The sequence below is a fragment of the Marmota flaviventris genome, chromosome 1, assembly GCF_047511675.1.
Source record: "Marmota flaviventris isolate mMarFla1 chromosome 1, mMarFla1.hap1, whole genome shotgun sequence".
NCBI lineage: Eukaryota > Metazoa > Chordata > Mammalia > Rodentia > Sciuridae > Marmota > Marmota flaviventris.
In genome coordinates this window covers 133,347,285-133,419,373 of record NC_092498.1, presented here as the reverse complement: position 1 = coordinate 133,419,373, position 72,089 = coordinate 133,347,285, and the positions used below count along the sequence as shown (strand labels likewise).

At 44.4% G+C, this 72,089-nt stretch overlaps 1 long non-coding RNA gene across 1 annotated transcript; it reads left to right on the top strand.

The window, feature by feature from the left end:
• The first annotated feature begins 25,766 nt into the window (after positions 1-25,766).
• Positions 25,767-58,429, top strand: LOC139704792 (uncharacterized). The gene is made up of 3 exons (XR_011706812.1): positions 25,767-25,921; positions 38,005-38,066; positions 57,933-58,429. It is a non-coding gene; the product is annotated as an uncharacterized lncRNA (long non-coding RNA).
• Positions 58,430-72,089: the final 13,660 nt, after the last annotated feature.

Genomic DNA, 72,089 nt, shown 5'->3' with positions numbered 1-72,089 from the left:
CACCTCCCCAATCCTTTTTATTTTGAGACAGGGTCTTGCCAAGTTGCTTAGGGCCTCACTAAGTTGCCGAGGCTGGCCTTGACTTGCTATCCTCTCGCCTCAGCCTCCCAAGTTGCTGGGATTACAGGAGTGCACCACCGCACCCAGCAAAACCTATTTTTGAGACAAAGCAAAAACATGGAGTTCTCTTCAAATATGGCAAAATTCATTTGCTGCCGAGGACAGTTCTTGCCTGCACTGATTCACATTTCTCATTCACTAAATGGACACTGCCTGTCAATGTGACTCAGTCCCTACATGACGAAACTGCATCTTTTCTGTATTTGGAGTGTCATTATTTAATCAAACTGCATGAGGATCATAATGCTTGAGGTAAGAGAAAACAAATTTGCTTCCTCCCTTCCTGTAGAAAAATCCATGTGTCTTTCAGTGAGCTGAGAGTTTAATTTGTCACATTGCTAAGCACATTTCCTGAGTCTCTTCAGGGACAGGGACTACACCCGCAGGGTTAACACGCAGCCAGACTGTGGTCATCCAGCCCTGACCAGGGGGCTCCACCTGCACCTGTGACTCCCTGCTTAATGGAAGGACTCCCACCAGCAGGAGGAAGGGGAGGGTTACAATTGCCCTTCCCTGACATTAGTGCCACTCTAGAATTCCTACCTCCAAGTGGAGGTCCGCTTCCCCACAGGGCTGAGACCTGAACGGAGGGGACCGGTGTCTCTCCTGCCAGGCTGCTGGTGTCCCCAGTGTGTCTGAGGGCTTCATGCACTGCCCCTTAATTATGCAAGTGTCCTCTTCCATAGGGAGTGACATCTTTTGGATCAAGAGCAGATCCCAGGACCTTGAGTGTGGCGGATTTCCAAACGGGCTTCCAAACTTCCATGTACCCAAAAAACAGCTCACCTGGAAGAACTGAGTCAGCTAAAATCCAAGCCACCCCGCCCCCGATCGCTGCAGACCATGTGTGCTTCCAGTATCTCCCCTGTTCCCATGTCGACCTGCTCGATGACTTACCAGACAAAGTCAGTCGCCAATTTAAAATGGAGGGCACAGTAGAATTCCATTTCAAATCCTCAGTTTCTGCCTTCTCTTGAGAAGCAACAACAGTATCTACCCACAGCGGCATTTCATTTCTCCCTGGAAACCGGGCCCTGGTATCTATTACCTCCAGCTGGGGCTTGAGCTGCTCCTATTCCCAGGTCTCTGAGTCCCTAGCTCTGGCAGGCATTCACTTCCCCATGCAATAAACTAGACCAAAGCAAACCCCCAGGAGTGTCTTCATATTCTCCCATCCTGGGCGGGTCCCATTACCTGCGGAGTGCCCCTTGTTTCTCCCACGTGAGGGGCCTGCACCTGTCTCTGCCCGTGGTTAATGACAGAGCTCTGGAGTCACGCTGCCTGCATTTGAATCCTGACCTGGATTCCTACCAGTTGCATGATCTTGGGCAAGTTTCAGAACTCTAGGGAACCAGTTTATTTCCCTGGTAAACTGGGAATGACATCAGCAGCCACTTTGGGGGCCACATGGGAAGAAATGAGGTCATGTTAGCAGGCAGACAGTGCCGTCTCAAAGTCCCTGTTGTCCACTGGTCAGGCTTCCCTCTGTACTCACCCCAACCAGGAGCACAGGTGGTCTGAGACAACCATGCCTGGCAGGTGCCACTCTGATGTCCCACCCCATGCCTCAGCTCTTAATCCCAGGGATCTGTGTAGCAGGTGCCAAAGGCAGGCAGCCAGCCAGGAGCAGGCTGGATGGGGAGGAAGGAGCTCGGGCAAGGCAGGCCTTCCAAAGACTCCTAACAGTGGACAGGGGAGGGGGGACCCCCAACGTGGCCTCCTCGGTGTCACGTATTCACCCCTGGCTCCGATGACTCCTGCGTCCCCCAGTCCACTCCTCAGCCCACCTAAGGCATTCAGGGATGGGGGAGCTGCTCTGTCACGGCATAGTCCAGGCCCAAGGTATGCAGAGCTGCACAATCCGCAGGCAGCCCCTGTCCCCAGGGTGATCCATTCTGGGAGTGACAGAGCTGTGGCTGGCAAGTGAACAAGTGACATTGTTCCAGAAACGGGCAGGTGTGATTGCCACAGTAAACCTGGGCAAGCGTTCCTGGGGCCAGGACTCTCTGGAGGGACAGTGGAGACACCTGGGCAGGCTGGAGGAGGAGCCCCTGAGAAGGTGGAGTCAGGGCAGAGTGCCTGTGTGGCAGGGAGGTGGCACCTGTGCTGATCAGACACACCTGGCAGGAGCATCGCCCACTACTGTGCCAAAGGCTGCATGAGGCAGGTGCTCTGTCCTCCCCTCCTGTCCTATGGTTGGAGAAACTGAAGGGCAGGTAGGTTGGTGACTCCCTCACAGGGGAAGGAGGCAGGAACTCAACTTAGGACTCTCCCTTCCAGAGCTGGCTCTGCTACTCAGCCCTGCAGGTAGGTCCCCCTCACCTTCAGCTCCTGCTGGGCTCCTCCAGCCTAGCGTCCCCTCCCGCTGAGGTCCTGGTCAGCTCAGCCCATCCCTGTTTCTCAGGGTCTTCCTCTACATGTGTCTGGCCACCCGGGTGAAACTGCAATTTAGTGGAGCTTCTAACCTCTACCAAAGGGCTGCTTTGGGAGGGTGGAGCAGTTGTGAGCAGAGACTTCTATAAAACATGCACCTCCGGTTGATGCGAGAAAATCCCAAGGTGGTAAATTGGGGCTGTTCCTGTTTTGCTGCTCAGCCTTCACTGCGATCCTCCCCACCTCTGCGCTCCAGGACTGCAGTTAGCTTTAGAAAAGAATAAATATCTATATGGATTTATTTTCCCCCCTAAACCAGGGAATGGTTGAGATGTAAAGATGGCTGTGAAATCTCTGGATGTCTTTTAGTGCTCCGACAACTTGGGGAAGCAGTTTGCTGTAAATCAGTGTAAATCTAGGTCCTTGCCAAGCCACACCCTGTCTGGAGAGAATATCAGCCACTGCCCACTAATCGCCCATTAACAGCGTGCACTGGTGGAGAGAGGACAGCTCTGTGAGTGGGTTAATTGAAAATATTGCTGAAGGAGCTGGAGGAGCTTAGCTAATGACATTTGGAAAGTGCGCTCCACGGTTAGCAGTGATAATGAGAGGAAGTGGTATGATAAATACCCCTGCTGACATTTTGATGGGCAGTTACCACCCAGAGGTCATCCCCATTTCCAGAAGTGGGAGCAGCCTGGAGGAGAGGTTGAAGTTTGGAACAGTGATGAAGTGGTCTCATCTGGATCCTCTGGCCCTTAGGACACAAGCTTTTGGGGTCCAGGGGGGTCACCCCTAGGACCTCAACCGAGAGGGGACCTCAGCTCCAGTCTGGCCTCCTTGTCTTGCAGGGTGAGAACAGAGGCCTGCCATGCTGTGCTTGTCCCCAGGGATCTCTGCAGTCCCAGGCTCTGGCCTAGATTTCTTAGGTCCCTGCAGGATCATGAAAGAATTTTTTCTTAAATTTTTGTTTTTGTGTTTATTCTGCCCACATTATTTCCAGTCAGCTTCAGTAGGAGCGTCGGCCTTCCCGGAATTACAAAGATTATTAAAGTTCATTCATTTCTCTCTTACTTAGTATTTCTTGAGCTCTTATAATTTGACAATTATCTCTAAGCATATTAGTCATTTTATCTATTTTCTTGTAATTTTTCTGCTGAATGAAACTGAATAAACCCAGAAGTATATTCTAATCACTTCTAGGTTCATCTTCAGGTTAGTACAAATACATGTAAAATATCCTAGCTGTGATAGTGATTGTTGTGAAATAAAAATTCACGTTCATTCGAGAAATAATATCAGTGATGAAGTGACCAGCCTAAGTGTCACTTCTCCCCGAGTTCCCAGCGTTCTCTGTTTCCTGCAGTTCCCCCTTTTGCAATGTGGACCTGTCAGTCCATAACAGAACTGGTACTTCTCAGTCATTGTCCTTACTGGGACACAACACAGTTGAGTAACTAAAGCCACAGCTGGTCCTTGTTCCGCTTCCAAACACAGGAAGCATCACTGCTGAGTTTTGTTTCCTTCCTAAAGGGTGACAGCTAGAAGCTCCATCTTCTCCTGCACCGCCCTGTTAGATCCTCCTCCCCCTCCTCTGTGCTCTATCTGGGGTAGCTCCTTCACAACTCTAGTTCTGCGTTGGCATTGCCAGGGGCTGGGTGGAATTCAAATGGTCCTCCAGTGAGGAGGAAGGTAGGATCTTTCACCTAGATGCTCAGGGTTCCTTGCTGTTAGGGACAAGTTTACATCAGCTTTGGCTGGATACAAAACCAGGTAGCATCCTTCCAAGATTTTGGGAAGAAAAAAGAGGATGAATAAGAGGAAGAGGAGAAAATGAGTAGCATTACAAACCCTTAGCTTCTATCAGCCATTTTTTTGCAAGTAGTTGGAATTAAATATTTTTTAAAAGAAGGTGTTTTTTTTTTTTATATTTACACTTGAGTTTTACCTTCTAGGTATCTCAGAAGATGTGCAAGGACGGGGAATAATGGCATGTTCTCTCCCCTCTGCTTAGCTCTTACTGTCTAAATTACAAGTGATTCACAAGCCTTCAGAAGTGCACAGGGGCAGGATCTGACAGTCCTCTCTGGTCATAAGAGCCAAAGATGAAATCCAGACAGTGGGACATGGATGCCTTTTGTCAGGCCATGGGTGGCCTCAGTGGCTGACAGCTCCCAGAACGGACCCTGTGCATCTTGCCCCCTGGTATCTATGAAATCAGAATTTACCCTAGGGTCATCGAATGTGTTTCCTGTTCCTTAATACTGTCTTTTTAAAATTAGTTGCACCCTGGGTTGTGCTGGAGAAATAAGACTAAAATCTAAGCAGAATCCCTTCCCAATCCAGAGGATCTGTCCCCAGAGCTAAAAGAGAAGGAAGACAGGGTTGTCACTGAATGGACATTGAGCCAGCAAGCAAGGCATGCAAGGGCACCTGCTCAGAGGTGGCCACAGCAGAAGGAAGCCTCACCCTCTCACACAGCCAGGCAGCACCACCATCATGCATGTGTTCTCAAGAGAAGCGACAACTTGTCCTCCAGTCACAGAATGCACATTAAGCTCACCTGCGCTTGGGATGGCCAACTGTGCTAGCTGCTTAGATTGTTCAAAGGAAAAGCATGGTGGGAGGTAGTTCTGTGGCTGGAGAGAGTGGTCCTGACTGTCCCAGGGAACTTGGGGGAGAGGCCCTGTCTTCCCATATGACTGTATTCCAAAGAGAGGACCCTGGGCTCCTCCAGGGAGACATGCTGCATGTTAAAGCTGGAGGAACTCTCTCAATTTCCATACCCCAAGCAAGGACAGAAACATTTTCTAAACTCAATGATCCAAGAAAAGTGTACATGGGGCAGGGTTAGAGAGTGAGGGGACCCTTCTGCTTTTGTCAAGAGTTAAACCCTTATTTTTTGGCAGGGGGGGCAATTCTGAGAGGAGTTCATTGTCTTGCCTAGAACATTTAATAAGTATTATTTTATGTGACTTCACTGCATCTTAAATATAACAGATTTCAGGTATTTTCAAAATGTCACTTTTCAAGTTTCCCAGCACGCTCAGTGGGGGTCTCAACAGTGCACTTTGCACCCACTGTGCCTTGCTGCTCCATGCCCTTCCCTGTCTCTGCTGTTGAAGCCTCTGCACATTTTCCCCTTTTATGGCACTTCATGAAAGAGTAAATGCCCTCTCGCAATTCTTTGCACTCCTGGACATTGTCTGAACTGTCTGCTAGCAACTCCTTTACCTGTTCCATGATCATCTTCCCCCACTGCCTCCTACTTCATAAACTCCAGGAGAAGTAGTCAGGACTTTCAACTAGTGCCTCCTAATGGATGTCCAATGAGTCATCACTACATGATTCAAGCTATTTTAATATATGGGCATTTGAAGAGGAGACACTGATGTGCATTATGAATGCATGTTGGTGAATGCTACGCACAGTTTTGTAGACAGCGCAGCTAGCCCATGACTAGGTAGCAGGATGGCAAGGCTCCTGGGCTGTCTCGTGAGTCAGGGGCATGGGATGCCATGGGTATCTCACAGGTTAAACTGCAGCTTCTACTCCAGCCCATTGCCAGTTACGATTTCAGACAGATAATTGCTCGTCAGATGCCATTAGTCTTATTTCAGGGTTCAGCTAATTTTACAAAGATAGGGGAAGTAATATTCAGTGAATAGGAGTTTTCCTTTCTGGAGCTTTTATTTATCCATGAAATGGGTACATGTCACCTCTTAAAGTGATGTAAGTCACCACAGAGGGTGTTCACAAACCTTCCAGGGCATATACCGTTGTCTTCCCATCTTGTTTACTCATCCTTTGCTGATTGAGACCCCCTGCAGGACTGCATAGGGTAACTTTCCATTGCACCTGTGATAGGTGCTACAGTGGGGGGAAAGGGAACTTGGAGCACATGTTCTGTAATAGATGGGGCTGCCTAGGGTGTGCACTGCAGCCCTGGTAACACCTCCATGTGGGGTCGGGGCAGCAACAGCAGACAGAGCCTGCCTGGGTGTGCGGCCTCCCTGCTGGGCATTACAGAGGAAGTCATTTCAAGCTCCATTAAACCATGATTCGTGTTTGCTTGCTGATGTACAGATTATTTTGACTAAATACATTTGTTTCCAGGAGCTGATATGCTTCAAAGATTGTGTGCACAAGGGTTGGGCAGGACACCCTGGTTATTTTGAGGGTTTTAGAGCTCTTGAGTAATGTGCCGGTGGCTAAGAGGGACATAAATCCTTATATTCAACTTGGAGCAGGATGCCACGGCACTGCATTATGTAGTTATTCAGCTGTTGTAAGGCAAATGTCCTCAGGTCAGCTCTATTACTTGACTTGACATTCAGAAATGCTGGGCTGTGTTTTTATAGTGTGACACCATTTGCAAAGGCCAGGACTCAGTCACTCAGCCTGCCCCTGCCTGCCCCGACCAGCATGGTTAATGCCCCTATCACTGCTCTAAAGGGGACACAGTTAAATGTTTCAAGATGAACAAGTTCCTGGATCTTTCAGTAGAGATGTCTCAAGGTCAAGGAAGTTCATATATAAAACAATATGACCTACTTTTTTAAAAAATTCCAAATATGACATCATTTTTAACAATTTTCTTTAAACTCATGATTGGTTCTTAGCTCAGTTAGAACTCTCAACATTCTCTACGAAAACAAGCAGGACCAAGGGCCTAATATTCATCTTCACAACATCGCACAATCTCCTATAGATCTCCTTCTTATAATAACGATTACACTTTATCCATCTTCTTCCATGTTCTGGGCCTAGAACAGGGGTAATGCCTCCCTTCTCCACGTAACAGCTAACCACATGGCTGACCTCAATGGGGGACTTATTATGTGTCATGCACAGTCTTTTGAAATACACACGACTGATTGATTTAATCCTCCCAGCCACCTATGAGATAGATGACATTCAATTTAGTTTTTAATTGCTGTGGTAGCAAATTACCACACTCTGTGATGCTTAAAAGAGCACCAAAGTATTACTATACAGTTGCATGGTTTAGAGACCAACAGATCTCACCTTGTTAATATCTAGGTGTTGACTGTCCACCCTGGGGCGAATGAGGTTGGAGGCCTATTTAGGCTGTGGGCAGACCTGAGTTCCTTGAGTTCTGTAGGGATGAAGTCCCTTTTCTTGTTAGCTGCCCACAATGTTGGTCAGAACATCCCTGACAGCCTTGTGTGGTTCTGCCCTTCTTGACCCTTATGATCTCAATGCCAGGGTGTTAAGCAGCACGTCCCAGTCCGGCATGAACAGGGCCTCGTTCATTTCATTGATCTCCTCACAGCATGTCGGAGCTATTGACATGTGTGTACACGAATTAACACATTGGTTTGCCACCAGAGGCCAGTGCAGGATGTGAAGAGAAGCAATTTCTAGAGGACACTCAACACAAACCTAAATCCATTTATTTCTGAGACTCACTGTCTGGAGAATTCCAAAGACCCTGGGTGGTACAGTCCTAGAGTGTTCCCATCTGATTAAAGTCACCCAGTTTTAATCCTTGGGATGGATCCTGAGTCAATGTAACAGAGAACAAGAAAAATTATGGAGTGCTGTTTCAGTTGATCTTCTTATTTCCAAAATTCCTGTTTTACTTTTTAATCCAAAATTCTACTTCTGTGAAACCCTTCCAGTTCCATAACATCTATTTTCTTAAATATATTAATTATAGTCTTTAAATCCATCCTTAAAATGAAAATATTGGCACAACTCATGAATCTGTCCTGCTTGCTTTTTTTTTTTTTTTCCTCTGAGTCTATTGTCTCTAGATTCTCTGGAGGTTTTTGATTTGATTTAATGCTGGATGTTTCTGTTAAAAAAAATTGAGACTCAATACTGTCATAGTCTTTTAAAGGCATGTTGTTTTTGGCTTTGGGCCTGCGGTTAGATTGAGGGCAGTTAACCTTAATCCAATCACAAGTTGAGTTGAGTTGGTTTGAAACGTCATTTTTTGTCTAAGGGTTTATTTCTGGTTGGCCCTTGACCCTGGCTTACTGTCATCCAGGGCTGCCCATAGAGAGCTGTGTCGGGAGCTTTCAAGTCCTGATGCACCAGGTTATGAACAATTATCGCATTCAGTCTGGCAGGGGAGTGCCAGGTCTCAGTAATGTGGGTGTTACTCCAGCTCCAATAACGAGGTGTGGCTCCAGGAGTAAGCGTCACCTGCTGGGGTTGAGGTACACTCCCCTGTTCCTTTGTAATCCTACCCCTTTGCCCTTTTGGAGATAGAATGTTCCATGGAACCTCCCCTTGTGTGTCCCCTGTATAAGAATAAAGAATTCCAGTGGCCTCCTCTCTATCCACAGACCCCTAAGGTTGGAGAGCCATCCCTGGATTTTGAAAAGGCACTTCTGTGTGTTTACGTGCTTTCTTCGCAGTTTTCTTAAGTTAATGGAATAGTTAGATTTTGTGAACCCAGCCTTAGGCCTCCAGCTAGGATAGATGGTGATAAACCTGGATTTTGTAGCTAAAGCCTGACTTCTTGGCAGGCTCCATCTCTAATTTTGACTGTTGTATCCACAAAGTCGGCTCAGCCTCTCAAGAAGCCCCTTAGGAGCAACATTCTGCGGGCCTTCTCTGCACATCAGCACAGCAGGTTTAAGAGACATGTGCGCCCTGCCTGTGAGCAGGGCTGAGCCCTGGATGACTCCATTTCTCTGTGGCTCTCTGTGGGGTCATCATTTTGGGTGCTTTAGAGGGTTTGAACTCCAGCTGTGTCTAGCACCCTGAGGAGGCTTCTGGACCCCTGCTTGGCTGCGACAGAGGCCCAGCCTTCTGCCTGGCTGCCAGGACCCTCTCTTGAGTTCACAGTGAAAATCCTTCCAGGAGAGGAGCTCGTATCATTGAGTTCTCCTCCTGTGGAAGATCGTGTCCACTTCTTGGTTACCGTGGTAACTTCAGATGCTCTCCAATAACTCTTTTCAAGTGCAGATTTTCTAGTTTTTCCCAGGGGCAGAGACAATTTCTGCAAGCCCCCTCGGCACCCCCAGGGGCGCCTGTGCCTTCTTTTGTTCCAGCTCCAGTTCATTGACTCTTTTATTTTTATGTAAATCTTCATTGCCTGGTTTAAAATGTTTATTTAGACCCTACACATGAGCTCCCCCACAGTCAGTTGTCAGGCACAGAATTAGAGAAGGAAAAGCGGGTTTCTATCCACATGACGGCCATCATAGCATTCGGAGCTATGGGTTTATGTCGGCTCCTTCAATAAGTCTTCAAAGAGCTAATTCACAGTTGGTCTGGAGTAGTGCAGCCCTCAAGTAGCTTTTCCATTCCCAGGAGGAGGTTTTCCATTGACCTCTGCAAGGGGCCTCTCACTGGCCTCTACAGTGGTCCTCAAACCAGGCACCTGGGAGGGCGGGGAAGGAAAGCTGTACAGTGGTTGAGATTCGCATTGTTTTCTCAACTGAAACTGAAAATATCCTCTCTGTTTGGATGGGTTTATTTTTATAAAGCAGTATAGAGACAACCCAGAGCTTCGGGTCACACTGAAGAGCCCCTCCCTGCGTATTGTTCCCGTGGCTACGCAGAAGGAGTCACTGTCTGGGTCCCGACAGCTAGCCTCAGCGCAGAGTCGGCATACACCCCACAGAGTCCCCTACTCTGACCAGCCTTTGAAATGGTACTGTTTCACTGTATTCTACCCCTATGTCATTTCTTTTAAGTTGAGAAAATAAAATATCTTAAAGGAGTAAAAACTGGCATTGAAGTAGGAAGTATGTAAGTGGGATCTACTTGAGTTCTGGATACTTAAAGACCTTTTTTATTAATTTTTTTAAGTAAATGACAGCAGAATGCATTGCAATTCATATTACACATATAGAGCACGATTTTCCTATCTCTGGTTGTATATAAAATGTGTTCATGTTCACACCAATTTGTGTCTTCATACATGTACTTTGGATAATGATGCCCATCACATTCCACCATCCTTGCTAACCCCCTGCCCCCTTCCTTCCCCTCCCACCCCTCTGCCCTATCTAGAGTTCATCTATTCCTTCCATGTTCCCCCTCCCTACCCCACTATGAGTCACCCACCTTATATCAGAGAAAACATTCAGCATTTGTTTTGGGGGGATTGGCTAACTTCATTTAGCATTATCTTCTCCAATGCCATCCATTGACCTGCAAATGCCATGATTTTAATTCTCTTTTACTGCTGAGTAATATTCCATTGTGTATATATGCCTCATTTTCTTTATCCATACATCTACTGAAGGGCATCTAGGTTGGTTCCACAGCTTAGCTATTGTGAATTGTACTGTTATAAACATTGATGTGGCTCTTAAAGACCTTTTGTTATTAAACAACACTGGAATTTTTCTCTAGTTCAGATTTTAGTCACCACTCAAACGACACCTGAGCATTAGTTAGTTTTGCAGATTCAATGCTTGGCAGCAGCTGAGCAGATAATTGCTCCACTCCTTGACTTTGGGCATTCTCACCTCTTCCTGAACACGACCCTCCTTCTCATTTTTTTTTGGTAGTAAAATCAGTATTAATTTTTAATTATTTTTTCCACTTTTAACTGAATACATTTATGGGATACAGTATTAATTCAATCCATGCTTACTGTGTGTAATAACCAAGTCAGGGTCATTAACTGTTCCCTCCTCGTAAACATTTTTAAAAGAATTTTTGTAATATTTATATATATTTATGGGGAAAAGTGTTAAATTTCAGCACATGTGTAGAATATATACTGATCAAATCAGGGTAATTAACATTTCCATCTCCTTATTATTACTGTGTGTTTAAAGGCTTTGAGCTCCTGTCTTCTAAGCATTCATAAATTATCAAACAGAAATTGTGAACTATTAATATATTCTCTTCTGCAGAATGAGAATTTATTCCTTCTAGCCATTGTGTCTGAGTATGGGGCCTCCCTCTACCTCCCTGCATTCTTGCCCTTCTTAGCCTCTAGTAATCACTATTATACACTCCAACTGACTTGTGCTTCTTAACAATCATGTAGGAGAGAGACAACATCTGGTATTTGTCTTTCTGACTAATTTCACTTAACATGATAGGATAACACTTTTTATGGACAAATAATATTCCACTGTGCATACATACCACATTGTTTTATCTGTTGACAGGCATTTGTTACAAATCAGGTGGTGATGACATGGGTGACCCCCCAAACTGTCCTTACCAACACTGTGTGAGAGTCCCTTTCTTTTCTCCGTATCCTTGCCAGCATTTGTTATTTTCTTAATTACTAATAAAAGCATTCTTGCTGGATTGAGATGATATCTCATTGTGGTTTTGACTTGCATTTCCCTAATTCATTTGAGCATTTTCCCATAAATCACTTGAATTTGTTCTTTTGAGAAGTCTTACTCATGTCCTTGCCCAATTTTTAATTGGATTATTGGAGTTATTTTGGTAGTTGTTATTGGATTTTCTTATGTTCCTTATATATTCTGCACACTAAATAGGAAAGTGATTCCAGAAGCAGACAGAAACATTTCAACACAGATTCATGGTTTGGGTGGAAAACCCACCAGAGTAAATATGACCCACAATTCTCGGATTTTCAAACCCTGTTTCTGCATAGGTTTCCAAAACACGAGTCCACATCACAAGAGCTGTCTCTTCTTGCAACATCCCTGTTTATGAAGACTGTGGTCACTAGGTGATATTCCTGGAGCTGGCCCCTGGCTCCCTGTGTCCTCTTTGGACCTGGAGACATGGGGAGAGGGTGAGCATTCCTCCTTATCGGATTCCCCGGCTCCACCCTGCAGCTGGGCAGGACTCTTGGTGCTCAGGAGAGGTTTCCCCTGCCCTTCCTCCAAGTGATGGCCGCATGCCCATGCCTACAGACCCTGGTGTCCTCTGCTCGTCCATCCACAATTAGGCTCATCTCTCTTATCCCTGCACCCGCAGCTTCTGCCCTGCTACCTGGTGTGCTGGGGTCTCCATGGAAACCACATTGGAAACTCAGAGGCCAGGGGCTGAGGGGCCATGCGTTGAGGGTGATTTTACCTATCTCCTCGAGACATAGGAATATAATGATTTGAGTTTGCAAAGAATCAGTAGCTTCCTTTCCCTTAAAGAAATGTCCAGAAGTTTTTCCTCACTGGTTATAGGAAGAGGAGTCTGGGAAATATGTGCTCATCCAGTTTCAAGACTCATGGCATAAATCTGAAGGAGTAAGCGAGATCCACAAATAAAGCAAGTCCCTCCATGCTTTCAATCTGCAAGCATGATGATGAGACTGTTGGAGAAGATTCAAAGGCATTAGCATGCACAGAGAGGGAAAGAGAACCCCTTTTCCCAGCACTCCACTCCCCCGAGGTAGCTTTTGCTGGCATTCGGGTGTCAGACTCCCAGACCCAAATGAGTATCTGCAGCTAGGAGCAGATGGTGAACAGTTCTGGGACACATTTACTTGTATGAGGTCACCACCAATACACTAAAGGCAGGTGCAGTCTGTCTTCCCTCTGCGGGAATGAATCCTTCCCCGCGGCCTCATTGCATTCAGGACTTTGACACAATATTGCTTCCACAGAAAGGACTTTTATGACATTCTAACTAAAACTCTGCCTCCCCAGAGATGGTCTAGTTTATCCTTTGCTTTATGACCCATCGGAGCAGACTCATTGCCTGGAGAGCTGTTATCTTGTATTTTTGTACTGGTTTTATTGACCATCTTTCCCTAATTGAATATATGCTCCATGGGGTCAGAGGCTTTGTGCCCTTTGGGTCATGGCTATACCACAGTGCCCGCATGCCAGCCACAGACTCTGAACTCGATGATCATGGGCTTCAGTGAAGGAAAGAATCCATGGATGAAGGCAGCTACCCGCCACAGGTGTCTCTCCTGTCACATCCTGTGCTCAGAGCCAACGTCTCCAACTGCTTCCAGAAAATTGTTTCTCCCATTTGATCTGCTCATCATCTGGGGGCAGGGTCTCTTATTCAGTTCCGAGAAGTGCGGGCAAGGCATTGGAGTTGCCCCTAAATAGGAACATATGTTCTCCTGGGTGGAGGCCAGGCATGTGTTATCTGGAGGGATGAAGGACTTGGACATCAATAGATCATGCTGATGCCATTGTTAAAGTAATCTCTACTCCATACCATTGCTTTCAAAAGTGGAGCAGTCTTTGGTCTCCAAGAGATCAGGAAAGAGACTGTAAACCCACCAACAGTTAAGTTTCAAACTTAACTAATAGTTAAGTTTATGAAAGTAACAGACCCTACATCCTCCATCCATCTCTGGTTTCTAAACTGCCTGGCTTCTTTTACTAAAGATATATTTAATTTCTAAAATTAGGATAATAATAGGATCTACTCCATAAAGTTGAGTTGTGAGAAGTAAATGTTAATCTATGCAAAGTGCATGGTCACCTGTCACATGGTAATTTTATATTTTACTATTATTATTATTATTATTATTATTATTATTACTGTAATAGTCATTTTTATGATCTATAATAAGGGCCTCTGCTATTTTTACCTCCCATAATGTACTGACTAGGTTAATGCTCTCTTAACCTAGTGACTTTACCTCTGAACATTCTTGCATAGTCTCAAACATGAACTTTTGGGGAACATCTCATATCTAAACTGTAACAGCCAGTCATGTGCTGTGACCTATAGATTGAAAGATTCTATCCCAGAAACAGACCTGGACACCTAAAGAAACAGTGCTTATTAGATAATCACTTTTCCCTCCTTCCTTGCTTTCTAAAACCCCCATTGAATTTGGTATATTCAATTTTATTTTTCCCACTGGTTTCAGATTATTCTGTTATACTTCATCTAGTTTAATATTAAAATTCTGAAAGTTTCTTAAACTTAAACCAGGCAATTTTATTCACCAAATGCAAAAATCCCTTTTTAAAAAAAATTGTTTACAAAGTTTCTGTACATATTTTCTTTAGTATATTCTAAATTTCAAAGTGTCTAGTTATGCTTTTACAGAAAAGTCTCATTTCTTTGGCACAGACAATGTTTTCTTTTAAAAATAGAATAAATTATGATGCGTAAGACTGTGGATCAAGAACCATTTGCTTCACGTATTCCTAAGGTTAATCAGACAAGAAATATAGTTGTGGATTTTACTTCTTACTTAGGAGATACATTTAAAAATATGAAAAATTAGCAAGATACATATGAAAACAAACCTACCAACTCAGCAGAATTCCAGTCAAAGTCCCAGCTCTGCACATAAAACCAAAGGATTTGGGATGAGTCTTTGAATCTTCTACTTTCTTAGAATCAGGTACAATTTTGATGCTAATTTCTACCATATAAAGGTGGTACAATGATTATCAGAATTTTCTCCTTAGTGTTGTGGAGAAACACAGTGTGAAGCCAGAGATGGTCACATAAAATCATAATGGGTCAAAGGATTTTTCAAAATTAGCAGTCCTAAAATATTCGATTTCTACAAAATGTGTGTATCAAAGACTTCACAAAGTTTTGAGCCATTTTAAGTAGTTTATAAAATGCATTCTTGAAATATTTGTCCTCTGATGATTTTAATACTGATTCAGTCATTTTTAGAAGATGTTACTTTTATCTGAAGTTTTTACATATAAATTATCATGTTATCTTTATTAAATAAAACACAACAGTTAGGTCATTCCAGAATTATATCAGTCTTGAACTTGAGGTCATTTTCTATCAAGTGCAATCTAGGATGTGGGACATGTCTACATCCAGAAAGAGGCTGATAGCTTTAATTGTGCAAGGAATGTGTGCTGTGTGCATCCCAACACAGGAGGCCAGAATGCGGGTTCATTGAGGCTGTCCTTACATTCCTCTTGGTCATTGGCCTTAAATACAAGAATCCATCCTAACCTTCCATCACTACATAGGGGCACAGTGAGGAGTCAGCTTTCAACAGGAGAAGTGCAGCTGCAACCAAATCTCCTGTAACTCATGCATTTTTACTGAAAATGCCTAAAGAACCTTTATATTTAAATATAAAAAGAAAAAAAGCAGAAGTGCTAAAGTCTTAATGAGGCAAGTACAAAAGAACATTTTCTTAGAGCCCCTGGTGGTTTTCCCACTGTGCAGTGCCTCTGAGCTCATTTATTTCCAATGATGAAAATGTCATGTTTGGCCATAAAGGTCAGGGGGTTGTTGTTTGACGGTTGAAGTTTTCTAACATTAAAAACTCATCTTCATATGGTCACAGGAAAATCTTCTGTGTGTTCCACTCTGATGATCTCTGCCCCACTTTGGCTGGATAGTTGTTTTCTGAGTGAGAGAAAGTGTTGGTCTCCATGCAGGAAGAAAGGTTAGCATCTGTGCTGAGACCTGGTGCTCAGGGGAGGAGTTGAGAATTTGGGCATTAGATGGAAATGCATGGAGGGGGCACCCCCCACAGGTGCCCAGGTCTTAATCCAGAACACATTGGGAATTGATTATAAGTCTATTTTATTACTCAGATTGGGAGGGGAACTATGGAGCAGATGGAGTTCAGGACGCTGGTCAACTGACATTAAAAGAGGAAGATTATTTAGAATTTTCTAGGTGGGCCTAACATATCTCAATGGCTAAATAGTCTTAATGTAGAGTGTCGTGAACACAGGAGCAGTGAAAGGGTCAGGGCTGGGGAGGCGTTGGGAGGACACTGCTCCAGGCTGTGCTGGCTTTTGAGGTTGGAGGGTGGGCTGTGGGGTTCCGACAGCTCCTACAAGACTGAAGGGGAGAGCAATTCTCTCCTGACCTTCTAGGAGTTCCCTGGAGTTCTGACACCAACGTCAACCCAGAGGCCGGGGTATGTCTCACCACTGACCTGTAATGCAGTCAATTTTTGTTGTTTTAAATCATGAGATGGTGGCAATTTGGCATAGAACTGCTAAAAAAAATAAATAAAACAAAAAACCAACCAAACTACTATAGGGAGCTTGATTGAAAACTGTGAGGACTCGCTCACATCTGAAATAAACATATATTTTATTATTATTATTATTTTTGCTGTGAACTACTCTCCCCTGGCCCTCTTCCCAACCCCCACAACTGCATATTTCTTTGTCCTCATTCTTGGAACAGCCACTGTTTGTTGGAACCTGAGCTGCTCCATTCAGTCCCCACTCTCCGAGCATGGCCATGTTTTGAGGGTGTCCAGGGCACCCTCTCTGGCATCTACAACAGCACATGGCTAAAGGGATGCTCAGACCACAGGACCTTTATCCTTACAAAAATCCAGTTGTTGATAATTCCTAGTAAGGCTGAGGAGGTTCCTTAGCTATAAAAAAATCTGTTTAGTTCTTGGTGAGAGGGATTCTCTCTCTAGAGACCTTTGGGGACAACCTTGAGAGGTACAGTGGCTGAGAACATCTAAACAGATTAACCAGGATCAAGGAACCCCACATCTCCAGACTGATGCAAATGTCCCCACCTGTGACCACTGCAGGACAGGTGACCTTGCCTATCTGGGCCTGTAACGGGGCCTGGCAAGACCTAAGAGGCCACAGGCTCTGGGGCTCCTCATCTGCAAACAAGCAGATTTCTGTATGTCAAGAAATAGTGCGCAACCTCAGAGTCACCGCTATTTTCAGTTCTATTATGAACCAGGGACAGAATGCAATCTTGACTGGTTCTGTGTACCCTGGGCCCTCAGGCTGCTGCACAGGACACCCAGGACACCTGCAGTGCCTCCTTAGAGGGAGCCCTGCACAACTCTCCAGGGCTCCAATTACCTGAGCTGCAGGGCGTGGCTTCCAACTAACAGGAAGCAGAGATTTTAGCTCTGACCTGTATTTAGCTACCCTTCTCAATGCCCCAGCCCCAATCTAGAGCAGTTCTTGGGAGTAGGAAGAAATGTCACTGTGATGGGCTCAGGGGACATGGAGTGCCCCTCTGTTTTAGAGACTCTCAGACTGCTAGTGTCTCCCAAATCCCTTGCTCATTCCCACTCTGGTGACCATCAGGACTCCTAATGGGTCCATCAGGTTCTGAGCCTTTGGAGGGGGCCTGGCACACACTGCAGGACACTCTGCCAGCCTGCCTTCTCCCACTACCCAGGGCAGAGGGCTTCTCTCCACACTGTAGCCTCACGTGGCTGCCCCCTGTCTGCTCTCCGGTGAGGCTGTTGGGGTCACAGCCTGGCTTTCCCCTTTGCCTCTGAATGAAGATGCAGATTAGCCGAGGTGGTCAGTTCAATAATTTATTTGTTATTATTGCCCTGAAATTCAGGCAAGTGCAGTACCCAGGGGTCAAATGGATTTTCCAGACTTCCCATGGTGCTGGCTTCTTCTGGCTGGTGCGGGCTCATTCGGGACTCACTCCACTGGGTGCTGCCACCAGCACCACAAATGCCCGCTTCCTATCCACCCACGTCCCTGACATCTCTCTGGGAAAAGACCCCCCTCCAAAGCACAGAGAGGCCTTCTGTCAAAAAAACAGATGAGCTTGTTGATGAAAGGGATGGAAATTTGAGTCATAATGAGCTACTGTCTCATAAACGAGAGCTAATTACATTGTCAGCGCTATTTACAATTTCATGTCAACTGAGATAAAATCACCCTGGTTAAGTGCAAAGAAAAATTACATTTATTTAGCGCTTACTAAGATTGCGATCCAGGAGACTCCAAATTCACTCAGCTTCGAAAATGTGTTCCAAGGCTTTGGAAGAGAGAGAGTGGCTGTTTCACAGCTCAGACAGCACATGAGCTGTTAACCACATCTCCTGTGTGTCAAGAGGTGTGGTGGGTGCGGCCACAGTCAAACTCCTGTCAGAAAGGGATGTGGCACTGTTTCGGGGAGTGAGGGGACAGTTTCACAGACAGCCACAGAGACTACTGGATTTAGTTCCAGAAGCTCTTCTTTGCTCACAAGTCTCAGGTACTAGAGTGGCCTCTGCCAGCAGCCCAGTTCAGCTGGGGATGAGCCCTGTCTAGCCAGGCCTCCCCGTTTCATGGCAGCTGGTGCCCGGAACCAGTGCTACTCCACTTGGATGGTGTCCCCTGGTGTTCTCATGACACACATCCTGTCACTACATCCACAGGGCTGTTCCATTCATAGGACTCTTCAGTAAGGCTTCTCACCATAGCCACAACCCATCATGAGCGTCCTGCTGTGCATGGGAGCTAGAACCCCCTCCCCAAGTCAAGAATGTGCCTCCAGGTGCTAAAGGTCAGCCATCATCCGGAAGGAGAAGTCACGTTCAGGGGAAGCACACATGCCGTGGTACTGAAATACCCAGTGAATCCCACTCTACCCCTCAGGTCAGCATAAGCTTTCCCAAGGAAACACACAGTATGCTGAAGTACACTGTTAAGGACAAAAAGTACGCTTTCAAAAACTAAAGAATAAAATAACCACATTACCATCATCTTATTTAAAGGTATTTATTCATATCATCACATTTCTGCTAAACATCTAAACCTTTTTGAACTTATATTTATGGTGTACATATTATGCTGTTCTCCCTCCAAATATGAGCATATCAGACTTTTAATTAATCCCATTAAGGTTATCAACCTTATAATTAGATTATTCTGGACCCCAATGACCCATGGCTAAGATTCTGATATACCTGGGTGTTTTGCAGTAGTTAATTTAAACAGCTGAACAGATAAAACAAAACCTGGCTTTGTCTAAAAGCTGAGTCTTTCCTCCAATGGCACGGAAATTTGAAGTATTGACTAGAAAAGATGAAGTAAGCTTTTATTATGACACAAGTCAATATTAAATTATAAATTACCACAAGTATTTTGGAAGACATAAAGGTTTCTTAAAACCAAAGATAGAATAAAAATATGATAAAACTTTAAAAAAGCCAGATTTCCTTTGCTATAACAAAAATAGTTGAGATGATGAACCTAAAGAGAGGAAAGGTTTATTTGGGCTCAGGATTTTGGAGGCTTTGGTCCATGGTGGGTGGACCCTGCTGCTTTGGGGTCTGTGGCAGCACAGGGCGGGGCTGCATGGTAGAGCAAGATGCTCACCTCACCTGACCAGCAAGCAAAGGCGGGAAGAGGAAGGGCTGGACTCCCATATCCTCGCAAGGTGCAGCCAATGACCTAACTTCCTCCAACCAGGCCCTGCCTCTTAAATGTTCAGCCACCTGCAGAAGGTCCCCACAGGCTGGGACCAAGGGTTCAACACATGGGCCTTCACTCAAGATCCAAACAGCAGCAGTTAAGCTTCTAGCTGCCCTGAGAATGGGTAAGAGTGGCAAACAGGGGCTCGACAATGACCAAGGAATTGCCTGGGCGTACAATTCCCTGGGCCACGTGGACAGCCCCAATGCGGGCCCACAGCACTGATGTGAAATGGGAGCAGCCCCTCCAGAGATCCCAGCTCTGCTCTGCACCCAGGGGTCTCAGCTGAGTTCTGTCTGGACACAGCGCCTTCCCCGCTTCCTTGATGTTAGTGGGGGCAGCTGCAGGACCCATCAGCCTCCATCTGCTGTGAGAGAAGAGCAAACCCCACATCTCCTGGGACTGCCCTGTCTCTCAGCTGGTTTAGATTAGTGCTGCAAACCCACCTCATGGGGCCCTGCTGGCACAAGACAAGCTGGTTAGCACTCACCAGGGTGACCCGGGCACCTCTGTTCCTGAAGCCAGCCACGCCCACTCCTGCCTCAGGGCCCCCCATTTGGCCTCTTCCCTCCTCAGAGGACAGTGTCCCCATGCCCTCCAGGGGAGCCTGCCCTGCCCCCACTGTCTCAGGCAGCCCCATCCCCCACACTGTCTCTCCATCTCATCACCCCTGATGTTAACTTCGTCACACTTCATCCCACTGTCACCAAGGGCCACTCATATCACTGCACTGGGCACAGGTGTCACTCTCCCCTGGTGCACACACGCGTCCACTGTACCATATGTGGAGACAGAACCCGTAACCCACCCCTGCTCTAAGGAGGTGGTGTGCCCGGCACTCAGCCCTGGGTCCAGCTCCCTGTCCTGGCAGAGCTGACCCAGAGCCAGGACATGACCAGCAGGAGGTAGCTGGATGTCACTGGCTGCAGAGATGTGCCCGTTGTTGTTCATTCACCCAGAAGTCCTGTGACACTGGTGTGACAGCAGCTGGTGCCCTGTCCTCTCCTCCTGGGCTCCTCTGCACCTACAGGACCCAGTTTGGGGCTGCATCAGGAGCAGCTGCCTTCAGTCACCTGGGGTGGAAATAACTGACCACAGAACCCTGAGTCTCCAAGGCATGGGGCCTCTGCTGCCAGGGAACTGCCCTGGTCTGCTAAACCAGGACGGAGACACTTTGACGCAGCTTTACCTGCACACCATGCTCCAGGCCCCAAAGGCTCGGCCGTCCTGGCCTTGACTCACTGTGAGGGGCCAGGTTGAGACCAGCGCTGCCTCACTCTGGCTGAGCCTCCACCCAACACAGACGCTAATGCACGAATTAATAAACTCTGCACTGATCACACTGATTAATCCCAGCATATGCTCATTACATGGAAATCAGGGGCTGTGTGCCCGCTTCAGGGAACACAAGAGCCTCTTAAACCCAAGCGCACGCTGGCACTGTCTGTGCCCAATGATGGAACCACTTGGGATTTCCCTTGTGTGTTTTCTTCATGGCAGCAGCGTCTCTGAGGCTTGTGGGCCTTGTTGGGGGTCTCACAGAACCTGTGTTTAATCAGGCACACCTGCAGCCACAGCAAGATCAAACCTCATCCTAAGGATGCCCCACCCAAGTCAATAGGAGTCATTAACCAAGGACAGACAGTGGGAATCACGTTACCTGAAAAGCCAGAGATGGAAGGGTGTGTGTATGTATGTGTGTGTGTGTGTGTGTGTCTGTCTGTGTGTGGACGATGGCCTTACTAGGCATCATCTGCAGTAACTATTAAATGTCTCTGCAGAGGCCCACTCTATTCAGGCCTGGGTGTGGTAGCACATGTCTGTAATCCCAGCAGCTCAAGAGGCTGAGGCAGGAGTGTCCCAAGATTGAGGCCAGCCTTGGCAACTTAGTGACAATTTATTTCAAAATAGAAAAAAATAAAATAAAAAGACTAGGGATGTAGCTCAGTGGTTAAGCACCCTGGGTCCAATCCCTGTTACCAAAAACACACTGCATTAGAAGTTTTCATTTATTTCTAGGACACTAATATCACCCCCTTTCACAGAGAAGGTAACAGGCCCAGAGAGCTGGGTGCTGCTGGCACCCCCCAGTGGTGAGGGCCAGTGCTCGGGCTCAGACCTGTCCTCTGGCTGTGGAGGTGAGCTCTTCCTGGGCTCTGCTCAGGGTCCAGCTTGGTTCGTCCATTTCCCAGGTGACTGAATAAGCCGCGTTTCCTCTGGACCTCAGGTTGACTGCACAGGAAGTGAGGTAATTGCACTTCCTTAGCTTGGGAGCATCAGTGAGGCCAGATGTAGGCAGGAGGGCCTTGGTGCTGACACCCTGCAGTCTAGGCTAATCGTTTCATGCATGTGGACTGAGCAGCCCCGTCTCCCCGACACTGCACACCACCCTGTGTTCCCATCCTGCTGTCTCAGTGCCCTGCACAAACAGTTAACTCAGGGAGAGCCACCTCCCATACCCTCCCTCCTCACCAGGGGACATCCTGTCCTCCATTCCTGTTTCCTCTTCCACCTGAAATGTCCCCTCTAGGGATCCATGGACTGTCCATCCACAAAGAGCCCAACGTCACACCCAGTCTCCCTGACGTGACCTAGTGCTTGAGTCTTGTCCACACCCTCGTGTGTTCCCACCCAATCCCCAGGCTCTCAAAATGGCACCTCATAGATTTGTTTGTTTGAGGGGTTGAACCTGGAGTGCTCTGCCACTGGTCACATCCCTTGCCTCCCCCCTTTTTTTAAAATTTTAACTCCAGGTCTTGCTAAGTTGCTGAGGCTGCCTTGAGCTTGCCATCGTCCTGCGTCAGCCACCAGAGTAACTGGATCACAGGTATGCACCACTATGTTTTAAATATCTGTGACCCACCACACAGTTTGGTTCACAGTGGGAAATGAACACTATGCGTTGAGTTTAATCTACCCTGAGTGTGTACTTTGGGGTCCACACTAGTTGGAGTGCCACTTGATCACCATATCCAAACATAGCCATGTGTTTCATTTGTTGGTACCAACTCACTGCTTACCTGGTGGCGATGGCTTAGCCTCTGGCTCGTCTTCCCTGACAGGGGCTGTGAGACTAATTCTTCTCTGAGCAGCAGGTGTAAGCTTTACAGGTGAGGCAAACTCAAACATGCCCAAGTGGACTCTTAGCATTTTTCGAACTGGTCTCTTATATATTCCTTTCTACACCCTAAATGCAAAATTGTCCTTCGGGATGTTTGCATTTGGCATGAATAAACATGGATGTGCACAAGATGAGCTTGAGAATGTTTTAAATTCAAACCTAGATCCTTTCTGAAGCTATTTAAGATGCAGGCCACAGTGCCCTATTGAGAAGCATCCCCTCTCTAAACACAGTGGCACATGCAATCACGGGCCGTGAGTAGTCCTTGCAGGCATAAAGCAGGGAGTGTACTTGGCTTTTAAAATCCCTTTTTGGCATGTATCCAGCCATGTAGTCCCTGCTTCTCCATGGAGAAGCCTCAGGCTGGCTTTCAGTTTATATAGGGCCTGTGGAGTCCCATGTTCCCTTTCTAAAGGGAGCCACCACTTGGTGCAAGTTTTGTTTGTGGGCACCCATGGGGCCCTGAGCCCATTTTTTTCCTTTCTGTTTGCACCAGGGTTTGCAAAGTGCCCAATAATTCTCAGCCTCTTAGCTGCCACCTCATGCTGGACTCTTTTGCCTCTGGAGTGCCACCTGATCCTTATTCAGCACAAGTGAGTAGCTCTCTCCAGGGTCAGTGTGTGGAGACTGGCAAGGTCACGTCTCTGCACTTTTGTTCTCCCTCAATTGCTGACCACAGCCACCCCACCTCCATATTTAGTGTTCCCCAAACTGTGTGTCTGCTGAGAGTTCCACTGGCTTCTCTGCTATTCGATGTCACTTTCCTTCTCTTTGGCACCTCAGCCTCACCTCCTTGGCCACCCAGGACCCCACTCCAAGGGTAAGATTCTCATAAGACACTTCCTTTCTTTCCTAGGGACCTCATCCCTCAAGGTCCCTCAAGACTGATGGAACACAGCTGCTCTGCTATGTGCTAACAAAATATGATTTCTTTGTCCATTGATGTAGTGTGTTCAGCTATTCTAGGGGGAGGGCTGGTCCACTCAAAGCTGAAGTGTCTATATGGGGGTGATAAGTTCCCTGAAAATTGCAAAGTTAAATAAAACAATATAAATAAAATATAAAATCACCTTCTTTGAATACATCTCAGCATATTTTTGGTCTTTGTGTTCAGTTTTTTGAGTTAGATACCTCAAATTAATTTAATGGGCATTAATCTAAGCTTATCTAAGCTTAGACCAGGGTTCACAGCTGAAAGTGGAGGAAAAGAGTATAAAAGAAACTGGAAAGCATTTTCCATTCTATTTTAGGAGAGAAAGCTAAGTCCAATGATCTGTACTCTTCCATACGAAGTTCAAACCTCTATGCCATGCCACTGTAATAAACTATGTTACATTCGCACAATGACTGTTATTCAACTATAAAAATGAGCCATGGAGCCAGGAGAAGATATGGAGGAAATGTGGGTGCATGCTGCTAAGTGAAATAAGTCAATCTCTAAAGGTTATATACTACATTATTTCAAATATACAACAATCTCAAAAAGACAAAATTACAATGACAATAAAGAGGATCTATTGGCAGGGGTTAGGAGGAGTGGGGGTAAGCAATAAATAGGGGGAGCCCAGGGATTTTTAGGGCAGAGAAATTATGATGTAAGGTACCTTAATGGTGCATTCAGGACACAAGTCATTTTTCAAAGTCCACACAATGTATGATACCAACAGAGTAGCCTCTTGCAAACTAGGGGCCTTAGTTAATAATGATGCAATGGTATTAGCTCAAAATTGGAACGAATGTACCAGGTCTATGCAAGATTATGCTGATAAAGGGTAGCTGGCAGAAGGTGAAGGAATACAGAAACTTTTTATACTCTCTGCAAATCTAAAACTGACTTAGAAGTAATCTATTAAGGAAGTCGCTTCCAAAACAATAAGTACTGTTTTCAGAGCATTGCTTGTGGACTCAGTCACAACAATATAATTAAATCCTTTCAAGCCTGGCATTTAAAAACAAAAAATCATCTGGCTTTTTCTGTGGGATTCATAATGTGCCACTCAAAGTATTTTCCCGATTTATTTTTACAACAGCATTAGTTAGGCAAACAGAACTCAAGGCACTGTGGTATTTTAGGTAATAGAGCACATTTGCATACAGTAAGCCTCTGGGGTGTCCATCAAGACATACCAGGAATCTCTGAGGATGGCAGGAGGAGGGAAGGGCTTTGCCTGAGCATCCTCAATTGTCTGCAGCTTTAGTTCATCTTGGTTTCCATTGCTGAGATGGCCCTGAGTAATTAACCGTTTGTTTTGTAAATCAATGCCTTGTCTCTGCCAGCCCATTCTCACTTTGGATCCCCATCATTTTTCCCTTGGTGAGAAACCTGCAGGAAGCCACTGTTCTAAGATCTACTTCCACAGAAGTATAGTTCATGGGAAGCAGAGCGCTGGCTTGAACCCCAGCAGGATGCATTTCTGGAGTCTCAGGTCAGCTGTGCAGCCATGAGGGGCAGTGCAGGAAGGCAGCGTTGAGTCCTTGCTTGTCCAGGCCAGGGGGCCCTAACCCTGGCTGGGGATCTTATCAGTCAGTAGAAACCTGTGTGCTGCTCACACTTCATGAGGAGCTGAGGTCACTGAGGGTTGGAGCTGAGGCCAATACCACTCTCAGTCTGCCCATCACTCTGTGGGTCCAAACCTTGTTGGACTGTATAGTAACCAAACATAAACCAGCATGTATGCTGAGGAACTCACCAGCCCGCTTGCTATGGTTGGATCTGAAGTGTCCCCCCAATCTCAATGTTTGGGGACCTATGTTGGTCATCTTTCCGTCACTGTAATAAAATGCCCCAAATAACCAACTTGTCAGTTGATTCCTTATAAGAAGGAAGGACTTGTTTTGGCTCCTGGTTTCAGGGCCTTCAGTCCATGATCCCTTCATTCCACTTTGTTTGGTGAGGCAGAGCACCGTGGCCGGAGGTCAGGGCAGGACAGTGCTGCTGACCCTAGGGAGACCCAGAAGCAGGTGTTTGTGCAACATTTGACTTGCACAGTACGAGGAGGATTTAGTAAGTGCATTGGCAAGCTACGGTCAAATTGTCTGCCATGAACTCCCTACCCAACCACACACACACACACACTCACACGCACGCACACACACGGGCATGCAGGCCAAAAGATTTGAAAATAAGTTGACAGGCTATGGAGACTCTTTTCTTCCCCCTTTCTCTTCTCATTTCCTGGTTTCCCTGAGCTGAGCAGCTTCCTCCTCCCTGCACTTCCAGCATGCTCTGCTGCCTTGCCACTGGCTGCAAAGCACAAGGACTGACTGATCCCTTGAAACCTCTAAAACTGTGAGTCAAAAGAAACCTAATTCTTTTAAAGTGGATATCTCAGGTGCTTTGCTACAGGGATGGAAAGCTGATCAACACAGTCCATATTATTTTCAGCTTATTATTTGACTTATCATCTAAACATTTCCAAATCCTTAAATTCACAGGCAGAGTCTTTCTCCAGTGAATACGTGATTAATATAAGAAGCAACTTCCCTGCCCAGCCTGGGCCCTGTGCAGGGTGCCAGACAGCCCAGATCCTCAAGGCCTCTCCCTAGGAGGGCTTGATAGGGAGATTTCGTGAGTTCTCCTTGCTGCTCCTGCTTTAGGATTGCAGTACAAGCAGGCCCACTGACCACATGCTCTCCAAATGGCCTTTGGACTGTGAAAGCCACTCACAAAGGCACCTGGTGAGGGTTGCTAGTTAAGTGGGTGCTGCTCACCTGTCACATCAGCTGGTGCTGCAGAGGTGGGGGAGGGGCGGTTTGTACCAAGAGAAACAGAATGAAAGGGCTCAGGTGCTCTTCCCTGTCTCCACCCCTGGCCCTGCCTTCCCCTGTAGCACTTTCTCCTTCTAGTCTCATGTCTGCCAGGTGGGGGGATCCTATTGGGATCCACTTCACACAGGTGGCAGAGACCAGGCTCAGAGAGGGACATTAAGTCTATCCAAGCAGCTTGTGTCCTGGACTTCCTTGGATGCCATCTCAACAGTGCCTCCTGCCTGGGAATGTCGAGATACTTAGCTGTTGACTTAAAGAGGAAATGTGCCTAAGAAGTCATTTTTAGGGGCATCAGGAGCCAAGAGGATGAACATATTTCTTTTTGTGAAAGCTTGTCTGAGTTTAACCTGCTTTGCTTAAAACCAGCCACCTGAAATCCACCTCTGAGGAAGTAGAATGATTCCTGCCCTTTATTCCCTCTAAGAAGACATTTTCCTGACTCAACGAAGAAGCATCCTGAGTTGAAAAGGAAAAAAAAACATTTGCTGACTCGGTGTCTGGGATAAACTTTTCACATTTAACAAGAATAAGTAACTATTGCTCCTACTCACACTATAAAATAGGTCAGGAAACCAGGCGCGGGAGGTGGGAGCTGCCTTGCAGGAGCAGGAGGTAACCTGCAAGGCAATTTTCACCTCCTCCTTCCCAGTTCCCTTGCTGTGGACAGATGACCTTTTATAGAAAAATCTCAAAGTGGCACGTCAACTCCACTAACTTCCCGTGGTAGAAAAAACATTGCTGCATCTCGGAACAGAAAAATTCAGTTGTTGTATGGGATGCTCTCTATTTGCCACCTGACAGCAGAAGGCGGGGATGGAGATTGGCCGTGTCCATTTCTACTCCTTCCTCCATCTTTTATCAAGGTGGCTGACCCAGGAGCCTCCTCAACTCAAGTGCCTTTGGCAGAGAACCTGATTTCCAGGTTAAAAAAAAAAAAAAAAAAGAAGGAATGACCTTGGGGGCCACAGATAAAGCAAGAAGCTGAAAGCCATAGATGATACTGGATTACCTGCTGCGACATGTGACCGAATCAGCCAGGATCACTCAGGTGAACTGGGCTGGCTACTAAATGACCACACAGAGGCAGAAAATACCTTTTGGGGGGGTTCAGTCATGGCTCCTTGACCTCAGCTCCCACAGGGAGGCCATAGAGGCAGGCAAAAGAGAGAGAGAGAGTACACCTGAAACCCTCCTTTTTATTGGGGGAAGCCCTTCAAGAATATTCCACCCAAACAAGGGAAGGGATTGGGTGACAGCCAACAGCAGGGTGTGGCCCAGTCCCATTGGGGGAAGCCCACTCTCAGAGCTGCACTTCCTTGCTCTCACACTGCAAGCAGAGGCCAGTTCCACACCTTCATTATTCAAGGCCAAGGGTAGGTGCTCAGTTCCTGTTCATGGAGGCCCCCAATAATGACCCATCGGCCACATAGTGGGGCTCAGACTGGGAGCTTGAGTTGGGATTTTATGAAATCATAACCAGTCGCAATAGATTACCCAGGATTCCTGGGAGTGAAATCATCAACTGCGACACAACCACTGTATTAATTAACCTCATTCTAGCAATGAGAAAAAAATATATTTTGGTTTCAAATGCCTTCCCTTAGGGAACATGCAACCTTAAAAACAGCGTGATTTATAATCTTGGTTCAGGGGGAAATAAATTGCAATGTTGGGGCTTGGTTGAAAAACCAGAATTGAGATACCATCTTTCTGCTTGATTCATTGGGACTAAATTGGTTTCTGGAGGGGATGATAAATCCAGACAGCCTCTGACTTTTGCAATCCATCTTAATGAAATGCTTCAGTAGGCTCTTATCCACACTCCGACAGCCAATGGCTTTCCTTTTACCTGGGCCAGAGCATTTTAATTTTTTTTAAATTTTTAAATGATTTATCATTACTCTACTAAGTCAATCTAACCACTAGCACTGTACATCTTAGTCAAATGTTTAAGTTATTTATACGTAGTAACTATAAAACAGGGATAGTTCAGGCATAGTGTGGAGTCAAGATTACTTCTTTCAAATTTGTCATACAGAAAAGGATTCCTGTGTAAGACAGAAAAAAATTCACGTTGAAAATGTTTTTAATTACTACCTTGATGCAGTGAATTGTGACCTTAGTTTCACAATCTCTCATAGTACTTGCTCACAAAAATAATGTTTCACAGAGTATTTGGGAATGCAAAACACATTGTCATGGTAGAAAACTTGGAAATTCAAAAGAAAAATAGGCCAGACTTGAGCATCCACCCTATGCCCGTCAAGAATGGCCATTTCTTGTTGTGGAGTCGTCTGTGCTTATACCATGTATAAATATGTACATGTGTTCCGTGGGTTTTAATGCAGTTATTGAATGCATCATGAGAATTCTGAGATTCATGAGATTCTGTTTTATGAACACCCAGTCTCCTTCCTATTGGCCATTGGCCATAATTTCTGTCACTGTTCTATGTATCTCTTTGATAATTCCTCTGCTCATGACCTCTTTGAACAAGTGTCCAGGCATACTCTGGGGTACTTCTGAGAACGGGGGCTGCTGGGGTCCTCATACATTTGCCCTTGCAAAAGGCCTGTGGGGAGTGGCCAGGTCCAGGAACAGTGCCCCAGGCAATGCCTTCTCCTGCTGTTGGGCCTTTGGTTGCAGAATAAGACCTCCTGGGACTCCACATGGAACCAAAGGCCCCCATGTGCACAATGGGATCAAAGCCAGTCTTCCGCAGGACAGGAGACAACTGTGGAAACACCCCATCCCCAGAGACCTGCAGAGAAACAAGCCTGCCAGATCTCTTCTGGCCCATCTGAGCTCTGTCCCTGAAAGGACAAAGACAGCTCCCCCTAAAAAAAAAAAAAAAAAAATTGTGAAAGAGGAATCCTTAGTTATATATTTATTTTATAGTTATATATACAAATATATATGCACACCCACACCCACACCCACACACACACACACACACATATATATATATATATATATATATATATATATATATATATATATATATATAATATAAATGACTGTATATAATAAAATTAAACATTTATTGAATGAATACATTCAATTTATTTTGAATTCATGTAAAATGTATTTATATGTATATATAAAATGGCACATATTTTATGTTTAATCATATACACATAAGCACATAGAAATTTATGTATTTATAATATAAAACCTGGACATCAAAGTCATGGTAAATAGGAAAGAAATCCTTAAATTTTAAATTTTAACCTATTGGATTCAGGCCAAATTAATTAAAACTCTGCAGGTGTTGAGTGCTTGATTCATGTTAGAATCTGATTACTTCTATGGTCAGTACTCAGCTCAAGAGACAAGGTAGGACAAGCCCCCAGAGGCCTGCCTAAACTCCTTCATGTTCCATCTATTCAAAGGAATCCACTATCCTGATGTCTGACAGCCTCAGTTAATTCTGCATGTGATATATATATATATATATATATATATATATATATATATATATATATATATATATATATATATATAATGGAATTGTACTATATACATAGTAGTTTTTCTCTATGGACCCTGGGCAGTTCTGTGATGGGCAAAAGATTTGCAGCATGCATTTCTGTGTCCGGCTTCTTTTGTAAAACTGTATTGCAAGTAGTTATGGGAAATTCGTTGTCATTGCTGTAGAGAGTTCTTGGCATGAGCACACCACAACACCACAATCTAGCTGTCCATCCTGCTTTAACACTTACTTTACGATTCTCACAAATGCTACTTGAGGATGTGCGCTGTGTAGGCAGAATTCTAGGTTCTGACAAGGACAGTTAGAGTCTTCCTGGAAGAGATGGACACAGCTGATCATAACTTAGATAAAGATAATAGTGTGTGAGCAGTCGTCCGGCGGTTTGGGGAAGGTGAAGTGGAAGGGAGGGAAAAATAGATTGAGTGGTCATGGCCAATGCCTCCAGAGAGAGAGTATTTGTACTAACACCCAAATTAAGACCAGGGATCAAGCAAAATTAAGTGGAAAGGAAGATTAATCCAGAACAGAGTGGGACTAAACAAGCAGCCCAACCTGAGAGGAAATCTAAGCTGCTTGAGGAGCAGCAAGAAACAGTGACAGGAACCTGATGCAGAGGGGCGGACGGAGCATGGGACTCCAGGTGGCCATCGGGGGCCAGAAGGAAGATGCCCACAGGCCATGGTGAGGGCGAGGCTGTCACTGAGGCTCTGGAGCAGGGGGGTCCCATAGTCGTGTGCACTGCAGAGAGCTCTCATTTCCTGTGCTCTTTGCCATCTGAACACCTGGCTGTCCGTAGGCAATGAAATAGGTGGGAATATAAGAGAATAAACAGACTTTATTGGGTAATGGAAATGGGAATTTACAGTAATCCATTTTGAGAATTCTCATTTCTACTTTAGCAGAGCCACGAAACACAGATTAGATTCACCCCGAGAAGAGCTGGAAAAGCCCAGCTCCTGCCTCCGACCCCAGTGGTCTCTGCCCTAGTTGGCTACTTTGTAGGTCAGAGCAGGTTCCATGATTCTAAAGGGAAAATCACCATGACGGCTCTTCTAAATCTGCTGAGCACAAAGTGAATTAGATGAGACTTCTGAACATGCTTTTGATTTTTTAGGGAAAAGATTCATAAGTAATTGGTTCAGGCAGAAACCATTCTCATCCTGCTGTGCCTTTAAAGATGAATTATACAGATAAGTTGTGTAAGAAACAATAATGACCCTGTGGAGGTTGCCTCTTGCTGAATGAACCCTGAGCATTCACCTCTCAGTCTGTGAATACTGTAAGAACCCGGGGCTTGTCATCTATTTCCAGTGTCACCTGCCCTCTTGTCTTATGGACCCACTCCATTGACTTTCCTCACTTATTCTTTGTGTGTCACATATTAATGCTTATTTAGGAGTGACTGTTTGCTGAGATGCTGATTTTTAAATTTGTGAAGAGGTAATGTGTGGAAAGGAGAGGCTTTCCCTTCAGGTGAGTTGAAGAAGCTGGCTCCCACTGGTGATGTTCATGGCAGCTATCTCTTTCTTGTAGGGATGCTGAAATACCCTGTTTCATTAGACTCTACATTAGCTTACTCATCCATATACCCATTAAGCAAACACTGTTGGTATACAGTAAGGTCTACACATTACCTGGATGGGATTAAAAAGAGAAACCCAGTTCCTGCCCATGGAAAACTTAGAACTAAGTATCAATGGAAGAGTATCACCTTACTTCAACTGTTAAGGAGCTATTGCAGGGGATTGCAGGGTTCTCCTTGCTCACATAGAAACACACATGAGTGTTCTACCTGAAAGACTAACCCTATTTATTCTACCTGCATTTTAACCTGATATTTTATGAATGCATTTAAATGTTTTATTTTAAGCTATCTATTTTGATTTTATAGTTCTTTTAATCCTAAATATTAAAAATATCAAAAAAAGGACTTTAAAATTAAAGAATAGTCAAAGGGCAGATAAAAGATGCAATTCTCATCTTTCTAAACCCGTGCTATGTAAAGGACCAAACACAATTGATCATCTTAATAACATGTTGAAACGGTAAACCAAAGGAACACATTCAAAGCCATGAACTGGGAATCTGAAAGAGGCAAGCTTTCTGTATGTCTGTTTGTGATAATATGTGTTCTGCAGTGCTGTGTTACTTTCTTTTATTTTTTTCCAATAAAATATGTTCAGGAGCTTCCAGGAAAGGGAGTAATAATAAATAGTTCACCCTTCTACATAAAATATAAATTAATGAGTTAAATGATCAGAAAAGTATAGGAAACAATTTCAAATGCACAGAATATGGGCCACCAAGGGTAGTGAGTCTTGAGAAAATGAAAAATAATGAGGTGAATTCCAGAACTGTCCCAAATGCTGCTTTTAGAGGGTGTCCACAGGAAGGGAGGGAGAATGCAGGGTGAGGCCATCTACTGCAAAGTGAGGAGCTAGACAAGAGGGTCCAGGCAGCTGAAGGATGCAGAGAAAAGTCTCTGGTTACCTGTGAGGGTACTTCCAGCTGTCCAGCAGGGTGCTGACCAGCACATGAAGGAGAAACCTACCAAGGCCCTGGGAAGGGCCACATGGGAGAGTCAGGGAGTAGGACCATGGTACCGTGCAAAAGCCTGGGGTGGTCTCTGCCACATCAGGGAAACAAGAAGACCTCAAAATTCAAATGGAAATAAGGTGGGACACTTTATAAGGCCTGCAATTCAAACTGGGAAATAATCAGCTCTTAGCTCTAAATTCATGCTGCCCTGATCCTTCTGAAGAAATCCTAAAAGCCTAACAAAACGGATCCAATGATTTCTGAGTCCTTTAATAGTGTTCCACAACAAACACAGTTTATGAATATAGAGAAATAAAATGTGTGTGGCTCTCCATGAAATAAATTTTACAGTATTTTGCTTTCAGTTAAAAATTACCGGTCATGCAAGAAAATGATAACCCTGGAGTAGAAATGTCAGTCAGCTGAGCTGACCTACTACCGGCACATAGGCCGGGATGAGAGTCAGAGGACATTAAGACAGGTACTCCATGGGCTCAAAGAGCAGGAGAAAGGCTGAATACATTGCCTGGACATTGAAAGATGAAAAAAACACAAGCGGAACTGGTCCAGATGACATCTGCAATGTGTGTGAGAGGAAAAATCATGCTGGGAATGTGGACAGCAGGTTAGACAATGGCGAAGAAGAAATTAGTGAAAGTGAAGCAAAGAGATCGAGACCATCCAAACTCAGACACATAGAGCTAAAAAGACCCTGTGAAAATGGAAACAAAAAGTAACAGAGATTCATTATGCTCAGACGAGGTGACCTGATAAGTGTGTAATTGAAATTTTCAAAACAGGGAGGTTGGAAAATCAATTGAATAAGTAATGTAATGAAATGATAAGCTCAGGAATCCAAATAACTCAATAAAAGTCAAGAGCAGGAAACTTTTTTTTAAAAATCATATAGAGAACTCACAACCAACTGCTCAAAACTAGTTTCAAAGCAAAAATCTTGGAAATAACTAGAGGAAAAAGAAATGTTACACCAAGAAGCACTCTGAGAATTGTATGTTTCTTGTCAAAAGCAAAGCAAGCAGGAAGAATCAAAAGACACCATTTTCAAACGAGGGAAAAAAAGGAAGCTGTCAAACTAGAATTCTAGAGTCAGAAATTGGTGTGTGTATGCTTTTATTTCTTAACTCTTTTTCTTTTTTGAGGTGCTGGAGATTGAACCCAATGGTGCTTTATCACGAAGCTACATACCCAGCCCTTTTTAGTTTTTGAGATAGGGCTTTGCTTAGTTGCCCAGGCTGACTAGGAACATGAATCTTCCTGCCTCATCCTCCTGGGTAGCTGGATCATAGGCCTGTGCCATGGAGCCCAACTGATTTTTCATTTTTTGAAGTGAAGTCTTCTTATAATTCTCTGAACATTTTTCAGTCTGAAAAATGTCCCTTTTTTTTTTCTCTGCATTTAAAATATGCACACACACAGATGGATGTGGTGGAGCAGACCTAGGATCCCAGCCTCTCTGGAAGCTGAGACAGGAGGATCTCAAGCTCCAGGTCAGATGGTGCAACTTAGTAAGATCCTGTCTCAAAATGAAAAATAGAAGGGGCTGGGATATAATTGCACTCCCTTCACACACCACCACCACCCCCGAAAAAAGAAAAAAAATCGTTTGATGGAAGAAAATACTAATACTAGGTGGAAATATAGATCTAAGGAATAAAAAAGAATTCCAAATGGCAAGCATTTTGGTAAACAAAGAAATAGTTTATACTTTATTATTTCAATTAACTTAAAAGATAATGAAGCTGAATTAATTCATGGAGGAAATGCTTAGAAAGTACCTATTGGGTCACAGGCACAGGAGGGCCTTCTGTTACACTGTGGTAAAACAACTGTGAAAAAATAAGTTAAACTCTGTATTCTGGAGCACAGAGAAATATACAATTTACTTTCTTTATAACAACTTTGTTTTATTAAAAATAAAGTTATAAATAAGCAAATAACCAAGTTTCTAGTTATTAGCACATTTTCGACTGTGCATCCCAAGCGGACTCAGGGCATCACTGGCTTCCACAGCCCCTTCGGGATGGGAATTCATGTGCATTGATGGATTGAGCCAGGGCTCTTGAGATTGTCCTTGGTGTCAGGACAAGTTGTAGGTAGGCTGTATGTTGACTGAATTCCCTTTGCACATGCTACAATTGTCAGTCGATGAAAATCACAATTAGTTTGATTTGATTGCAAAAGTCCTATACGGGCATTGATATAGCTTTTATTGTTTGATAAATATTTCTGTATCTATTAATCTTTTTCTAACCTTGTACAAATCCCTGAAAGACAGATTGCCTTAACTTATCTTAAAGGCCCGACTTCCATCTCCCTGATTGAACACACCTGGGGATTCTTATCGGAGCATGCGCAGCACAGAGACAGACCCTGTCATTGGGGCAATGAGAAGCCCGCTTCAGGCTCTGAGCAATACATGCATTAGTTGCTTCTCTACATCTTTCCAGTGTTGTGTCTGTATTAGTTTCCTAGAGCTGTTTTAACAATTTAACAAAGTACCACAAGAGCTTAGGGTCAAAGTGGAACAACAGAAGTTCTGAGTCTAGTGTGCAAACTTAAAGTGTTGGTAGAGCCATGTTCCCTCTTGAAAGCTCTAGGGAGGTCCTTCCTGGCCTCTTTCCACTTCTGGTAGCCCCAGGAACCCTTGGCTCCTGAGTCACTCCATCTGCTGGAGTGATGCTCACAAGTACAGAGGTTAGGTCTTTGGGGGACACAATTTGACCCATAAAATGAGGCTTAGTAACAGGGATTTCTGTGATCTTAGGCATCAACAGAGGTGAAATAAAGCTGCAGTACCAACGGTCCCTAGGTTGTCCTCATAAGGTGAGGGCAGGTGTGAAGAGTGCCATTCTGGACTCATGAGTCTTTGCATTAGAAGGAGTTTAACATTAGGAAGCCCTTCCCAGCTCAGGCATTTAGGGTGGAAAAAGGTGTGTGTTCATATGTGTGTGTGTGTGTGTGTGTGTGTGTGTGTGTGTGTTGGGGGGAGGATTGGCAGGTGGAGGATAGAATTAAAAGGAGTTGGAAAAACCCTTCCATAGCTGAAGGTTCTTCTGAAAATTTATAATCAAGAAATGGATTTTTTTAAAAAATGGGAAATTCTTAGTTGGACTTTGGAAATTTAGTTATTTCAGTCCTCTGAAAAAGAATGAAATGCTACTAAATCATAACAGAATATAAGAACAGCACATGGAAACCATTGAAATTGTATAAAATTAGACAATTTTTATTACCAAGGGATGCTAGCAAGCATCTAGAAAGAAAACCTTACCTATTCATGCAGTCACAACACAAAGCCGAAACCCTATGTTAATGTATCTAGATATACTTTTTTCTAAATCGAATTTCAAATTCTTACTTTATTATCAGATATATCCCCAGGCCTCCAATAATGTGAGCTTTGCTCAGGGGGAATTTCCTGTTTAAGTCTCTGAGCATCACCATAATAACACTGTTTCCTTTGGGATCCTCTAGGAATTCTTCTGATCCAAGGCTTCCAGGCAATCAGATTGCTACATTTTCTTAATTTAGAAACTCAAATGGTCTCCAGTGGATATGTGCATAGGCTGAATTGAAGAGACTGTTCAGCTCTTTGTTCTAAACATCCATTTCCAACTTCAGATTTTCCAGCAAGTCCCAGCTGAGCACTGCCTGGGCAGGGACAAATATGTCCACACATAGTGTGAGGGTCTGGGGGTCCGATAATCTTAAAGCCCAGGCACAAGGCACCTGAGCACTCTTTAGAATGACAGAGCTCTGTTGGTAGCTCTCAAGCTATTTAACAGGTGACCATCACACCTAAAAAAACACCAGCAGGAAGACATTAAGACTGTAACTCACAGTGCTAGGAACATAGAAATAGCATATGATGAATGGGATATGTAGTGTTCACATCCCAGGGGCTCAAGGTCAAAGTGGAACAATTCCCTGATGCTGTTGCACAAATGAATGAAATGAGAACATGCTGTACAGGAGAGGTTCGAAGATTAGCAAATCGACCCAGGCTGCTGGCCTCGGGCTGAGTCAGTCCTAAAAGACTCTGCTACAGAAGCATCCAGCAGGTAGGCAGAAGCACCGGCTCTGTGGGATTCACTGGCTAACCCAGCTCAGAATGGAAACACCATTCCCTTCAGAGCCTTTGAGCACAGACAGGTATCTCTGGGGGTTGGGGTTGGTACTGAGATCTTACAGGGCTGAGTTTTGCTATTTCTTTTTACATCCCTGTGTGCCTATGTTGCATTTGTGGGTGTGACAATGATGTGGCAGGTGTGCAGCCACTGCTAAACCAACACCTTATTCTGAGTCTTTTTGTCCATTTCAGAGATTGCCCCTGATTTAGACAGAAATCTTAGAGACTCTATTGCAGGTGTGCTGACTGGGGACATGTTCACAGCTCCAGGCATTAGCCTCAGAGTATGTCTTTTATAGTCGCTCATGTAGTCTGCTTGGCCACACTGGGGACTGATTTGTGCATCTTTCTGTTCTTTCTTCCTGGAGTCCTGCTCTTCAATGCTAAGGTGCTGACGACACCATCAATCTTCTTGGGATATGAGTGTTTAAACCTCAGTCATCACAGTAGCCTCCTGCTGTCGACGCCCTAGGAAGGGAAATGGGAAGCAGAGCTCAGAAAGAAACAATGTGACCCGATGGAGGCCCCGTCTCTACACAATCTCCAAGGTCTTCAAGGCCCCAGTCTGCTGACTTGTATTCATGTCCCGTAATCCACTCTCCATTGAGAGTGTGGTCATCTTAAGGCATAAATCAAGTATTGTCTCTCCTTGCTGAACACCTATCAGAGTCTTCCCCTTTGGATTGGAATAAAACTCAAAGGCCTTGCCACACCTTAGCAGACCTCTGGGCAGTACCTGATTCTTTTCCTCCTACCTGGTGTCTCCAACTTCCCTTTGCTGTCTACCTTCAGCCTTGTGAGCTTCTTCCTTTGCCTCAAACATACCAGGTTACCTGAGTCGGCACTGTCAGAATGAAACTCTATGACAGCTGAGCTTGGCCATAGGCAGAAGAGCCCGTGGGGACAAGAACAGAGATTTCTTCTCTCCATTTCTTCTGCCATGTTTCCCACACTGGCATGTTGATGCAGGGTTTCTGATTTCAGAACACAGGGAAAACCACTCAGGAGAACTGCCACCCAAGAGCTCTGAAAATAAAGTCTCCAGTACACAGCACGCAGGGATTTGCTGCATACATAGGACTTGCCCTTTAATAACTACGCCCCATCCAGGATGAGAGTCACTAAGAAGCAACCCAGGGGAAAGCTGTAAGCAGACATTTGTGCTTCCAACCTTTTTCCTTTACATATCGCCATCAAATCCTCATTGGTTGATGAGCAGTGGAGGAGAATCCCCAGCCTCACCAGCCTGTGGTTAGGATTCACCCCTTTCCCTTTCACTCCTCAGCCTTCCTGATCTCAGTTCATGTTAATAGGTTTCCTTGTTGTGAGGATTAAATGAGATCACAGGATAACACCTTGCAAGCAGATTAAATCCTAATGCCAGAAAATAAGTGCCCCTCTGATTTTGCATTTCTGTCTGTAGGAGATGCTCTGCATGCGTGGAGCAGGATGTTCTCAGCAAAGCATCACCATCGCCCAAGCAAGGTAAGAGACCAGAATGCAGATTTTCAAAGGAGCCTCTAAAAACTTATTCACCAACTCAGTCTCTTTGCCATTCAAAGCAGGCCGGAGGAGGGAGTAGGTGGGAAGATTAGGAGAGTCTCAGGATTGGGTGGGCTATCAGGGACCAAGATCTGACCACCCAGGGATGCTAGCACTCACACCTTGTTAATATGACACACTGACACATTGACAGGCAGAGGAAGCCCCTCATAGCATGAGACAGTCCAAAGGTGTGGGGGCCACCACCCAGAAGGGATGAGAGCCAGAGGACTCCTGGTGGAAATGATGCTCACGCATCTAGCTTCTGTGGCCCAACTGCATGGTGGGGGTCTCCAGGTCAGAGAGCTCAAAAGCATAGGAGCCACTTGGGGGTCTTTATTGCTACAGGATTTGTCTTATCTGTGCCTGGCAGATGTTGGATACCACTTTGCAGAGCACGCCAGGCAGGCAGGCTTTTGATGGCTAAAAATATGCTTATTGAGGCTGTGCTAATAACAATGAGATGTGTAAAAGTTTGAGTGTGGCTCTGGCACGCTTTCAAGCTAACAGGTCCCAGACTGTTATAAAGAAGTAAACAACCTGGAGGCCACTGTCCAGAGGCCATCTTGGATTTGTTTATACGACAGGGTAGAAGTTATGGGAGAAAAGAAGAATCTTTCATGACAGCTGCCACTCCTAAGGTGGGGAGATTGGGGGCTGCTGCTTTCTTTATTTACTGACTGATGGGCCACATGGACAACTTGAAACTTGGAGATGTCATGGACTATGGTATGATTTCTTCTCTAGAAATGTGCAGGGGGCTTTGTAACCTGCCTGGTGGCAGAGGGTCTGGGGGCTGCTCTGTGAGGAGGGACCTGGTGCTCCGGTTAGAAGGACATGTGTACCTGCGTTCCAGGCCTGGGACAGTCATGCCATGTAGCCCAACAGGGACTTGGGAGAGTGAAGAGGGTAATATCAATAATTAAGCCACAACAACAGAAATTGCCTGGGGTGGTTTTGAGGAAAATAACGCATGATAACCTACCCATGCAGGACGAAAGTGCAGCCTAAACATCTTTGAGAACTTTCAGGGACCTCTTTGGGAAAGCTGTGGGAAATGAGTATCTGTCCTGGGTGGATGGAGGATAAATGGAAGTAGGGGAGAGGAGGGAGGGGAGAGAAGGCAACAGCAGCCGGCTGTGAGTGGACCAGAGGATGTCTCACCAAGGAGTCCAGCAGGAGCCCTTGGAAAGGATAAGGAAGTCCCCACAGGAAATGGAGTCTACCTCCACAAGACCAGAACATGACACCAGCTTGAGAAGCCACCTGCATAAGAGCCTCACAGACCCTCTCTGTTCACATCCCTTCCATCCATCCCTGGCAAGCCAGCCATCGGCTGTTGGGCTGACAGGGCAGGAAGAAAAGGAAACAGAAAGAGCATTTATGTCCATAGATACTGAAATGGCAATTCAACATGCAACCCTAATGACAAACACTGAGAAAATAAAAGTGGGGTATTTGGATGTGAGTGTTAAAGCCAACAGTTGACATAATGTGAGGACCCTTGAAGGATCCCAGTGAAACTATGAGCAAGGCAAGAAGGTCAACCATTTCCACCATAATGTAAGTGATCTTGAGGTACTCATCAGATAATTAGAGATTATGGTCATCAAAGTTAGGAAGAAATAAAACAGAGAAGACCTGATTAGGTAGCTACAGAATCAATGATAAAATTAACCCAAAAGATTTCCACAGGACAGGAAAACAAAACATTAACATACAAAATCAATAGTGTATATATGCACAAATAATAACCAGATAGAAGATGAAGTTAATCCATGTACCTCAGTTATAATAGAAAAAAGAAATAAACATTTATGGATAAGCAGGAGCAGAGGAGTTTGCAGCCAATATGCAGGAAAGCATAAACACGTCTCCTGATAAAAATAAGCTTGAATGTGTTGGTCCCCCCTCAGTCGAGGTGACACACGTCAACATTATCAACAGCTCAATTATCTCTGACTTCATGTACAGCTTTAATGTGATCCCAGTGAAAATCTTAAGGAATGTTTTCTTGGAGCCACGCAAGTTGATTTTAAAATTTGTATAGCTCAATAAGCAGAAGAATAGCCAGAAGATACTAGAATAAAAAGTCTGGGAGGGGGTTCCTCATGCTGGGTATCAAAACAAAGGGGGACGCAAGGGACCAGAACTCTGAGGGCCGGAGGGGCAGACAAAATGGGGGAGGGGGAAGCAAAGGGCAAAAGGGAATATAAATCATTCAGTTTTGAAAATGAATGACATTCTGATCAGTGTTTTTATCCTGGATGTGGCTGGAGGATATTGTGTTAATTGATTGAAATGAGCCAGACTCAAAAGGGCAGGCATTATAATGATGATGATGATGATGATGATGATAATAATAATAATAATAATAATAATAATAATAATAATAATAATAATAAATAGTTTTAGTATTAGTATTATATAATGCTTCTTACAGGAGGCCCCACAATAGTCAATTCAGGGAGACAGGAAGTAGAGGGTGGCTTCCAGGGGTGGGCAGGGGCCTGTGGTGAGCAGTGTATTAATGAGTACAGTCTCAAGTTTGGGCAACACAGAGGGTTCTGGAGGTGGTGTTGCTGCAGGTTGCATAACAATGGGAAGGTAGGTGAGGCCACTGAATCACCTACACCTAACAAGATTAGAAAGGCACAGGTTAGGTTGAGCATAAATTCAGCACAGTAAAAATCAATGAATAAAAAGAGGACAGAGAATGTACTATCTCTGGTGTAAGAAAAAAGAGAAAATAGTAGAATATGCACATATCTGTGTTTATTTACCAAAGCAATCACGAGAATGCGTGAGGCAGAGTTCTCCAGAGCAATGGAATCAATGGGCTATTATACAAATGAATAGCATAGATATTTAAGAGGAGACTTTTAGGGTCATTGGCTCTTAGGATCTTGGGGTGTGAGAAGCCTCATGAGATACATCTGCAGGCTGAAGAGCCAGGAAAACCAGTGATGTCATTTACTGTGAGGCCAGAGCCCTGAGGAGCACAGAGGGTTGGGTGGTGGTACATCAGCTGGTCTAAGCCCTGTCTGCATCTGAAGAGTCAAGAACAGGAGGACATTGAAGAGATGGCCCATTTCAAGGGAAGAAAGTAACTCGCTCTTCTCCCATCTCGTATCCTATTTGGACCATCAGTGGTTTGGATGATTCTAACTCGTGCTGATGAGGGCAGATACCTTTGCTCCATCTGCTGAATCAAATGCAAATCTCTTCTGAAAATACCTTCACAGAGACACACAGAATCGTGTTTTATCATATATCTGGGCATCCCCTAGCCCAGTCAATATGACACATAAAATCAACCTTCACAAATAAGGACAAATCAGAAAACAAGATGATTATCAATAAGGAGGGGGGATAATAAAGAATAAGTAATGTTGTACATATTTTAAAAATTAAATTCATATATATACATGCATACATATATATCCATTCAAAAGTTTAATTAAATCAATAGAAATAAGATGAGAGTAAACAACCCCTGAACCAGGCTGAAGCAAAGGAAACAAACTGGCCTTCACAGGATGCTATTATCACGCTAAACTGGTGAAGGAGGAGGGAAGGAGCAGGAGGGAGGGAGGAGGCAGAGGAAGAATGAGTCAAACTGAGCAAAATATTATCAACAGGGGAACCCTGGCAAAGATGTAGAGTTAGATTTTGAATGACATTTGTTTTCAAATATTTTCATTAATCCAAAATATTTTCCAAACAAAAAGTAAAAAAATTAATGAAAAAAAAAAAAAAAAAACAATGACAACAAAAGCTATCACTGTCACCTGGCTCTCTCCCTTCCTCTAAGCCTGGTGTCTGGCCTGGCAGCAGGCAGCTTTGTATTTGAAATTATACTGGTGTGTTTTAGATCAGCCCCCCAAATTGTTGCCGTGGGGGGCTTCCACATTTAGCAATGATAGACACTGAAGAACAATACCTGGAGATATTTAGACTTCAAGCAGTTTCATGTCTTTCCCTTGACAACTCAGATTTCAGTCTGAGAGCAGGAGAAAAATAGAAAATAAAAAGGAAATGAGAAAAAACATCAAAATACTTCTTTGAATTTATGCCTCATAATTCTGCACAGATCACATAATTAGAACTCCAAATCCATGCTACTTTAACTTGAAATGAATTGGAAATGTATGCCATCTTTTTTCATCTGAAAAGAAAGCAATGTTACTTCAAAATATTTCTTGCCTCCTTTTGCTTCATGATAGTTTATAGTCGCATTGAAATGATTTTAAGATAATGACCTTCATTTTTTAGCATGCACACTGATCCACTGACTGTGGACCATATAATACATGGGCCTTCAGGGGAAATTCCAGATCCAAACCAAAGCACTGCCTGAGATAAAAGTGGATGTGGAATGTACCCACCAATAGTGACGACAGTATGTCTACTCTTGTTAATGTCCACTTCCCAGCACATACACACACACATGTACATGCATGTTCGACCTATGTGTTGGCTGAATGACATTCAGGCTTTTTTTTTTTTTTTTCCCTCCATAAAGATCATTCTTTTTGAATCTGAACTCCAGACTTGCTTAATCACAATTGAAGTGTGATAGAAAATCGTGGTCTCTTTTGCTTGCTCATTAAATCAGATCAAATATATGAAACCACCATGTTTAGAACATTGCAGATGAGACATAATTGTTGGTTTATCCCCTTAATTTGCATTTGGAGATGCAGTGAGATATGATAGACTGTCAACAGAGAGAACAGTGAGAAAACCTTCCTGAGACGTGGGCTCAAAGCATGGATGTGCTCTGGCTTCTCGGAGAGACAGCCTGTGAGGGAGGCAGGAGAGAACAGGACTGGGAAGGTGAGTGGACAGTCATGATTAAGAATGCCAACCCAGCAGGTTCAATCTTCTTCCCTAGGCATTGGGTGGCCCTTGGCCAGGGTGCGACATGATCGAAGCTCTGTTGTAGGAAGGATGGTGTGCAGCAGGCAGGAGTGGGTCCTAAGGGAGGAGTCAGTGGCCCAGAAAGGAAGGTGAGGGAACTGCATCTGTTCCTATTGATGCCATCACAAATGAGCACAAGCCCAGTGGCTACAACCACAGCAGTTGATCATCCTACCCTTCTGAAGGTGAGTATTCTTAAAAACTAAAGGGAAAATCATCTCACTGTTTCTGGGTGCTAGAGGCCACCCACTTCTTGGCTCATGGAAGCTTCCTGGATCTTCCAGGTCAGGAGGACATCATCTTCAAATCCTTATTCCTCTGTCTCCCCTGCAGTTCTGTCACAGGGCTAGAGGGTGCAGAGGAAGTCCCCAGGAGGAGGAAGACCTCAAATTACCACATGAGAGTCTTTTGCTTCCTCACAGAAGGTAATGTAAAGATGGGTCAAAGTGAGACACAGATCTGGTTAATTAGGAAAAAATAAGGGGCACATAATTAATTAATTAATTAATTAGGAAAAAATAAGGTGTGATGTGGGTGCGGGCTTTGCTCGGTGTTTACATATGTTGATCCACAGCACAAGATGGGAGAGGGTATTTCTCATTCTCCTGTGCTGGTTACTTGACATGTTGATAGTTACTTGTTAGGGGTTTATTTTCTTCTTTGCTTTTGATGAAATGTCTCAGCTAGCTTCCCCATCTTGGGGCTTCTTCATCATTCTGCTCAGTGAATGTGAACTGTACATTTTTGGAACCCTGAGGGTTTGATGGAGACCATGAGGAGAAACAAAGCAATCAGATCCTAAAAAATATAAATCACAGAAGCATCTGTTTGTTGAGCAGGAACATTTTTTGGGCCCAGGTCAGGAGAGAGGCTATTTACGGATCTGCTCCCAGGTCTCATAATTGATCTCTAGTGTGTTTGTGTTCAGGGTATGTGGCAGTGGCGTTTAACCCTGAACTTTCAATCATGGCCACTTGTGTGTTGTCCCCCAACCCCTTTCTACCCATCCTTATGTCTTCTAGCCTTTCTCAGTGCCAACAGAGGCTCCCGCTGAGCCTCCCTGAGCATGGTGTGTGCACACCTCTGTCCTGGCCACTCACAGGGGCAGGATGCAGCGATTCCAGAGGCCTCCATGCTCACCATGGGGCTGTGGGGGATGGCAATGCAAAATTGGCAGGTACTGGATGAGGGAGAGGAACATTCTTAGCAGAGCATTATGATACTGCCGTCAGAAGTGAGGAAGAGAATCCAGAAACAGCAGACTCACCTGGAGTGCAAAAGCCGGGGACAGCAACACAAGCCCTGCACCAGGTCTCTGGGACTGGTCCTAGACTCTAAGGCCAGTCCTCTTGTCTGCACCCCAAGAGGGAGCAGGTGGAGGCCCCTGGGTGTTGTGTGCCTGTGTCCATTGCCTTCTGGGTCACTGGGCATGTGTACCCTGTGCCCTGTTGGTTTAATCCCTTCTGTCCACAGGCTCTCAGCAGGAGTTTAAGAGGAATTCACAGGTTAGCACTTTCATCCCAGTAAAGCCCAAGGCCTACTGATAACTCTTTAATTGAAAAAGCGTTTTCAGTTTTCAGATAGGCCTGGGATTACATTAGGTAATGACGATACTTCAGCTGGTGTGCCTATGTCACTGTTAGTACAGCTCATCCCCAGACAGGTCCATAAACACAGATTTGATATTTGAAATGCATGACAGCATTGGCCAGGAATTATATTATTCATGCATAAGAAACTACACACTTATATGGATGATATAAATGTATACTTTTTTATTTTAAGATATATTCAAGGAGTTGATACCAGGTCTATGAAACATATTTAGTAATAAAAACAATAATGGTGCCTGTGAAGATATGGAATAAATGGTAGCTTCAACTCTAGTGTATGCATTAAATGAGATAGTATTCTGCAGGTGAAAGGATTTACATAGGCCCCTCTGGAAACGTTTCTAAGCTACTCTTTGTACTTAAAATTAACTTAAATGGGGCTGGGGATGTGGCTCAAGCGGTAGCGCGCTCGCCTGACATGCGTGTGGCCTGGGTTCGATCCTCAGCACCACATACACAAAAAGATGTTATGTCCGCTGAGAACTGGAAAATAAATATTAAAAAATCCTCTCTCTCTCTCTCTCTCTCTCACTCTCTTTCTTTAAAAAAAATTAAATGATACTGTGAGACTGAATATGTGTGAGCGCATATGTGTATGATGTGTATGTGTGTCTGTAGTTTATTCACAGGTCAAACTTCAAAATGTTCAAAAGAATATAAAATAAAAATTGCCCTGACATCCTGTCCCTTGGCACCTTAGCTCCTTTTCCCAATAAGTATCTCCATTTCTGTGCACCCTAACAGTATGCTTACATAAGTAGATTCATATCTGTGTGTATTTGTGGTTACATGAATTTATATAATTATGCATAACCAAGTGACAAAATCACACGTGTAAGTATGTGTGTGTGGACTAGTATGTGTGTGTGGACTAGTATGTGTGTGTATTTCCCACTACTGTGAACATAGAGGAAAAGGAAAGTGTGCAATAGTACAATAAGTGCTAATTTGCAAAAAGCAAGCATCTGAGTTCCTGCAGGTAAGCAGACCCAGATTCTGCTCAGTGGCAGACCCAGGGATGCTGTCCAAGTAGATAAGGAGAGAAGACAGCACTGTCAACTGTTGGTCACTTACACTGTTAGAATGTCCCCCCGACCATGCAGAAACATTGGGGTAAGGAAAGCTCTAAAGGGGTTTGGTGAACCCCTTTAGATCCTCCTCTTCCCTTGTTAGAAGCAGACCCTGGCCTTAGCAGGCAACAGAGGAAATGTGGAGCCAGAGGTCCTCAGAGGCAGGCAGCCTGGCCTAGGTGAGCAGAGGGTTCTAGGTGAGCAGAGGGACACCTCTTCCCTGGGTCAGAGGCCCCAGAGCAGGCAACCAGGACTCACAGTGAGGACAGAGCCTCAGACTGCCACACCAGCAAAACCATCCCCTGCCTTTCTGCTGTGGTAGGCCAGGCCCCATTATGGTGGCTCAGCTGTAACTTATATGACCTCCCCCAGGTGACTGCCTTCTCCAGAAAATCATGAGAAAATACAGGGTGGGGTTACTAAGTCCAGGGACAGTTTGTACCTAGCGAAAGTACTCAGGCAAAAGTCCTGCTTCCAGAAGCTGAGAAGGGCAGCTACCTGGCCTGTAGAGGGCCTGGGCTTCCCTAAGTGTCACAAGTCTTCTGGGCCTGGGCCCCAGAGTGGCCTTACTGGAGGCAAGTGGACCTTTAGGAGGTGTGGCCTTGTGTCCTTAGATCATGGGGGACATGCCCTCGAGGGATTGAGGTAGGATGTGACACCCTAGTGAGCTCTTCCAGAGTAGCCAGAGCCCCTGCAGGAAGCCCTGGTGGGGAAAGGCCCTGGCAGGTCCATGGCCCAGCTTTGAGTTCTCTGGTGCCCTTGATGGTTGCAAAGCTCAGATTGTGGGTTCTGTGTCTTCCACAGGGGCTAGAAAGGTGCCAGCAAAGTGTCACCTCCACTCACTGTGGGCTACACATGGACACAGCAGGCTTCTCTGAGCTTGGGTTTGCCCTTCTGTGGGCCATTCTTACCCTCTCACTCGCTGTCTAGGCCAAGTGTCATGAGGACTGTGGGAGAGTGCTGCACACACTGGGAAGCGCCATGTGGAGCTGGGGGTTTCCAGATTCTGAATTAAAATGAAAAACAAAACAACAAAACAGAGACCCACACAGAGCTCAGGCCCCAGTTCAGGACCACCCGCTGACCTGTGCAGGAGCCCAGGCCCAGAGGAGGCCTATGTCCACCACCCCTCCCCCTCCTGGGAGCCCAGGTCTGACCCACTTCCTTCTTGGGACACTGAGCCATTGCCATAGTTCTCTGTATGCAGTAGCCTCCACCATGGGACAGCGGACAGGGCATAGAAATGGCTGCATCTTGGAATAGAATTCCAAAGCCAGTGCAAAGCCCACTCTTTCAGTTTCATCTCTAAAAGATGTCACATTCATTCTGAGACACTCCCACTGATACCTCTAGTTACCTCCACTATGGCTGCCACCACCTATACTTGCAGTAGCATCCATCTGGGATACCGGCAGGGTCTGTAAGCCCAACTCCAAGGTGAGGTATAGATAATCCTCACAGATAATGCAAGATTGTAGGGTAGAAACTGTAATATCTCAGATCCACACTGCAAGAAAGGAAGACAACATGAAAAAAAAAGGGAGGAAAGTGCCCCAAACAAACCAGGATCCTGCAAGAACAGAACCCAGGACACCACAGTTGATGAAATGTCAGAGAAGGAGTTGAGAAAGTTCATAATTAAATTGAGCTGTGATTAAGAATGACCTAAATGAGCAAATACAGGCAAAAATTAATCACTCCAACAAAGATATAAGGGGACAAATACAGGTAGCAAAAGATTACTTCAAGAAAGAGATAGAGATTCTGAAAAAAATATATCAGAAATCCTTGAAAGGAAGGAAACAATAAACCAAATAAAAAACTTGATAGCAAGCATCATCAACAGACCAGATCACTTGGAAGATAGAATGTCAGATGATGAAGACAAAGTATACAACTTGGAAAATAAAATTGACCACACAGTGAAGATGATAAGAAACTATGAGGAGAATATCCAAGAATTATAGGACAGCATCAAAAGACCAAATCTAAGAGTTATTGGGACAGGGGAAGGCACCAAGTTTCAGACCAGAGGAATGCACAATCTCTTCAATGAGATAATATCAGAAAATTTCTCAAACATAAAGAATGAATTGAAAAATCAAATACAAGAGGCTTACAGGACACCAGATATACAAAATTACAACAGATCTACACCAAGGCACATTATAATGAAAATGCCTAGCATACAGAATAAGTATAGAATCTTCAAGGCTACAAGAGAGAAGAATCAGATCATATGTAGGGAGGAGACCTACAATAAATAAAATTTGTATCTCAGCAGAATTTTCAACCCAGACCTCAAAGCCAGGAGACCATGCAACAACATATATCACGGTCTAAAAGAAGATATATGCCAACCAAGAATACTATGTCCAGCAAAATTAATCTTCAGTTTGAAGACAAAATAAAAACCTTTCATGATAAACGAAAGTTAAAAGAATTTGCAGTGAGAAAGGCCACACTACAGAGCATCCTGAGCAAAATATTCCAGGAGGAGGAAGTGAAAACCAACAATGAAAATCAGCAAAGAGGGGTTGGGGCTGTAGCTCAGTGGCAGAGCACTTGCCTAGCATGTGTGAGGCACTGGGTTCAATCCTCAGCATCACATAAAAATAAACAAATAAAATAAAGGCATCTGTCCATCTACAACTACAAAAGGTATTTAAAAAATAAATTAAAAAAAAAAGAAAATCAGCAAAGGGAGGAACTATACTAAAGGAAAAACTAACCAAAAGAGAAACCAAGTTAAGTTAAAAACCCAAAATAAACCAAAATGTCCAGGAATACAAATCTTATTTCAATAATAACCCTGAATATGAATGGCCTAAACTCATCAATTAAAAGACCTAGACTAACAGTTTGGATTTAAAAAAAAAAAAAAGACCCAACAATATGTTGCCTTCAAGAGAATCACCTTATAGGAAAAGACATCTCCAGATTGAAGGTGAAAGGGTGGGAAAAACGTACCACTCACATGGACTGTATGAACAAGCAGGGGTTTCCACCCTCCTGTCAGATAAAGTGGACTTTAAACCAAAGCTAGTGAAAAAGGATAACAAAGGACATTTCATACTGCTTAAGGGATTCATGCATGAACAAGACATAAGAATCATAACTATCTAAGTCTCAAACAATGGGGGCATCTGTGTATGTCAAACAAACCCTTCTCAAATATAAGAACCAAATATACCACAACACAATAATACTGGGTGTCTTTAATCACTCGATCAATAGATTTTCCAAAATAAAACTAAACAAAGAAACTACAGAACTCAATAATATAATCATAAGTTGGACTTAACAGACATATATAGAATATGCCATCCATCAACAAGTGAATATACTTTCTTCTCAGAAGAACATGGTTTCTTCTCCAAAATAGACCATATGTTATGCCAAAGAGTAAGTCTTGGCAAATACAAAAAAAAAAAAAAAAAAAAAAAAAAAAAAAAAAAAAAAAAAAAAAAAGATACTACCTTGCATTCTAATTGACTAAAATGGAATGAAATTAGAAATCAATGATAAAATTAAAAAGCGAATCTACTTTAACATCTGGAGACTAAACAATATGCTATTGAATGACACAAGGATAACAGGAGACTTCAGGGAGGAAATTAAAAAAAAATTCTTAGAGGTAAATGAGAACTCCGATACAACTTATCAAAATCTCTGGGACACTATGAAGGCAGCGTGAAGAGGAAAGTCCATTGCATGGAGTTCATTCAATAAAAAAAAAAAAAAAGAAAAGAAAAGAAAAAGTCAACAAATAAATGACCTGCCATTACAGCTCAAAGCCCTATAAAAGGAAGAACAAACCAACACCAAAAGTAGTAGATGAAAGAGATAATTAAAATCAGGTGGAAAGCAATGAAATTGAAACCAAAGAAACAATTCAAAAAATTGACAAAACAAAAAGCTGGTTCTTTGAAAAAAATAAATAAATTGACAAACCCATAGCCACTCTAACAAAAAGAAGGAAGGAGAAAACTCAAATTACTAAAATTTGTGATGAAAGAGGAACTATCACAACAGACGCTACTGAAGTACAGAAGACAAACAAATACTATTTTGAAAATTGATACTCCAATAAAATAAAAAACCTTGAAGACACCAACACATTTCTAGAGGCATTTGATTAACCCAAACTGAGGCAAGAGGACATACACAATTTAAGCCGATCAATTTCAAGTAAGGAAATAGAAGACGCCATCAAAAACCTACCAACCAAGAAAAAGGACCAGGACCAGAGGGATTCACAGCTGAGTTCTATAAGACCTACAAGAAAGAATCAATACCAATACTCCTCAAATTATTCCATGAAACAGAAAAGGAAGGAACCCTTCCAAACTCATTCTACAAAGCTAGTATCATCCTGATACTAAAACCAGGCAGAGATACCTCAAGGAAAGAAAATTTCACACACAAATATCCCTGATGAATAGTGATGCAAAAATTCTCAATAAAATTCTGGCAAATCACATACAAAAACGTATTTTAAAAATAGTGCACCATGATCAAGTGGGGTTCATTCCAGGGATGCAAGGTTGGTTCAACATACATAAATCAATAAATATAATTCATCATATCAATAGACTTAAAGAGAAGAATCATTTGATTATATGAATTAAAATGGAGAAAGCATTTGACAAAACACAGCACCCTTTCATGTTCAAAATACTAGAAAAACTAGGAACATACCTCAACATTGTAAAAGCAATCTATGCTAAACTCAAGGCCAACATTATTCCAAATGGTGAAAAACTGGAAGCATTCCTTCTAAAATCTGGAACAAGATAGGGATGCCCTCTTTTACCACTTCTATTCAACATAGTCATTGAAACTCTAGACAAAGCAATTAGACAGATAAAAGAAATTAAAGGGATACAAATAGGAAAAGAAGAACTCAAACTATCATGATTTGCTGACAACATGATTTTATACTTACAGCATTCAAACAACTCCACCAGAAAACTTCTAGAATTAATTAATGAATTCAGCAAAGTATCAGGAAATAAAATCAATACCACAAATCAAATTCATATTGATTCATTGTACACAATTGCAGCACAACTTTTCAATTCTCTGGTTGTACATAGTGTCACACAATATATGCTGTTGGGAGTCATCCCGGCTCCAAAAACTAACTTCCCCATCCCCCAAGAAGAGCCATCCAATGGTGAGCCCTGCTGGCTCACATGATCCTTACCAACCAATCAGAGCCCTGCTGGCTCACATGATCCTTACCAACCAATCAGAGCCCTGCTGGCTCACATGATCCTTACCCACCAATCAGAGCCCTGCTGGTTCACATGATCCTTACCCACCAATCAGAGCCCTGCTGGCTCACAGGATCTTTACCCACCAATCAGAGCCCTGCTGGCTCACCTGATCCTACCCACCAATCAGACTAGGCCTTCTGGCTCACCTGATCCTTACCCTCCAATCAAAAATCACCCCATGCCAACTGTCAAACCACCCCTGGCTCTACAAATATGCAGAGCTGTTCCTCAATAAACAGCATTTGCTCCAATGGCAAGCCTTGGTGGTTCTTTCATTGGTGCTGAAACCTGGGAGGGGGAATGCCTCGCTGCTCGAGGGCCCCCTCTCTCAAGGCTTGCTGTCCTGGTCCACTCTTTCAAGTGCTGTTTACAACACCAGATCTTCAGTAGGTGAGTTCCCCTATCGGGTATCCAACTTCAGATGGGCTACGCAGGGGCTTTGACCGTGATCATCCAGCAAACCTCTGATGCCCAATCTGGAGGAGAGGACGCACCCCACCACGACCTTCATGGTCACAGTGGACTCTCTGGAACCCGGTTCATGAATGGGAGGTACTGAGGGGTGGAAGAACAGGCATTCCCCCCCTCTATCAACCACCCTTATCCCTCTCCTGACCTATGGGGGCCTCTTCTTCCCTCCCTGCAGACTGCCCCTTATTAAATTCTGCACACAAGATTGGCCTTACTATCAATTAGACAATCAAAATCAATGGCCCCCAGGAGGTTCCCTAGATCCCACAATTCTCAGAGATCTGTTTAACTCCTGTGAGCACTTGAAAAAGTGGAAGGAGATCCCCTATGTTGAGGCTTTTTCTCTTCTTCATTCTCACCCCTACCTATCCGACAGATGAACCCCCTCCGTACAGACCTCTCCCATTGGCTCCATCCACCCCCTCAGATGCTCCCCCTGACTCGGCCAACATCTTTAGTTTCCCCCAAACTAGGTCCCGCCCCTAGTCCCACAAATCATGGCCCCTTTAAGAGAGGTTGCTGGACCTGAGGACATTATTCAGGTACATGTCCTGTTCTCTATGAATGACCCCATGCAACTCGAGCAAAGTTTGGGCTGATTCACCACAAAAGAGAGTTTCAAAAGGGCTCTCCAGGCTTATAGCCTCACTTATATGTTATTGGCTAATACTCTCCTTCTTGAGGAACGTACCAGAGTCTGGGAACTTGCCAGAGCCCATGCAGATGAAACTCACCGAGTTAATCCCAATCACCCTCTGGGGCCACTTGCTGCCCCAGATCAAACTCCCAAAACCCCAGATGGCCGTCATGTCCTTATGACATATTTCCTCTCGCAGAACTACTCTGACATCTGGGCCAAACTAAAAAAGCTCAAACAAGGCCCTGCTACCCCCCCAGACTGAGAAATTTCAGATGCTTGCCCAGGTCCTGCAGGGTGCTTCCTTGGGTCGCCGCCCATCACCGAAACCCCCCCTGGGCGCCTGCTTCAAGTGTGGAAAGGAGGGACATTGGGCCAGGGCATGTCCCGCACTACACACTCCGCATACCCCATGCCCTAAATGTCAACAACAAGGTTATTGGGGCTCTGACTGTCCTAGATCTCGTAGGAGGCCTATGGCCAGGGAACCCTCCGACCTTCTGGGCATGGCAATTGAAGGTGCCTTGGGTCCTTGTCCCTGGCTGTAACGATCAATAGACAAAAACCCAGGGTGCGGATTCAGGTGGATAGGTGCAAGGTTGACTTTCTCCTTGACACCAGAGCTACCTTCTCAGTCCTGACAGAATTCTGGGGGCAAACAGTGCCGTCCACCTCTCCTATTGTCAGGGTAGGAGGAAAGACCATCTATCCAAGAAAGACTCCTCTATTACTTTGATCCATAGACAACTTCCCAACCTCTCAGACATTTCTAGTTATGACCCAATGTCAAGTTCCTTTGCTCGGCTGAGATATTCTCTCTAAATTCAATACAACATTCAACATATGGGCTCCTGGCATCAGTAAGGCCCCAGAATCAGCCTGTTCGTCTTTTCTGGCCCTTTTGGCAGAAAACTGGCCATTCTGCTCCACTTGTGAGGCTGACATGAAACACCATACTAACCTAGTTGACCCAATTGTATGCCACACCCTCTCCACCATTTCCTGATTATTCAGGACCTTCTTAGCAAGGGGTACCTCCATCCTGCTCATTCCCCTTACTCCCATACTAGCAGTAAAAAAAAAAAAAAAAAAAAAAAAAACAATGGGCCCTACCTACGACTCACCAACACTTCCATTAGGCCCATAAAGTTCTTCTGGGCCTACAACATACATCCTTTGGTTCCCAACCCATACACTCTGCTGTCTCAGATCCTCCACACTGCCACCACTTCTCGGTCACAGATTTAAAGGATATCTTTTTGCCTTTAACCTGGACTGTCCTTCCTCAGGGATTTCTAAATAGTCCACACCTCTTTGGACAAACCTTGGCCTCCAACCTCCAATGTTTTCACGCCCAGTGCCCCGAATCCACCCTCTTGCAATATGTTGACTATTGTCCAGAAAATCTCTTTGCCCACCTGCGGGGAGGAAAGCACCCCACCACAGCCTTTAAGGCTATGGTGGCCCCCAGGGACTCCTTCCTTGGGCAGATTCGAAAGTCCTAGTCCTCTCACCTTAAGACTTGGCCGCTAGAGAGACACTTACCCTCCCCTTCCTCTCCCCTCTTTCCGGCCCTGGGACTATCCAGCCTCTCCAGTAGGGGTCCCAAAAAGCCTTGGCCAAGGTCTCCCATGGCTCCGGCTCCGTCCAGGAAGAGAGCTTCACTGTCAGGATTCGATGATGACCAATCTCTGCATCTCGAACCTGCCACTTAGGCACTCCTGATTTTTGGCTCTAGCAGGGATGCCCCTTTTGCCAATAAATCAGTTTCCTCCTTCTCTGTGTCCTCTTCCCTCCTCCTTACATGGGTAATGTGTCCTCTCTGCCGGTCGACTCTCCCCTACAGTGCCTCTTGGATCAAATATAGCACCCAGGCCTGGCCCACTTATCCCTTAGACAACCAAAGCAGATGTCCCCTTTTTGGGTCCCTGGATCCCTCCATTCTAAGGGATCTCTTCCAGGCTTTCTTCTTGCTCTGATCCAATCCTGCTCTCTGCACCTCTTGCAAACAAATTCTTCTAGCTGTCCAAAGGGCGCTCAACAGATGACAGAGTTTTCCTACTTAATTTCTTGGCCTTAAAGGGATATCAGGCCTCTCCACAAAAGGCCCAAATAGCATGTATCTAGGGTTCTCTATCTCTCAAGGGAAAAAGGCCATTACAGTAGACAGAAAACAGCTTATTGTGTCTATACCTACACCAAAGACCAAAGATGACTCTCCCTCTTGGGTTTCGCTGGGTACTTCAGGGCCTGGAATCTGGCCAAGGGCCCCCAGGATGAACCCCTACTCTCAGCGGTAGGGAAGCCCTTTAAAAGGCCCTCCTCTGGGCACCCACCCTGCATCTCTCTGACCTCTCCCGACCCTTCACCCTCTATATAAAAACAGGGACAAAGTCTGGCATTCAGCGTCAGGAATATGGGCCCACATTTGCACTAGTGCCCTACCTATCCAAACAGTTTGACCCTACCATCAGGGGTTGGTCCCCATGCTTCAGAGCCCTAGCAGAAGCCTATGATCTCCAGAAAGAAGCACACAAGCTTTCCTTTGGCTCCCTGATAACCATCTCATCTCCTCACCATTAAAGGATTTTCTCACTTACAAGGGGGCTATAGTCACTTCCTCCTTCCAGAGTTCTATCCCTCCTTGTTTCTCCTTGAAAATCCCTCCATCTCTTTTCAGCCCTGCTCTCCATTAAACCCTGCCACCCTCCTCTCATCTTCTCACTCACAAGATCCCGTCCACAAATGCCTGGAGGTATTAGAGACGATTTTACCCTGCCCTACCACCATTTCTGAGGGACCCCTGCCCTCTTCGGACCTAGTCTTGTTCTCAGATGGTAGCTCCTTTATATACAAAGGGATTAAAGTGGTGGGGTATGCTGTCATTTCCCTCTCATCCATTATAGAGGCAAAACCTCTCCCACCCAATACCACCAACCAACAAGCTGAACTCATAGCTGCCACAAGGGCATTCAAGCTAGCGGAGGGAAAAACCCTCTCCCTATATAATACATCTTCCATATCCTGATCTCCCACGCAGCTGTTTGGAAAGAAAGGGGGCTATTGACCACCAGAGGGATGGCAGTCATTAATTAATTCCACACTTATTTCTGGCCTACTACAAGCCTCCAGGCTGCCTTCCTAACTGGGAATAATCCATTGCAAGGCCCACCAAACTGACTCCTCCCTTACTACTATGGGGAATTCCAAGGCTGATCAAGCTCCATCAGCCACCCTACAGAGCTTTACCTCCTCTCCTCTACTCTTCGTAACCACCAGAAATCGGCCCAAAGATCCCCAACAACTCTTCCAGTTTCTTCACTCTTTATTCCATTCTAGTCCAGAGTCTCACTACTTTCCTTCACTCCTTTTTCACCCTTTCCCATGCGATAAGACCCTCCTATAACAGATCACTTCCGCTTGTCAGATCTGCCAGAAAACCAATACCAATACTCCATTAAAACCTAAACCTTTCCATTCTCATTAGGCCCGCAGTCATACCACAGCTGCAGACTGGCAGATTGATTTCACCAACATGCCCCAAGTAAAAAACATAAAATATCTTCTTGTATTGGTAGGTACTTTTTCAGGATTGGTTGAAGCCTTTCACACTTCCAATAAACAGTAGTTGATCTATTGCTTACTCATATAATCCCTTGTTTTGGGATGCCCACTTCTTTCCAATCAGATAATGGCCCAGAATTCACCTCGCAGATAACTCAGGGACTGGCTTATGTGCTATCACTCCCTTGGCATTTCCATTGCCCTTACCGCCCCCCAGGCTTCCAGAAAGGTTGAAAGAACCAATCAGTCCCTTAAAGAGACCCTCACTAAGCTCACCATGGAATTAAGCCTGGACTGGGTAAAAGGTGCTCCCCTTGGCTTTATTGCATATTTGGGCCCTGCCAAAAAAGCCTTCTAATCTCTGACCTTTTGAAGTCATGTATGGCCGTCCCCTGGTTCCTCCCGGACTGCCTACAGAACCCCTACCCATCTCTGAAACCTATGTCCTGCCCCTCCTCTTCTATCTATGCTCTGAACTCTGGCGCTATCAAGCCTGGCTCCTTCCTGACCCCAGTCTCTCTCAAAACTCTACCTCCTTAACACCTGGTCAACTTATTTACTATTGCCCACAGGGGGAAAAGCCCCCTCTAAAACCAAACTGGGAGGGTCCTGCTCAGGTGATTATGTGCACTCCCTTGGCAGCCAAATTTAAACTACCTAATAACCAACTTACCCCATGGATTCATATTTCCAGGCATAAGCCCGGCACTCCTACTCCTTCATCAGAAGAGCCAACGATCGTCACCTGTCATTAAGTACTGTTGTCAATGCTCCCCCCTCATTTCTGGCCCCTCTTGGGTCCTCTCTTTGCCCTTTATTCAAGGCAATTGACCCTAAGGGCCTCCTTCAGCCAGACCCTCTTCTCTTCCTTACAGACCCCCTACTTGCTTGGATCTGGCCAGTAATGGGACCATTGTGTGTTGACCTTCTGACAAACCACTTAGGTGTCCAGAGCATGGTGACCCCTGAATAAGTGTGATCATAAGGGAGCACTTTACCAGTTGCCTTCTGGGCCTAAGGAGAAACATGTGTGTTTTGTTTACCCTCACAGTTTCATTGAGATGTAACTGGTGTGCAGGACCCTGCACATAGTTGGCACATACAGTTTGGGCATGTGCACAAGCTGGTGTTCCCATCACCACCCTCCAACAGTGTTCCCATGCCTGGGTTCCTGGTGAAGTTGTTTCTTCCTGTTGCTTACATCTACCCCTGCCCAAGTTACCTTCAGTGAGTCCATGACTGTCCTGGGAGGCAACTTGAGCTCTCCTTGGGTGAGGCGTTGGGTGTGCTCTGGTCCAGCCCACCTGCTCTATTGTCACTCTGTCTTCCCCTGTCTGAAGTGCTCTCTAAATCCTTCCTTTCCTCAACTTCTCCATCCTGTGTGTAGGTTGCCCTGTTATGGTGATCCACATGCCCTGCTTCTGAAAAACCAAGGTGCTTCTTTGGGTCCTGCCCGTTTGCCAATAGAAGAGTGAGAAGCTTTGGTGTCATCAGCTAGTTACAGGCTTTGATAGAGTTTCTGCTTTTCCTATGTGTATGTGTGTGCATGTCTGGGTTCAGTTTTAAGTTCCCAGGGGAAGAAGTTACCATCTTCTGACGGCAGCTGGAGTGTACGTAAGTACCACTGAAATTCGCTGCTCAGACCAGTGGTTAGCTGGAGCAGCTATGCCAAATGTGATAGCATGCACTTAGTGTGTCCACCTTCAAGTTTACACAGGGCTCCAGAGGGCCTCCCAGTTTTGTAAGAATTCCAAGTATCAGTATTTAAACTTGAGGTGTTTCACATAAAACCTGGAGAGATCTGACTGCTCTCAAAGGGAAATATGGTAGCTGGTACACCCAGGTAGGAGAAAGTTTGAAGAGCAGGCTTAATAGAGAGGGGAGGGAGCTAGATTGGACTAGGAATGAAGAGTGGAATTGAGTGTGTTAGGTGCAGGACAGGCTGGTCTGCAGGGCCTGCAGGGCATGCCAAACAAAGTTAGCTACAGAGTGACCTGGCCTCTCAAACCCTCTGTCTGGTTCTATATCACCTGTTTGCTTCAAGCCCAAATGCCCAAGCCCTCACTCAAGGCTGAACACTCAACCTCAGGGTTGAACACTTAACCCCCCTTGGGCCAACAAGGCAGCTTGCAGACCCAGAGACCCCATTAGATTTGGGTTATAAAAACTCCCTGTGCCTGTTCCTTCCCCCTATCATAAAGTTCATTCAGACTCAGGTGGGTAAAATTTCTAATCAAGCTTTTAACCAGCTTCTCCTCAGGAATTACCAACTCCTGGCTACTGATGATACCTCCAGTCAAGACCTATGCCGAATGGACTGACGTCATCATGGATCTGTGGTGGCAAGGAACCTCTGTTGATACCAGTCTTCTCTGCCCTCCTGTGGGGGCTCCTTACTTCCCTCCTCTTTCTCCCACACTGCCCCATTTCAGCAGGAAGCAGCCAGAATGAGTCAATGCCCATTCTCATTTAATAACAAAGAGGAGGGAATGTTGGGAGTTGCCCCATCTCTGAAGACTAACTTCCCCATCCCCCAAGAAGAACCGTCCAATGGTGAGCTCTGCTGGCTCACATGATCCTTACCCACCAGTCAGGGCCCTGGTGGCTCACCTGATCCTACCCACCAATCAGACTAGCCCTGCTGGCTCACCTGATCCTTACCCTCCAATCAAAAAGCACCCCATGCCAACTGTCAAACAATCCCTGTCTCTATAAATATGCAGAGCTGTTCCTCAATAAACGGGCATTTGCTCCAATGACAAGCCTTGTTCTTTCTTTCATGGGCAGTCTTACACATATCTAGGGTCATGATGTCCATCTCATTCTAACATCATCCCTGTTTTCCTATACATCAGTGATGAATCCTCTGAAAGAGAAATTAGGAAAACTGCCCCATTCAAAATATCCTCAAAAAAAAAACAAAAAAAAAAAAAAAAAAACTTGGGAATCAATTTAACAAAAGATGTGAAAGACCTCTACAATGAAAACTACAGAACACTAGAGAAAGAAATTGAAGAAAGCCTTAGAAGATGGAAAGATCTCCCATGCTCTTGGATAGGCAAAATTAATATCATCAAAAATGGCCATAATACCAAAATGCTATACAGATTCATTGCAATCCCATTTAAAATCTCAGCATCATTCCATATAGAAATAGAAAAAGCAATCATGAAATTCATTTGGAAAAATAAGAGACCCAGAATAGCCAAAGCAATCCTTAGCAAGAAGAGTAAAACAGGAGGCATCATAATACCCAACCTTAAATTATACTACAAAGCTATAGTAACAAAAAATGGCATGGTATTGGCACCAAAATAGACATGGTCTACCAATGTTACAGAATAGAGGACACAGAGACAAACCCACATTAATACAGTTATCTTGTACTAGACAAAGTTGCCAAAAACATACAGTGGAGAAAAAATAGCCTCTTCAACGAATGGTTCTAGGAGAACCAAAAATCCATATGCAGCAAAAATAAAACAAACCCCTATCTCTCACCATGCACAAAAATCAACTCAGAGTGGATCAAGGACCTAGGAATTAGTCCAGAGATCCTGTGCCTAACAGAGGGAATCTTAGGCCCCAATCTTCATCACATCTGATTAGGCCCTGACTTCCTTAACAAGACTCCTAAAGCACAAGAAATAAAATCAAGAATTAATAAATGGGATGGATTCAAACTAAAATGCTTCTTCTCAGAAAAAGAAACAATCAGTGAGGTGAAGAGTCAGCCTACATTTTGGGAGCACATTTTTGCCACATACAAGTCAGATAGAGCATAACTCCAGGATACATAAAGAACTCAAAAACTTAACAAACAAACAATACAATCAACAAATGGGCTAAGGGGCTGAACATTCAGTCAACAAATACATCAAAAAATGTTCAACATCTCTAGTAATTAGAGAAATGCAAATAAAAACTACTCTAAGATTTCATCTCACACCAGTCAGAATGGCAATTATCAAGAATATGGACAACAATAAATGTTGGTGAGGATGTGGGAGAAAAGGCACATTCATACATTTCTGGTGGGGCTGAAAATTGGTGCAACCAACCTGGAAAGTAGTACAGAGATTCCTTGGAAAACTTGGAATAAAACCACCATTTGACCCAGCTATCCCACTCCTCAGTCTATACTCAGAGGGCTTAGGATCAGCATACTATAGTAATGCAGCCACATCAATGTTCATAGCAGCTGAATTCACAATTCACAATAGCTAAACTGTGGGAGCAATCTGGATGTTCTTCAATTGTGAATGGATAAAGAAACTGTGGTATATGTACACAATGGAATATTACTCAGCACTAAAAGAGAATAAAATAATGGCATTTGCAGGTAAATGGATGGAGTTAGAGTATATCATGCTAAGTGAAGTAAGTCAATGCCCCAAATCCAAAGTCCAAATGTTCTCTCTGACAAGTGGATGCTGATCCAAAACAGAGGGGAGGGGGGAAGCAGTGGAAAAAAGGAGAAATTTTGATTGGGCAAAGGGGAAGGAGGGGAGGGAGGGTGCACGGGGGCAGGAAAGATGGTGGAATGGGATGGATATAATGATCCTAGATACATATAAGACTGCACTTATGCACTTATGGTATGACACTACATTGTGTATAACCAGAGAAATGAAAATTTGTGCTGCAATTGTGTACAATGAATCAAGATACATTTTGCTGTCATATATACCTAGTTAAAACAAGCAAAAAAAAAAAAAAAACCCAAAAAGGTTCAGACCGTGAATACCATGGCACCAGCAGATAAGAAGGCACCTAGTGCAGGAGGAATGACCCAGTGCAGGTGGAACAGAGAGCCATCTGGACACGTTGCTGTGTGACCTATAGAATGCTACTTGATTTCTGTGCTTGACTTATTTGTCTATAAAATAAAATGAAAATATCCACCCCGCAGATGAGCTTATATAAGTATTTCAAACATTTCCAGGTAAGTTGCAAGTTTCAAATGAGCTCTTTCCATCCAATAAGATTGCAAGAAGCTTACTCTGTCTTAATGGTTCTCTGGACATTTTTATTTTGACAATATATGGTCAAGTCATAGCATTTCAAACATGGAGCAAATTTGAACTGCCACTCACGGGACCCAATCCTCTCCCAGGGTTGCCAGTAACCCAATAGACGGCTGCCCCTCCTGCTTGCTTGTTCTGAAACAGGAACAGGAGGTCAGTAACTTCAGCCCTTGTGCATCTTTAATGATTTGACTCAGGAAAATACCCAGGAAGGAAATGACTGAGTCAGGCATAAACTCACCCACAAGCATTAACTTCTGATTATCAAAGGGTCATGCAGAAAGGTCACTAAATGTGCAGCATCACTACTAACATCCGAATGTGCCCATTCCAACTCAGCCTGCAGCAAGGCCAGTTGTATTACAAGTCACGTGTCACTTACACCAGCAGAACAACCACTTTACCCTTATTTTGTATTCCTTTTATGACTAAGGAAGCTGCACAATATTTTTTCTCAAATGCTTGTTGACTTTTTCCGCTCGACTTGCCTATTAATGCCCTTTATCCATTTAGTTTTATCTTGATAAATTTCCAAACTTTCTGTCCTGAGAATATTCGTGATCTCTCACCAGTTTTGCAAATATTTTCCCTAACATGTCAGTTACCTTTTAGTTTTGTTTTTGCATCATCATGAAAGGAAGAGGGATTCCAAAATGTTGTCTAGTTTAAGTGGTTTGGTGTGGTTGATTCCTTAGTTTTTATGATCCGAAGGCCTTTCTTGCCTATGTATCACATCAGGATCCACGTCCCTGTTTCTCTGTGCTTTTGATAGGTGGTTTCATGGCAACGTGGAAACTGCTGCATTTTGTAGCTCCTTTCTTTAGCCCATTGTTCTCTCATTCTGGTGAGACCATTGGACACCCATTGACCCACAAAGGGAGGGCAGCAGGGGGAAATGAGAAGTGCAGGTGATGCTGTGTGCCTCCTGAGCAGGGTCCTGTTCACCCCTCTTCAGCCCCCAGCCATCCTCACCCTTTGCCCGTGTGCAGGGGCAGGGGCAGAGGCACACTCTTTCTCAGCTAATGTCCACAGAGAGCCGCCAAAGCTTCTACAATTGGTTGTCCCAACAGTGGCCCAGGAGGAAGTCGTCCTGACAAGCCTGCAGCTAATTGCCCCGGAGAGAGCTGGAGAGTTTAATCTCTTGGAGTGTAGTGGACTCTTCCGCCAAATGCTTTCTTAGGTCCAAATTGGTCATGAAAGCCTGCAAGAAAGCCTGGGAGGCAGCCGACTTCCCAGGCAAGAAGCACATCGGCAGCCTCCTTGACTCTCCCTGAGCTCCACACAGTATGGACGGAATCCCTGCGTCATAATTGGAGAGCAATGCTGAGGTGACCGAAAACTCCAATTAAAAGAGGTTTAAAAAGCCCCCGTCACACAGACACTGACTTGAAAGATGTGCAGCAGAAAAGTCAGTCATCTTGCTGCATTTCTGACCAGAGAACCAGGAACTGTGAGCTCCTAAATATACAGGGGTTATTTGAAAGTGACTTGAGGAAATGAGAGAGCATGAAATAATGGGCATCTACTTGTGCTAATATGGTGGAATACTGCAGAGAATCCTGTGGTCCCCCAGCCCTTTCTTTCAATAAAGGGAACCCAGGATCCCTGAAGAAATGGCTGTTTCTAGGACTGAGACAGGGAAGACAGAAGCTGGGCCTGGAGCACCTTCCTGGTGAGAAGGTAAGGAATGGCTGGACAAAAGCCACTGTTGAGGGGCAGTTGAAGAAAAGGTCAAAGAGAACTCTTGGACAGAACTGAAAAAGTTTGAGTAACAAGCCCAAAGGACAATGGCCCAAAGTAGAATAGCCTGAAGTATAAGAGAGCTATCTGAGAATTCATGATTAAATAAACGAATACATCAATGAGAAGAAATAAGACTCACAGGAAGACTGATTCCAGATCATACATAGACTCTTGTTGTTGTTACTACTGAGGCAATCTCACATTTAAAAAAAATCATCTTGTTTTGATGCATTACAATTCTATATAATAGTGGGATTCCTTATGCCACATTCACACATGATGCACAGAAAATAATTCCCTCAGTTTCCTTCCCCAGTAATTACAAGTGCATAGTCTTCCCTCAAGGGGCTGGAGCATGCTCCTGCTCCTGCAGTGTGGGCTGCACCCAGAGAACAAGGCCAGGCAGGGATGAGAAGTTCCCCATCAACCCCACTGGTAGGAGCCTGGCTGGTTCTCATGTCTCAGAATCAAATCTGAAATGCAAGTCTCACCTCCACGATTGTCAGTAGCATCTCTCATATACGCCATTAGTCAGTGCCTCCAGGAATAAGCACCTTCCGCAGGAGCTTGTGGCGTGGGAAACTTGATTATCTCTATTTTACAGTTCAGCAAAGCAAGGATTAGTTTGCTAAAGGGCCTTGTCACAAGGTCACTCAGAGACTTATCAATTATTCTGTAGTTTTCTTCATCACTTAGGATGCTAAGACAGATGGAAAGACTCTTGATCTAAACTGCATCAAAAACATGTGGAACGGTTTATTATTTACAACCTGGGGCTTTCTGGGTGCAAGGGGAAGCCAGTCACCTGAGTGGAACAGAGGTGGCAATGGAGGAATGGGTGCCTTTGAATTTTGCTGTTGGTAGGAGGTGGGGCTAGGGTGAAGCTCAGGCCAGGGTTTCTGTGGCATGAACCTGCAAGTGCTCAGAAAACCTGGTGCCAGATTGTCATCCAGGTTTGCTCAGATATGGGTCAGGAGGGAAGCAGATGAGGGGTCATGTCAGTCATCACAGTGAGCAGAGGAGTCTCAGGACTCCAGAACCACTAGGGGACTTCCAACACATCCCCCACCTGGCACAGGCACCAGCACAGGTGCACATGGTCACACAGCAGGTGAGACGTGCTCTCCAGCCCATGCCCTGACTGCTCCCTCCACCTGTGGACCTCAGTGTCTCCCAGGCACATTGGATATAACCCGAGTGCCAATGTTACAGGACTGCCATGGGAACTGAGCAAGAGAGCGATAGAGAGGTGTGTGACCTGAAGACTCGTGTGTAAGTGCACAACACTGGTATCGACTCTTACTCACTCTAGGTGACCTGAGGAAATAAGACCCAAGGCAGCACGATGAGAGAAATGCATCCAGGATGCAACATGTATCCACAACACAATGTGTCAACACAATAGAACTTGAAGGAAAGTCTAGCTACACAATTTAATGCTAGAACCCGGGTGTAACTTAATGTTAGAGCACTTGTCTAGCACGTGCAAGGCCCTTAGTTCCATCCCAGTACACCACACACACACACACACACATACATGCACACACACACATGAAACAATGAAAAGAAATCCTAACCTTCCTATCTAATTGTCACATGAGAAAATATTCAAAAGTTTGAGGTGAGGTGACCTGCTTCAGGAATAAAAGTCTCACTAATTAGCCAGAATGTGAGATGTACAGGAGCTATTTCCCAACACTGTCTAGGGAGCACTGAGTCTGCTCGGGCATCATGAAACAAGACCTCCCCAGTCTACAAGGCACCCACTAGAGGAGCATGGTCGATGTTTACTCCCTCTGGGAGGCCAGGCAGCACTATGGCTCCCTCCCTGGGGAAACAGCAGCCCTCAGAGCTAAGACCAGCTTCTCCATGGCTTTCTGGGTAAGCCCTCTGTGCACCCAGGACACAGAAGGCTCGCAGTGGGGCTAAAATGAAAGCTCACTTCTAAAGATGGGCATTATTCTTCAAATGCCTGCTTGCTTTTAGGAAAACAGAATTAGCCCAAGCACCAGCAGCCAGACCCTCCTAACAGAGCTATTGAGGGCATTCTGCTTCATGCAAAGCAAGGGGAAAGGGCTTCCTGGAGTAAGGAATTAGCCACCAGGTGTTCACCAGGAGACCCAGACATCAAAGGGCCATTTACTACTGGCCTAAGACTTTTCAGGATCTATATTTCTCATTAAAATAATTCTATCTTTAAGATTTTTAACATAGCAACAAATTAATGGGAAAAATAAGCTAAGTTTCCCAAATAACAATAAATTTTATTATTCATTTAAAATTTTTTTTTGTTCTTAAGTGCAACAGCATGATCTCAGTTATTTAATTGGAAACAGAAATTAAAACCGGCTTTCCTTTCCAACCCAGAAGGATCAGAATATAGAAGCAGACAAAATATGGAAAGAGAAAAAGTCAATACTTCTTATTTTCTTCTGGGAGAAAAGCCAATTTGTAGGTCTATAGAGTAGGTGTTTGCAGAGCTGACCTGGAGGGTCAGTCTCTGGTGTGTGCATAACCAGAAGGGACAATTGGGCTGCCGGCATGCAAGCCAGCTGCAGGACCAACCTGCAGGAGGATGGAGCTATGGGCAGGTAGCAGGTCTATACATTGCTTTTGCCAAGCCCAAGGAGTGTCCTTGAACTTTAATCACTCAGCTTTTTATGATAGAGAAAATAGTCGGACTGTTTTTTCAGTAAGAATTTGTTCGTATTTCATTAGCTGTGGTCTCTGTTGAATGGAGGGGGAGAAACCCCCAATAGTTCATGCCATGGACTCACTTTATCCCCTGCACTCTGTACTGTGCATCTATTATTAGAGTCTCAATGGTAGTCACATGACCCTTTTGTGCAACAGAAGGGTGATTGAAGAATACTGTCCTCAAAAATAGCAGTGACATTTCACAAGAAGTCAGTGGAGGTAGAACTTACAGTGGCTGGTTAAACGTTCATTGCTTATGGATCTTGGGTCATCCCCACGTTTGCACTATTACAAACAATATGGATGTGAATGTATTTGAGCCCAAATCCTTGAAAGCAGTATGGGACTAATTCCTTGGGGTGGATGTCAATGATGGAGACTTCTAGAGGTTAGGTTTTCTAAAGTTTTTAATGTGTATTGCAAAAGCTCCCTCAATAACATCTCTAATAACAGAAACCACCAGTGGCCCATGCGAGTGCCTATTAGTTTATATCTTCCAGCTCTGGGTATGCTAGTACTTTTATACATGCTAATTGCATATTACCATCATGTTAATTTTGGTGTTAAAGTTACAGATATTTGATTCTTGGGACATCTGGGGCATCTCTTGTTTCTGTAGTGCTCACTGGTGCTCTTTCTTTGGCTGATGCCTATTCATGAATGTTGTTCATTTTTCTCTTTCATTTCTGTTTGAATTATTTATGTGTCAGGGATATTGACAGAGGTTCCAATTTTGCCTCCCTATTTGAGAAAAAATTTTTAAGAATAATTTAATACAGATTTAACATTTGACCAAATAGATCACAATACTTCTTAAGATTTGAGCTGCAGGTCATCCTGTTCCACAATTAGTGTGCACTGTTTGACAGGAAGAACGTCATCAAAATCACCTTATACCGAGTCTCACTTCAATAGTAGCTCATTCTCAACATGCACAGCCACAGGACTGCACTCTTGAAAGTCCTTTAACCAAAGGCACAGGTTTGTTAAGATGCACCCTAGAATATTTCCCTTCATCGGTTTCTTACCTTCTAATCCATATCACTTCATTTGTTTCATATAGATGCTACTTGCACTATTTATAGACTACTGATACCAAACAAGTTGCAATTAAATAATAACATACAGAAAAAAAGGTTAAATCCTTATGACACATGCAAAGACTGACGTAAAGGATAATCACGTCCATACTGCATTTTTCCAATTCCCATTTTTGCTTACTACCTCCTGCAGCCGACAATTCCTTCCCCATCCTTTCTGCCAAATTTAATGATGTCATTAGCTCCTTCTGGAAGCTTCTACTGCAGCCCAGTGCTGTGCTAAGTCCCACCACCCTGTGCTCCTCTAGTGTCCCAAGCAGGCCACTGTTGCTGCGCTAATCATAGGGTCTAAAGCAGCCAGCCGTGTGCTACTCAGTCCCGTAAAACACACACCCCTGGAGGAGAAGGACTGTGTTTTGTTTATACCTGAAATTTCAGGGTTTTGCACAGTGTTTTGCATGGTAACAGCTAAATATACTCCTTAAATGAGAGAATTAGAAAATAACAGTTCTAAAATCCATGATATTTTACTGTATTTACCTATCGGCCAAAGGCCAAAGAAGGAGCCAATATTTTTAATTTAAGAGGTGTGAAATGTCAGGCTCTGGTTCCAGCTGTATTTACAGTTCAGTAAAGGTTTATAATGATTTATTAAATCTGCATTTCCCACGTGGTCATACTTCATCACTCATCACCCAGGGAGCTCTGGGCCTGCTTGGAGCTGGGAGTGATGCCAGGCTGAAAATATGCAAGCGGTTAGAGCCTGAGCCCTCTATTTCTCTCACCTGGATCTTAGGATCTGGCCTAGAAACCTTGGTTTTGGCATCTGCACCTTACATATTTTTCACGCCTGTATGCGTTGGCTAGGACAGGCTGGGGGAAAGTCATTGGTGTGAGATGTCCTTCATTAGAGGAGCTAATTCCAGTTGCTATGACAGAGAAATCTTGGGATTTTATTGGCTTAAGGCAGCAAAATTTTATTTCTCCTCTAAGTCCAAAGTCGTCAGGAAGCTCTCTTCCATATTGCAGCAATGGGGAAGGAGATTTAGATAGGTTGCCCTGGCCCTTACCTGCATCTGTCAGTATTGACAGCAAATACTAGCCCCCAGAGTCCATGGGTGCCAAAGAGCCTAATATCAGGGGACCCTGGGAAAGTAGGGGACACATGGTGTAGGACACTACCTGTCTTTGTTGCATATGAACAAGTATTTTCTTTATCATTAAAATTCATCCTAACAGCTGAACAGGAGTAAAATCCTGTCTCAAAAGATTCTTCCTTTCCTAAAGTACAATATTTTATAATTTCTTGATCATGTAGCAGTTTCTGGCTGAAGCTCAGAAATATTTGACCTTCAAGTTATAGTATGATAATTAAGTCAAACATGTTAAGAAAATTCAAAAAAGTTATTTTAAAAAAATGAATCAGTTCAATTAGAAAAATGAGAAATTATACCCCAATGATTCAAATGTATGAATTGCCAAGATCATTGTAATGTCATGTGTACTAATAAAAAAAGAATAAAAATTTTTAAAAAGCTAAAAACAAAGGGAAAAAATGATTTGGAATGGAGAGTTAGTTGTCCAGTCTGTTTTCTAAACCTATTTAATCCCATGTGCTTATTTTCCTTCCTTCCTTCCTTCCTTCCTTCCTTCCTTCCTTCCTTCCTTCCTTCCTTCCTTCCTTCCTTCCTTCCTTTCTCTCTTTCCCTCCCTTTCTTTCTTTCTTTCTTTCTTTCTTTCTTTCTTTCTTTCTTTCTTTCTTTCTTTCTTTCTTTCTTTCTTTCTTTTCCTTGCTTCTCCCCCTTACTCCTTTTGACAAATTGAAGTTCAGTTTCGTTTTTTTTTAAATGGAACTTTTTTATTTTTAGATTCAGACAAAATGGCAAGATGGTACAGTTTTACATATACTCCTGGTTGACTAATTACATCTTTGTTTAGTGACATTTGTCACAATTTCTGAAAAAAAAAATAGATACATTAACCAAATTCTTCCTTTCCTAAAGTACAATATTTTATAATTTGTGATCAGGTAGCAGTTTTATTTTATTCAGAATCACTCAGCTTTACTTAATATCAGTTTAGTTTCCCTATTCCATCTGGAAAACCACATTATATTTAGTTATTACATCCCCTTAGGCTCCTCCCAGTTGGGATAATTTTTGTTTTTGATGACCTTGATGTTTTTAAGGCGTGCTGGTCAGGTATTCTGTGGCCTGGGTCTTGGTTGGGATGTGTCTTGACGTTTTCTCTGTGATCAGACCAGAGGTAGGAGTGATGAGAAAGACTGCAGAGGTAGCAGGCTGTGCTAACCATATCCTGTCAAGGCAACATGTTATCACTGTGGATGACCACTGTCGATGTTGAACTTGATCATGGGTGCCACAGTCTGGCTGGGCACAAATAACCGGGAGGTCACGAGTCACTTGTAGATTCAAGCAGAAACAAACTTTATTCCAGAACCCAGGGAACTCAACGGGAACTCCGCGAGAACTCAAAAGTAGCGGGCACCGAGGTAGCAGGAGCCGCCTTATTGCCAGACAGCAGAGGTTTATATACACAACTGAATACACAGCTTGTTTAAATTTAGCATCATCCAGTTACAGCAATCAGTCATTATCTTAATAATTATATACAGCTGGCGCTGCCTCTCAACCACTCCTTCTGGCAAAATGCCAGGCACCATCTTGACATGGTTGTGGCTCTCAACACACGGGGCTCAATAGTGCTTACTATGTTTCTCCCTCTAAAGTTACCCACCTCAGTACTTCACCCTTTGGAAGGAAGTCACTATGCACAGTTCCAAATTTTAGGATCCAAGAACCATGCTCCACATCTGTGAAGAAGCGTATCTATGGAAGCTCTGGAATTCTTCCATGTTGAGGACAAGTCTATTCTCATCCCTTGCTCAGTACTTATTCAGTCATTTATTTCAGCATCGATAGTTGCTGAATATTTTCAGCTGAAGTACAATCCATTTGACTTATTTATTTGATCACATGATTCCAGGTTTGGCCAATGGAACCCTTTCCATTGTTCTTGTGTTCATCTGATACACCCCAACAGCAGGAGATTTTTAAGCCTTTCCTTATTTTCTCCTCCACAATATACTTCAGGTTCATGCTATGTATTCCCTACCTTTTTTTTTGGTAAAGTCAGATTTTTTTCCAAAGATCCCTGGTTCATTTTATTAGAAAATGACATTAGAGGCAAGCATGAGGAATACAGATAATGATAAATCCTGGCAAAGACCTGGGGGGATAAAAGAACTCTCATGCACTGTTGGTGAGGGATGTAAATTAGTCGAGCCCTTATGGAATTCAATACAGATATTACTCAAAAAGCTAAAAGTAGATCTACCATATGATCAAGCTTTACCACTCCTCAGTATTTACCCACCCGAAAACGAAAGCCAACGAATTTTAGAGATACACATGTACCTCTGCTTATTGCAGCACAATGCACAACAGCAGCTACAGAATCAGCCTATCAATGGATGAATGGGTAAAAAAAATTACACATAACACACATACACACAATACACACACACACATATACAGATATTTATATAATGGAGTCATATATATGTACATATAAAAGGAGTTACATCTCTGTGTTTGTGGGTGTGGGTGTGTGTAGTGCAAAATATATGTGTGTGTGTATTTAGATGATCCACTTCTCTCTATTAAGGATCTCCCAGCTACTCACAGGGGCAATGACCTCAGACAAGTCACAGGTTCAAACCTTCACTGGGCCAGTGACCTCCCACTCCTCTCCGAGGTCCTATCAGGCACCTGCACTGCCTACGTGCCTTTCTCACTGGCCTGGATAGCAGTCATCTGCTCTGGGTCCCCAGCCCTCCTCTGCTCCCCATGTGATCTGAACGTGACCACCACACATGTTCCTGAGATGCAAGTCAGGACCACAGCTCGCCAGGAATCCACCGGATGGATGATGGAGAGGATAAGGACTACATGAGGGCCCCCAGGGGCTTCGTGGAGGAGTGACACAGGATGGTGGTGTATAGAGGGGCTGTGGTGTGAACCTCGGATGGCCATGGTGTGGACCACTCTGGGCCTGACACAAATAGCATGTCCAGGAGGGGCCTGCAGATGAATTGTGGGTGTTAGGCAGTCCTGACCTGACAGAGGATTGCTGCAGCTTCACGCTTCTGGGTGCCAAGTGGACACAGGACACTATCGCCCAGATGTAGGACATCCCGCATCCCTCACAAAGGTCTCCTAGGAAGGGCTTGGAGCCCGCTCTGCACAGAACTGAGCCCCAGAGCCTGAGGGTTCTTGGGAGGGATTTGTGTCTTTGCAAGGGGTGTCGCCAAGAACCCAGTGGATATCAGACCAAACCCCAGACCGTGGCCCAAGCTCAGAGCCAACACTGGTGCTGGGGAGGGAGATGACTGCAGAACTGACTCATGCCGCAGTCTGTCTGGGCACAAAATAACCAAGCCACCACAAAAGCCTTGTAGATTCCAACAGCAACTCTTTATTCCCGAACTCTCACAGAAGCTCTACACGCACGTTCTGGGAAAATCCACTCCCTCCCCCAGGCTCTGCGTACCAATCCTCTCAGAACCCTGCGAGAACTCAACAGGAACTCTAAAGGAGTGGGTGCCTGAGGCAGCAGGATATGCCCTAATCCTGGAGCCACCCTATTCCCAGCAGGATCCACCCTAAACCTGGAGCCACCCTATTCCACCCTAAACCCGGAGCCACCCTAATCCCTGAGCAGGGTCACCTTTCAAACCAAAATGTCATGCGTCCTACTTGGCTATAGCTCTCAGAATCTCCCCCCTTCTGATTAATTAAACAACAAGCAATGTGGCTTAGGGACCATGCCTGTTAGGTTGTCCAATTCAACATATGGTTCTTACCCATCATCGGATGAGCTGAACTCTAGGCGTCAGCCTCCTGTCTTAGGTTGGTACCACTGCAATTGGATCATACCCGTCACTGACTACCGGTCCAGCATACAGCCATACTTGTGGATAGGCCTATGCACCAGTCGGGGGGTGAGGTTCTTTACCTCACCTCTGTTGGCCCCCAAATTTGGCCTTGGTGCCAGTGGGGGGGTGAGGTTCTTTGCCTCGCCTCTGTTGGCCCCCAAATTTTAGACCATCACTAGCAGAAGGGAGGAGGATACAGATATGCCATGACACCAAGCCAATTGACGGCTCGTTTGGAAAAAGTGTATCACCGGTGACACCATCAGCAAAGATATGCCAGCACTACCACAATTCTCTGCACCAATAGATAGTTCACAATGCATACAAGTGATACATAGTCCAGGCAAGTTCTGCAAGCCGTTCAAAGCGGAGGAATGTATCAATATGTCCATTTCCTCCCAAAGTAAATCGACTCCTTGATTGAGCATTACTTGTTGAGTTATTATTCATTGATGCATCAGTTTATACAGTTTACTGTGATAACTATCATAGAAGCTGTAGTTTGGTTTTATCTTTGTCTTCACCGGCACTGGGATGAAGATAGGAATTCTGGCAATGATGCTAAAAAGAAATTATGTAACATTCCAACAGGTACTAAGAAAACAATTTTCTGAACAATTTACATTATCCTGAACAGAATTATTACATATAATGAAAAGGAAAGGTGAAAGTAAACAAACAGATCTGTTAACCTCCTTTAAAAACAATCCGTAACAGCTGTTTACCTAATTTAAATTAAACCATTTAAATCACATGAATAAAAAAAATTTCAGATCCATTTCTTCATGAGTGCTCCTTATATATGATATATGGACATATGCACACACAGACATACAACACAAAACACAAGTGTGCACACAAACATACAACACATAAGACAATAGTAAAGGCCTTGTAGCTTTACACAGGTGAAATCTCCATTGCAATGTTTAAAAACTCCAC